A 52,260-nucleotide genomic window follows, 5' to 3' on the forward strand; every position below is an offset into this window, starting at 1 on the left:
CCGTTATTGCTCTCCCTCTGCACTTCTGCTGACTCCGCCCTCCTCTTCCCTTACCCATTTCCCAATCCTTTGTCAACAATTCCTAAGATCCTTAAATGCCAGGTGCCTCAAAGATACATCCCCTCCCATGAGCCAGATAGGCAAGCAACTGTGGAATTTAAACCTTGGGACAGAATTGAATTAATAACCATAAGAACAGATTTTCCTAACCCCAGATAAGACCAGAAACTATTTACAGATGAATTTAGAATTATTTGGGGTGCATGTGACCCAGGGTTACCAGACCTCTATCAATTTTACACACATTGGTCACCTTTGTGACACATTACACACCTTTGTGAATCAGAGTTAGACAAAGATTCATTAGTTACAACATCAAGTACATGATCCATAAAAGAAAATTTGATCAGATGCTAAATCCTACTAAAGGTGATTGGACCGACCTGGATCCCTCTTTCCACAACAAACCTCAAGATGAAAAAACAGGCCCAAAAAGTAGGGCAAAATCTCCTAAAAGCCCTACCTGAAATATTTCCAATAAAAATCTATTGGACTATAATCTCATCATGCAAAAAAAGAAAACCTAGGCTATGATACCCCATTGTTTGCTCAAACACTAGTCTAGATGTTGCTGTGAAGGTATTTTGTATTAATAGATGTGACTGACATCTCTAATCAGCTGACCTTAAGTAAAAGAGATTACCCTCCATTATGTGAGTGGGCCTCATCCAATCAGCTTAAGAGGCCCTAAGAGCACATACTGAGATTTTCCATAGAGGAAGGAATTCTGCCTCAAAACTGTAACAGAAATGCCGCCTGAGTTTCCAGCCTGTAGCCTGCCCTACAGATTTCAGACTTGTCAGCCCCCACAATTGAGTGAGTTAATTCCTTAAAATAAAGAAAATAAAGAAAAAAATGTTATACACACACACACACACACACATACACATATATATATATATATATATATATACACACACACATATATATATATCCCAGAGAAACAGACCCAGACCAAATAGGTATATATATACACACACACATATATATATATATCCTGTTGGTTCTGTTCTGCCAGGAGAGGGACAGTGGGAGAACCCAACTGTTACAGCCCTGCAGATCAAAGAGCTCTAGATGGCTCACTTCCAAACTGGTCACCTGTACTAATGACGATATATTTAGATATCATAAATAGAAGGGACACTGGAAAAATCATCCCATTTAAAAAAAAAAAAAGTCTCTCAATTTAGATGACTGAGGGATGAGGGTTCTCTAAGGAAAGAAAAAGTACTCAATATCCTGCCTTACCCTTAAACATCTAAGGCAAATTAACTATTATAAATATAGATGGTCAACCTCATTGACTCCTGGTAGATATGGGTGCTATTATTTCTACAATGAATGCTGCCACCTTCGTTCAACCTCTTCCTTAAACACACCACATAGGTGGCAGATATGTCAAATAGCCCACAAAATTTCCCGATGTCTTAGCCCTTAAATGTAACCCTTGGGCCCTTCTTAAATGATGGCCCTGAATTAATGACTGCCAAGTGGGGGTGGAACTAAGAATCCGGCTCCTTCGCTCTTCTGGAGACATTTCTGAGGCATAACATATATTTCAGAGCTTCCCTGCAGGATTGGGTTAAAGCTTCCTCTGTGGGACATTGCAGGAGACAATAGCCTTGCTTGGCTTTCTCCCTTTCCTTGTGTCCCAAACGTTACCTATTTCTCCTGGGAGAATCATTATGCATGGGTCAGGATCTGTTTCTGGAGAGCTGAAGATATGCAGGGAGCTTTTTTCTAAGTTGGCCTTATCAGAATTCCACTTCTAGCCAAGACTGCTTAAGAAAGATCAGATTTACTTTCCACTGGAAGCAAACAAAAAACTGGACAAAATGTATAATAAAACGGCTTTCAAGGCATTGAACATTAATAAGTAGGAACAGTGATCCTTGAGAGATGAAAAACAAATGAGTCCTAAAATTGCCTCACATTACTCCCTTGAGAGATTTTCCAGGCCAAGCCAAAGAGAAGGGGCACCCAGGTGGAGTCCTGAAACTCCCTGAGGTGAGAAGATGGGGCAAGGAACTCAGGGAGCCAGGGAAGCTAGAATGTGTAGAATAGAGCACCAAAGAGGAGACAGCTGCATGGAAAGAGAGCTTTTGAGATGTGCACCAAGTCCCCCTTCAACACTCAGCGAAGCAATGATCTGTGCATGAATGTGAGGAAACTACCCAAGCTGGGGGAAGAAACACTCTAAAGGATTAGACCTATGATTCCTGACACTCACATATGGCCCTGAATAGTACCTGTTTCCACCAAGCAAACTGGAAAAGCTCACAATTCACAGACCACTAGGAATAGTACTGAAAAGGGTTTTGACTTAGTAGCAGGGCAAAATTACCCCTATATCAAGCATTGTGGTGGTCCCATCTAAAAGAAAAACATAGAAACAATATCTAAAAGGACCAAACTATTTCCAAGTAACTTAACTGCATCCCAGAACAAAGTTCAAGACTATTTATAATGACACAAAAAATATCCAGCACTCAAACAGGCAAAATCCACATTGTCTATAAATTCAATCCACAACTAAAATTTACCAGACAGATCTTCAAAGAAGTAGAAAAATATCATCTGTAATAAGGAGAAAAATCAGTGCATCAAAATCACACCACAGCTGACACAGATGTTAAGTGAGAAAAGACATTAAAACATCTGTAACAGTATTTCACATCTTCAAAAAGTTAAATGGATTCATGGAAAGTATTTAAAAGACCCAAGTCAAACTTGTATAAAGGAAAACTAAAATATCTGAGATAAAAAATATACTACAGGAAATTAACAACAGATTAGACATTGCAGACAAAAAGATTAGTAACATGAAGACATGGCAAGATAAACTGTCCAAAATAAAACACACAGAGAAAAAAAATAATAATTAGAGGACGAGGAGGACAAAGAGAAGGAAGAGAAAGAAGATGGGGAAAATATGCCATGAGTGAGGTATGAGACAACTTCAAGTGGTATAATATATGGGTAACTGGAGTCCCTAAAGCAGGCAGGAAGGATGAGAAAAAATATTTGAAGATATAATGGCTGCAGATTTCCCAAATTTAATGCAAACTATAAATCTAGCAATCCAACACACATCATAACCAAATTTTTTAAGTGCAAAAGTGAAAATCTTAAAAGTAGACTGAGGGAGAAGATGTATGGCATATAGAGAAACAAAGATAAGTATGGCAGCACACTAAATTACAGGCTGGCTACAACAAATGTATTAGGTTGATTCAAAAGTAATTGCAGTTTTCACCATGACTTTCAATACTTTACCTATAAAGACAAAAATAGGTTAAAGCAAAAGGATAGGGAAATATATACTTTATGTAATTATTTATGTAGTTAAGTTTAGATCTGTCATCTCGTTTTTAATTTGTTCTTCGTGTTTGAAATAAATTTTTGCTGGGCATAAAATTCTAGGTTGCCATTTTTTTCTTTCAGTATTTTAAAGATATTGCTTCGCTGCATTCTTTCCTGCATTGTTTCCAGTGAGAAGAAAACATAGGAGGAAACCTTTGTGAATCAGAGTTAGACAAAGATTTATTAGTTACAACGTCAAGTACATGATCCATAAAAGAAAATTTGATCATTTGAACTTCAACTAAATTAAAAACGTCTGCTCTTCAAAAGACACTGTCAAGAGAAAGAAAAGACAAGCCACAGACCAGGAGAAACATCTGCAAATCATATATCTGTTAAGTGGCTTGTATTCAGAACATATTAAGAACTCTCAACAGCCAATAATAAGAAAACCAACAACCCAATTTTTAAAAATGGGGAACAGTTTGAACTGATACTTCACCAAATATACGTGGACGGCAAATAAGCTCCTTAAAATAACTCACCGTCATTAGGAAATGCAAATTAAAACCACTATAAGATATTATCACACACCTATTAGAGGGGCTAAAGTTAAAACATCAGAGAAGATATAGAGCAACTAGAACACTCATACAGGGCTAGTGGAAATTTAAAGTGGTATGGCATTTTGGAAAAATGTTTGGTAGTTTCTTCAAAAGTCAAACACCTACCACATGACCATGCTACTCCCAGATATTTACCCAAGAGAAATGAAAGCCTGTGTCCCTACCAAGACTTGTACTTGAATGTTCATAGCAGCTTTGTTTGTAATAGCCAAATATTGGCTATGTCCATCAACAGGTGAATGGGTGAACGCATGGTGGCATCTACACACTATGGTATACTACTCAGCAACAAAAGATGAATTATTGACACATGAAACAATATCTCAAAATAATTAAGCTGAACGAAAGAAGCCAGACAATAAAAGAGTACATACTCTATGATTTCATTTGCATAAAATTCTTTAAAATACACACCAATTTATAGTGAAAAAAGCAGATCAGTGAAGGATTACAAAAGGGCATAAAGAAATCTGAGGGATTATGTTTATGTTGATTATCTTAATTATGGTGACGGTTTCACAGTTGTACATATAAGGTAAAACTAATCAAATTATACACTTTAAATGTTCACGATTAACTGGATGCCCATTATCTTTCAATAAAGTTGTCTGAAAAAAAAAAGTCAATCTTACCCAAAAGATAACAGCTGAGCCACTCTGCTTGGAGCAATAGAGGGAGAGACCTCCAAGGCCTCATCCACTGCCTTAAATGACTTCTCAGACCCTCAGACTCACCAGGTTCTAAGGCACCAATCTCCTTATATCACTAAAAAGAGTAGGACTGTTGCCGGGCGCAATGACTCATACCTGTAATTCCAGCACTTTGGGAGGCTGAGGAGGGCGGATCACTTGAGGTCAGGAGTTCAAGACCAGCCTGGCCAACACAGTGAAACCCCACCTCTATTAAAAATACAAAAATTAGCCAGATGTGGTGGTGGGCACCGGTAATCCCAGCTGCTCGGGAGGCTGAGGCAGGAGAATGACTTTAATTCAAGGAGGTGGAGGTTGTAATGAGCCAAGATCATGCCACCACACTCTAGTCTGGGTGACAGAGTGAGATTCCGTCTCGAAAAATAAAAATAAAAGAGTAGGACTGTTGAGTCCAACATGTATTCCTCCCACAGAATCACTAGCTCCTTAGGCTTCTCTATACCCTAAAATCCCAGACATAGAGCAGGCCAGTCTCTTAATTTCTTGGTTCCCATATCCAGGTTGCTGAATCTTGTTAGAAAGCATCACAATTTCCTGGTCTCCAGCCTCTCAGCTGGACTTTTGGAACTGATTAGCAATCATATTTGCCCCTGGACAATCTTACTGGCCCCTTTCTCATTTCCCACAATGGTTATTACAAATTCTTGTTATTCTTTTTAATTTCCCTAACTCCCCACCACCCACATCAGGAAGGACACTTCTGGATTTCTGACCCCAGCAACCTACAAACACCTTCATCTTCCTACCTTCTGTTCCAGTTTTCTCTTTGAAGTAAACTCCTGCATCTGGGCTTAGAATACCACGCCCTGCTACCTATCAAACATCTGACTCCATCCCTCTGCACCTCCTCCTGAACCTTCAACTTCTGTCCCTTATTGAATCTTTCCTCAATGCTTATAAACACACTCAAACCTCTTCCATCAGAAAGATTCCGCTCCCATTTGTTCTTGCATCTCTTTTTGCATCCCCCACAACTTCTTGCCTCTACTTTCTCACTCCCATTCCCTTCTTGGCCTTCTGTGCTGTACTGGAGGACATCTGAGTTATTTCCAGGTTTAGTATTATGGCCAAAGTTGCTATGAATATTTTTATACATGTCTATGGGGGGACATAAGCTGATTATCTGCCCCATAGGCATTTCTAGATCACAGGCTATATGTATATTAAGCTTTAGTAACTGCTGCCTTGCAAATTAAAGGCAGTAAATAATTTCCTCAACTGTCAATATCAAAAAGCCTGAAATTTAAAAAACTCATTTCGCCTTGTATCAGTCAACTTTTGCTACATAACAGACTCCCTTGACATCTCCATAACATGTGGCTAGAAACATTTATTTCTCGTTCATATGTCCGCAGATTGGTTGGCATAGCTTCACTCCAGATGTCTCATTTTGGTGTCTGACATGAAGATGCAATGGCAACCTGAAATATGGTATTTTTGTGGTGATGACAGAAGCACAAGAACACAAACCCAATCACACAAGCAAATTCAAGCTCCTGCTTTTGTCACATCTGCCAACACCCCCTTGGCCAAAGCAAGTCATATGGCCAACCTCAATGTCAAGGGGCAGAGACAATTATTGTTCCCACCATGAGGCTATGGAGGGGTACGGATGTATAATATTACTACAGGGGAGTGAAATGTGGTCACTAATTATTCCATCTTCATGCACTTATAGATCAATCTTTGCCTCAGCCACAATTGCTTTGGGGAAAAAATCCACCCACATAGTATGCAGCAGCATCTTCCTTGAGGTGAAAATCCAGTGTGCTAAGCTCCAACCTCTCTGCTAAATCCCAAGCCTGATGAGACAAGAGCCCCATGTTTAAGCAGATTTATCCACCCACTACCAGGCAACACTATTCCTACACATGTGTATCTACATGGATGTAGGGACTGCTCCTAAGGAAGGGATTCCTAGGTAGGGCTCATGGCTTACATCAGAGATAAGTTCTATTCCATGGGACAGTCACCCCCACGTTGACACCAGGGGCATGTACTCCTCTGATCCAGCTCTGTGTTCATGTCTCTCAAAGTGTTCCTCCTAGGAGAAAGGTCCCCAGTCCTACCCTAGACAGACTATGCTCCTTGGGATGAATGAAAGCCCTCTCCAACCATCTCTTGCAGAAGAGCTGACACCTTGGGACACAGACATATACTGTAACCCTGAGTGACACTCAGAGGTGCACAGTCCTTCATGCATTCATTTGTTTACTCATTTGTTGATGCATGTTTTCATCCACTGACTCAACAAACATTCACTGAGCCACTTCAAGAAGCGAGCACTTCACTGGCTGCTGAGCATAAAAAGATAAATATGTTATAATCACTGAAAAACCCAAGAAGTTCACTATCTCCAGATAGGAATAGGACAGGTAAGCAACTAAATTACCAAATAGTACTCTACAGAGGAATAAATCAAAGACAATAGGGACACAACGGAGAAGATAAATGGGAGCTTCACAGACACTTAATCCCCAAAGGGGGCAGGGTTATTATCACCATTTTACAAATGGAAAAATAGAAGATCAGAAAGATTAAGTGACTAACTCACAGAGAGGAGAGGAAGGGAGAGTTGTAGGAGCCCAAAGGATCAGGCATGGAGAACTCCGAAGAAGGAAAGGCCAGCCTCACTTCCTAATAATTTTCCCGGGACAGTTGGAATTTTTTGCTTTCTCCATTCTTCCATTTCTCCAGGGAATCATTATCAAGGGAAGTCCTTCTTCACTGTCTTCTCCAGATATTGAATCTTGGCCCAGGAGAAAGGAAATGGAAAATGGCTCTGGGCCATCTTATTCATGAGCTGGAGGGTTGACATCCCAGCAGGAGTTATCTCAGCCTCCCTAATTGGGATTGGATTCACGCAACCCTGCCTGGCCTCTCAACCTGATTATAGGTCACTTCCTCTGAATGGACTGCCTATTTTAATTCTGCGTTAGGAAATCTCCCTCATTAGCACTTGCTGCTCCATTTGGAAGCCAGAGCACTTGTCAGGTTAGTAAAGTTTATCCCTGGAACTTTCTCACCTTTCTTTCCATCACCACCGAATATCCCCATTGGATAGGTTCCCTACTCCTCCTAGTTCACCATCCCACAATGGCTAAGCAGATCTAAGGGGCTGGAGGAGATAGTCACCTTGTATGTCATGTCTACTAGGAGATGAATTTAATATAATGAGAAACACACTTGCTTTTGGAGTTAGTAAACCCAGATTATAGGGGCGGAATTTCAGGTAAAATTCCTGATAAAGGAAGGTAAGAGAATCCCATGAGGTAGATTCTATAGGGAGGGATTGATTGCTTACTCTCTGTGAAGGTTAGAACAATGTTAGCTGAGCCCCTGATGCCCACCTTAACTTTCCTATTGCATTCCCAGAGCTGAGTGAGTTGGAATTGTCACCAACTGTCAGCAGCACATTCCCAAATGGCATTCCCAATTCTAGCCCTTTTTAGCAAGCCATGCTGGAAATGTACATGTTGGGCCTGGTCTGGAAGAAACAGCAAACATGAAAAGTCATGGAAGAGTCCACTGGGCCTGGGTAGAGTTCTAGTGGGGGAGGGGGGTTCAGGGCAGTCGATCTCTTTGCTCTTTTCACTATGCATCTCATAAGGCATTTCCTAGCCAAGACCCAAATTGAGTATTCCTGGGACTCTTGCTGTCCTGCAGTATAGACAGCAAGAGTATAGACAGGCTGGACAGTTGCCAAACCCATTCCCTATTCTTAGGCACCTGACTAAACCACATTTCCCCCTTGCAAGTAAGTGAGGGCATGGGACTAATGGGTTTAGACACAACTGTTGTTTTTGGTTTCTAAAATATCCATGTAATTCTCCACAGTCTCCCTTTCTTCTTTGGATATCTTTTATAGACAATCCAGAAGAGATTTCCAGGGTTCTGGAGCATTCCAAGCCTCTAGAAAACAATGAATTCACACATCAAAAGGAGCCTAGATCCCTGAGTGGTCCCATAGAGGAGATCTGTCCAGGACAGCTGTTCAATCAGGTACTTTCACATTGGCCTTTGAGTAAATGAGAAATGAAGTTGTATTGTGTTAAGTCAGTGAAATGTGGGCGTTGCTCATTATGGGCTTTAACATATCCTGACTAATCTCTGCCCTGAGAGTTTTCCACTCTAGTGTGTCTTCCAACTTTGTTCACTATCCTGCTTCCCAGAGTATCTCCTCTCCTGAAGAAAGTAAAAAGAAACGAAAGAATATCTTTTAGAAGCAGAAGCAAACACAGCTGCAAAGCAAAGAGCCATTCCAAGGGTCCCTAGAGCAGTGGGCTGCTAGCCAGGTTCTGAGTGGGAATTTCATTTCATTGCCACCCGCTACCATTTCTATTAATTTCCAACTCTATTAATTTTAGGCAAATATTAGCACAAATCATCAAATCATAACTGGCTCAAGTTCCCTCCAGCCTCTGCTGACATAGGGATGGGGCTGAGAGGATGGACTACTCAGAAATTCCTTCCCGCAGAAACCACATTCTTTCTCCAGATACTCCGACCCATGACCTGAGCACCAAACTCTGCTGTCCTGAAGGTATGGGAGGGTCGCACTGAGACCTTACCCTTTCACCCAGTGCCCTTCCCTTCCACAGCATGGATCTAGGGAAGAATGGCCTAATTAAGGGGATCAGGAAGGTTTTGGGTCAGTCAGTATTATGGGTTAGGATGTAGCCAGGATAAGGATCAGGCATGGTAAGGTAAAAGGTCAAGCCAGGGCCAGAGATCAATGTGCAGCTGAAGAATGGAATGGATGTCCATATTCTTCATAGGAGCTGATCCCAGGAACTGGCAGCTTTAACGAAGTCTTCCAATGACATGCATGAATTTGCACCTTTTGCTCTGGCAATCAGCTCCCACTGCTATTCTAGGCTGGGGAGGTACTGGAAAAGGGTTCTTTTAGATTTAGATTTTCTTTGGCGATTTCATTGCAAAGAATCTTCAAGACCCAGATATCAAACCCAGAGAAAACTTTTGTCCATGGCAATGCGAAACTCTCCTCCTAACTCTTCTGGGTAGCACTCTCTGCCATTTGAATGCAAGCCCCAGGATAGCAGGGAATTTGCTTTATTTAACATCATGAGCTGAGCGAGGTGGCTCATGCCTGTAATCCCAGCACTTTGGAAGGCTGAGGCAGGAGGATAGCTTGAGCCCAGGAGTTTGAGACCAGCCTGGGCAACATAGCAAGGCCCTGTCTCTACAAAAAAAAAAAAAAAAAAATTTAATTAACCGAGCATGGTGGCATGTGCCTATTGTCCCAGTTACTCAGGAGGCGGAGGCAAGAGGATGGCTTGAGCCTGGGAGGTTGAGTTCACAATGAGCTATGATCATGCCACTGCACTCCAGCCTGGGTAAACAGAGTGGGACCCTCTCTCTCTCAAAAAAAAGAAAAATAAAAATACATATATATACACCCAATGCCCAGAACAGTTCTTTGGCATATAGCTCGTGCTTAGTTAACTTGTACTGAATGAATGAATAAAGGCTGCCCAGCCTTGATGAGGTGGGAGAAAACTGGGGGTTGACCAGCTGGTTCCCGCAAACAGCATACATCTGTCATGATTTCTTCTCCATCACCATTGTCTCCCATTTGGCATCCTGACTCTGACAGTGCCGACCAATCTGTATCATCTTCACAAGCAAGGAGGTGGTCCAGAACTCCTCAATGCCTTCATGACCCCTTGCAGGGTTCCGTCAAGCCTCCTCTTTAGGGCCTAGAGTCCAGGGTTTGTCAGTACAGGAGTTAACTTCTCAGTTGTGAGACAAACTGCTCCTTTTTATTTGCTGTCACTCTAAAGACGTCTCACAAGGGAGAAGAGATAAATGGAGGTGCTTAGTCTTCCATGTAAACTGGGCGCCATACTGCCAAATCACACAGAACCCATAGACCAACAGGGTCTCCAGGCTCACTGGGCCAGCAATTTGCCCGCAAGGCTCCTGGACTCACAAGGCCATGAGAATGCCTCAGGGAACAGGATGCAGTGTGAGAGGGAGTCCTCTAGGGTCTCAGGACTTTGCCTATGATCCAATCAAAGCTTCTCCACAAATACCTGCTTGTTTATATTGGGCTTCTTTTTTTTTCTTTTTTTTCTTTTTTTTTTTCTTTTCTTTTTTTTTTTTTTGAGACAGGGTCTCACTCTGTCACCCAGGCTGAGTTCCGAGTTCAGTGCTGCCATCACGGCTCACTGCAGCCTCAACCTCCCAAGCTCAAACGATCCTCCCACCTCAGCCTCCAGAGTTGCTGGGACTTCAGCTGCACACCACCACAGTCAGCTTTTTATTTTTTTTTCTTTTTCTTTTTTTCTGGTAGGGACAAAGTCTCACTATATTTCCCGGGGTGGTCTTAAACTCCTGGGCTCAAGCAATCCTCTTGCCTTGGCCTCCCAAAGTGCTGAGATTCCAGACGTGAGCTACCATACTCCAGCCTATACTGGGTTTCTATGAAGGCTTCACTTAAAGAATTACCTTGCTTTGATCTCTGATCTAGTTCAATCCCGTTTGCCCCATTTTATAAAGGACACAACCAGGTCCAAATATTTGCCAAAGACCATATAGGGAGGAAGCACAGAACACCAATGTTTGGCTCTTAGGTAAGAGTTCCTGCCAAAACTGCTGATGACCTCCCTTGCTGCCCCAGGAAAGGCTCTGCATTTAGAAAACATATGGCCTGCTAGGAACTTGACTCTAATGGGGACAGCTGAGAGGACAGTTGATGGAATAAGGGAGAGGAGTTCACATCATATCACAATATCACAAATGATGCTACCACCAGCCCCAACCATTCTTCTTCTATCACCTGTGGCAAATATGGCAAATATTTTACCCAAAGGAATAAACCCAGCAGTATCCTTCAGCCGAGAACACTGATGGGTCATACACATGGTAGTTTCGGAAAGCCCGCCAACATTTCTTTCTTTTTTTTTTTTTTTTTTTTTTTTTTTTTTTTTTTTTTTTTTTGAGACAGAGTCTTGCTCTGTTGCCAGGCTGGAGTGCAGTGGCGCGATCTCAGCTCACTGCAACCTCTGCCTCCCGGGTTCAAGCAATTCTCCTGCCTCAGCCTCCCAAGTAGCTGGGACTACAGGTACGCACCACCACACCCAGCTAATTTTTGTATTTTTAGTAGAGACGGGGTTTCACCATGTTGGCCAGATGGTCTCAATCTCTTGACCTCGTGATCCTCCCACCTCGGCCTCCCAAAGTGCTGGGATTACAGGTGTGAGCCACTGCGCCTGGCCCCAACATTTCTGTAGAGAAAGATGGTCCCACTTTCACAGACCAAATCAAAGTAAGGAATGATGAAGGAAGGAAGTTAATTATTGACCCAAAGGGCATTTAAGCTGTCTCTGAAATTCACTTCCTCCAGGAAGCCCTTAGGGATAATCATCCTTAAGGATAATCTGGAGGTGACAGACTCCAGATCAAAATGCTTTGGAGGCCAGGTGCCATGGTGGCTCATGCCTGTAATCCCAGCACTTTGGGAGGTCAAGGTAGGAGGATCGCTTGAGCCCAGGAGTTTGAGACCAGTGTGGGCAACATAATGAGATCCCATCACTACAAAAACTAACTAAATAAGTAAATAAATAAACAAACAAACAAAATGCTGTAGCTATGTGCCTGAGAGTCTCAGTTTCTGGACCCTGAGTTCAGATAGGAAAGGTTCTAGCCATTTTTCCAGAGGATGTCCCTCTGGACAGCATTCTATTCATGTATGAGATGCTAGAACACAAATCTCATGTACGAATCATTTCAGGAACAAAAGCCTCTGATTCACATTCATTCATTTATAATCCAAATAAATCCCAGGGTCCCATGTGGCCCAGTTTCAAAGCAGCATCCATTTTAAAGAAACAACTACCTCAACATGCTTCCTACAAATTGCCTTCCAAACAACTTACTTTGAGCATTCCCCCACCAAAAAACAAAAAAATGGTAAGAAACAGGAAAGAGACCAGTCCCACTAGACTAAGTGTGCTATGAACTTAAAAGCAGTGGTGAGTTATCAAAGAAATATTTTTGAAAGAGTAAAATGATCAGATTTGGGAAGACCCAAATGGCAACAGACTAGGAGGCATTATTGGAGTATGAATGAAAATCAGAGTGAGGCATGATCAGGGCCTGACCTTAGGCAGAGACGTTGGAGAGAAGGGGATGGGTTCACAAAGTCAAGTAGGCAAACACAATCAACACCACTCTAGGACTGGCTAGATTTGGGGTGGACAGTAAAACAGAAGGAGGAGTTTAGGTTTCCAACTGCAGCAATTGCATAGATGCTGGTTCCATTTTCATAAGTGAATACAGTAAGTTGAAGATTTTAGTGTCAGAGATGGTGAGTTTAACTTAGGAACATGCTTAATTCGAGGTGCTCATGAGGCATCCAAGCAAAGATCTGGGTGTGAATGGTGTGCTTGGGATGATATTGAGCTTTATCCCAGCCCTCCACTGCTAAGACCTCCTTTCAGAGAGAGACAGCTCTTTCTCTTGTTGCCCCTGCCACCAGCACGTTGTGCCGGCCCCTTCCCGGATTTCAGCGTCTGATAAGCAGGTACAGGAAACTCACAAAGATCTCACAACCACTGTCCTTCCATATTCATTTCCCAAGAGCCCCAGAACCTCTGGAATCATCTTGCAGAACTTCTGAGGACCACCAAGTCCTGAAATGGGGAAAGACTTCCCCATCTTCTTCCAGGCATTCTATCCCACAACTCTTCCTACCCTCCTGGCAAGAACACCTCCAGCCAGCCTTCTGCTGGCTCTCCACACCAGAATCAGGCACACATCTCTATGTGACACCAGTCAAGTAGTCCCCAATACCCCAGCCCCAGCTCTAGGTTCAACTATGTCTCCTCTTCCCAGTCTTTGAAAACTGGCCAATCCCAGAATCGAATGGATTCCACCAGGGTTGAACCTATCCCACACTATGTGACAGCAGCCACCCATGGACACTGACCTGCCATCTAACTCTCCCCAGAGAGGAGCTCCTGGCCTCCCCTTTCAGTTCCCACTGTCCCTCCCCTCTCAGAGAGGAAGCCCAAACCCAAGATTTTACTTTTGGTCAGCTGCTGGCTAATCCCTAGAAGTCACGTTGCTTTCATTTCAACTCACTATAGCAAGTTTCCAAAAACCAAAATAAAAGATTTAATGGGGAAGGCCATGGAAGAGCTGTTTCCAAGCCATGATTATAAAAGCCTTATCTTCCTGGACTGGGCAATGGAGAGGAGGGAGGTCACCCATCTCTCGACATTTCTCCAGTTTTTTACTTTTTCTCTAAAGCAGCTTCTCATCTAAAACTCAGACATCCTGCCCCTGTGTCAACCACAACCGGTGGACACTAGGGCTAATGAGTTCTCTGTCCCCCCCCCCAGACACTTCTGCAAACAGGCCCTCATCTCCCTGGTAGGGCTAAAGCCCTCCTCATTCTGCAACTACAAGATGGCATTACCCTCCTTACAGTTAGTGTATCCAGCATGGTGCCTGCCATGTGCCAGCAGCCGGTATTTTTTATGTTGGCTAACGGTATGATTTCTTTGCGCCTCTCCCTACCCAGTCCTGCTGCTGCGCAAGAAGCTTCTCATACCCTCTCCCACACCTGCATCCGGGGTCCATACCAGCCCCACACCTACTCTGCCTTCCCATCCTCCCTGTTAAAAGCCTGCCCTGAACAAGCCCTACTCCGCTGACATACCCAGGCACTTCTCTGGGGCCCTCACCCATATTTACTCAGTTAACCCTCAGGCCAGGACGTAGACATCACTTCTTATTCTCATTTTACAGATGAGGAACTGAGGCACAATGAGATCTCGCAGTTAATATGGGGCGGAGCCTGGATTCAGATGCGGAGCCAGACTGTCTCACACCAGCCCCATTTAACCATCCTGCCAAGTGCCCTTTCCCACCCTCCGGCACTTACACCCTCCCTCTTAACAAGGCCAGAACAAGAACAAGGCCCCTTATTTAGGGTAGCTATAGAAAGATTTATTCCCGCATCTGATACAGAGAATGTAACAGTGTATGTAGACCAGCGTGTCTTGGGCAGGGTCCGAGGGCTGTAGCCACAGCATCCTGTTCCTGAGCCCATCGTACCCAGCCTCAGCCCAGAACAGGTTTCCGACCCTTCCTGGGCTCTCTTCATGACATCGCACTGGGCAGAGGTGTCTGAAACCCTGCCCTGGCCAGTGGCCTGAGAAAAAGGAGGTGCGGCAGATCCATGTGGGCAGTCCCAGGAGGCAACCCGCAGCGGCACTGCGCCGTCCAGTCCGCAGTCCCCAGATCCCAGGCGCTTGCTGCTCTCTGGCGGCCAAAGCCGGTATCCCGAAGACCCGGGACTCGCGCCTTCAACGCACCGCGCGCCCAAGGGCACCAGCGAGTGACCGAGAGACTCGGGGGAGAGGGCGGGAGGAACAGGGACGCCGCTGAGGACCAAGCGGGAGGGGGTCCGGGAGAGGAGAGGGAAGGAACGCAAAGGGCACCGCGAGGGGAGAGGGCGGGCTTGGGCACTTGCGGAGGGGCGTGGGTGGCTGCTGCGGGACCCGAGCGCGCGCCAGCGCCGCAGGCCCCCTAGACCCCGACACACTCGCTTGTCCTGAGCGAAGGGTCCCTTCTCCCCCGGAGTGTGGCGCCCCTCTCTCTGCCCGGGTCGCCCCCTCCTCCTTCCTGGCGCTGCCCCTCCTCGGTCCCGCCCCCCGCGCCGAGTTGGGAGCGCCGCAGTGGCCGCTGCCTGCACCACCCGGCCCCGGAGCCGCCGCTTTGCCCGCTTGCTGGGCACGATCAGAGCGCCGCGCGCGTCGCCCGCCCCAGCTCTTCGGTGCTAGTCCACTGCCGGCCTCGGGGAGCCCGGCCGCCACCCGGGCCAGGCAGCTCCGCTCTCGGACAGCCGCGCTCCGGGTCACAGGAACTTAGGCAGGACCCGGACAAGACCCGTGTGCGGAGCTGCATCTGGAGCCCCGCGGCTATGCCCTGTGCTCCCCTCCCTGCCGGCCGCTGGTTCTGCGTCCCGGCCCGGCCACCGACGGCCGCGCGTTGAGATGACTTTCCGCGATCTCCTGAGCGTCAGTTTCGAGGGACCCCGCCCGGACAGCAGTGCAGGGGCTCCAGCGCGGGAGGCGGCGGGGCAGCGCGGGAGGCGCGGCCCCTCGGAGGGCCCGGCGGTAGGGTAAGGCGGCGTGCCGGGGGGCGCGGCGGCGGCCGGCGGCGTGGTGGAGCGCAGGCAGCGGCCGAGACAAGCCGGAGCTCCGCCGGGGGAGCCGGGAGCCGCTGCCGGGCAGCGACGTGAATGGCAGCGGCGGCCGTCGGGGGACTGGTGGTGACGGCCAGGGCGTGGGCGTGGGCCGTCTTCCTGGGCAGCCCTTCATTCCTTATGGCCGTGGCAAGGTAACTTGCTTGTTCCATCCTCTCAGTGGCATGCAACCGACACCGCTGGGCAGACCTGTCACCACTATTTCATCCCGGAAAGCCTGGCCGTGGCGACCTGCTGCTTAGTGCCACGGTACTGGCCGCTTCTGCGGCCACCATGGAGTTCTGGGCTTCTGGGTCCTTTGGCCGGGCGCTCTGGCCGACGTGTGGGCCCGCCCGTGGAGCGTGCTGTGCTGCTACGGCCTCCCATCCTCCAGCTCTGCAACCATCCTCCGTGGACCCGGTACGTTGGTTGCGCACTCACTCAAGTACCCAGCCATCATGACCGAGCGCAAGGCGGCCGCCATCCTGGCGCTGCTTTGGGTCGTAGCCCTGGTGGTGTCCGTAGGGCCCCTGCTGGGCTGGAAGGAGCCTGTGCCCCCTGACGAGCGCTTCTGCGGTATCACGGAGGAGGCAGGCTACGCTGTCTTCTCCTCCGTGTGCTCCTTCTACCTGCCCATGGCGGTCATCGTGGTCATGTATTGCCGCGTGTACGTGGTCGCGCGCAGTACCACGCGCAGCCTCGAGGCGGGCGTCAAGCGTGAGCGAGGCAAGGCCTCCGAGGTGGTGCTGCGCATCCACTGTCGCGGCGCTGCCACGGGCGCCGACGGGGCGCACGGCATGCGCAGTGCCAAGGGCCACACCTTCCGCAGCTCGCTCTCCGTGCGCCTGCTCAAGTTCTCCCGTGAGAAGAAAGCGGCCAAGACGCTGGCCATCGTCGTGGGCGTCTTCGTGCTCTGCTGGTTCCCTTTCTTCTTTGTCCTGCCGCTCGGTGAGTGACCCCTCTCCCACTGGCCCCTCCTGTTCTCCCTGAGCCTATGGCGGTGTCCTGGTGGCACCCAGACTTGGGCGACCCCCACCTGAACCTGGAAGGTTGGCTTAGCAAGTCCTGAGTCTCCTAAGAGGCAGGTGTGCATCACCGTTTTGTGGAGTGTCAAGGAGAGGGTCTTCATCCTCGCCAGGTTTGTTTCACAGGCTTCTAACTTTTCTATCCTTCCCTTCTTCTCTTCCAAGCCTTGGACTTATGCTGCTGGCCCCTCTAAAAATAAAACGTCTGTGAAAATCTGGGCGGGCATCTGCCCATACGTGGTCGGCAGTGTATGTATCCCCCTACAGATCCCCCTCCCGGGAGGTGGGTGCACAGAGTGGGTGGGCCTACATGTGTTCATGGGCAGCAAGCCCTGGCCAGTCAACAGGTACATTAGCAGATACCGGAAGCCACCCGCTTTTCCCCAGCACTCATTCAGTTTGGAAGCTGGCCCCATTTTGAGACCCTCCCCAGCTGTGTTTCTGAGGGCCCTGGGCTCTCATTTCTGAAATCCCCTCTTGGAAAGGAAGGAGGTTGTGTAGCGATGAGAAGCGCAGGGATAGGGATAAATTATCAAACGGAAAGTTCATATTGTTAATCGTTATTTGTTGAGCTTACTGAGTCCTTGAGCTCTTCCGGGGAACTTTCCTGCTTCTTTCACAAGCTGCCCTGCAGTCCTGGGAGGTGGGCAGCTGTTTTCAGAGGCCGCCTCCTACCCCTTGAGGCCTCTCTTGGAAGCCCCGGGTCAGGGACTGGAGGCTGGACCAGTGCAAGGAGTAGAGGGGTAAGAGCATCTCTGGGGACGAATTTGCCGGGAGTCAGATCCACCCATGGCTGCAACCTCCGTAGGCCCAAGCTGGGCCTTCTCTGCCTTTCCCAGGCCTGGACCCTTTCACACTGCCAGGCTGAGTCAGGAAAGAGACAATGGCCTCCTTCCTGTGCCCCCGAAAGCCCTTTCCACACTGCAGCCACAGTGAACTTTATATATTATAAATTAGATGTGTCACTCTCCTATTAAAAGCCCTCAGTGCTTTCCCACTGTCCTGAGAACAAAATCCACTCTCTATCATCACCTATGAGAGGGTGACCTTCAAATGTGTTGTTGTCCAGACCAAAATAGGACACTATGAATATTTACACCAGGACCACAGGCTAGAACTGGGGCCGTGCAGACATGTGGTCCCCCTTCCTACAATGGAGATCTCAAATGAGAGCTGTCTCCCTCTCTGCCCACTCCCCCTCTGCCCTCACGGCCTTGCCGCTTCCCTCTGCTCTGGGTTCCTCCCCTCTGACCCTTTCCAGGTTTCTTGCCGGAGCCCATGCCTGTCCTCAGGCCTTTGCACTTGCTGTTCTCTCTGTCTTCACTGCCCTTCCCAATCCCTCCTGGCCAACTCTATCCTTTAGGTCTTAAATGTTCCCTCTTCAGAGGGACCTTCTTGGACCCTTGACCCTCAGTCGTGTCCTTGTTTTCTCCCTTGAAGCACAAGGTTCTCTTCCTTCACTAGATCATCGGTTGTAATTACATCTGTGCTTGGTGTATTTCTGGAACTGGCCCAGAAGCTGTGTGAGGGCAGGGCGGTGTCACCTGGGTTGTCACTGAGTCCACGGCACTCAGCATGGTGCCTGGTATGTGGGGAGCAATAGAGAGCACAGCAGTGGGGACTACAGGCTCTGGTGCCAATCCCAGCTCTGCCTCTCTCCTGCTAGCTGTGTAACCGTGGGCAAATCCCTTAACCCCTCTCTGCTTGCTTTTTTATCTATAAAATAGAGAAGAGGTGATGGTAATAATGCCTATCTATAGGGCCATCGTGGAACTGCAGCTTTTGTAGTGGATACTCGATACAGGGTAAGGAATGAATAAGTACCCCTTGAAAATCATCCAGCCAAAGGTTGTTGCAGGGATGGGGCAAGCAGCTGAACCTAAGCAACACACTAGGAGAAGGAGGTAAGTAAGCAGGGAGGAGAAAGTTGGTGCCCACCCCTTTAGACATCCAAGCCCATCCCCCAGGCCCATCGCCCCAACCCCTGCTCCAGCCTTGCCCAGCTGTGCTGGGCTCCTGGGTACCCTCATTCAACCCCTGTCCCTTGGTTCACACTGGGCCCCTGTAGGGAATGCCCAACCTGTGTAGAATGCCAGCTCCCTGTTTTTTTTTCCTTTTAACTTCCTTTAAAATTTTAGTTTAATGCACAAATAAGGAGAAAACAATAACACAGGAATCCACATACCTGTAATCACGTATATTGAACAGATGTTAATATTTTGCCATATTTGCCTCAGACCCCTTCCTCTCTCTTTTCAAATAAATAGAACAAGCCATAACTAGATCCCCTCCTCCTGTCCCTTCCTCTTTCCCTGCCTCCCCAGAGATAAATCTGGAGTTTATCACTCTTATACAGATGTTTATACTCTTGCTACAAACATCTGTATCCATAATAATATATTGTTTTGGGTGTCTTTGAGATTTATATGAATGGCACCATGCCATGCATATCATCATTCTTCAATTTGCCATTTCACCCAACATTATGTGGCTGAGATTTATCCACGCTGGGCCATTTTCACAGCAGTACATTTGAGAGTATTCCACAGTGCATTGATCCTGCTGAATGTTAGGTTTTTCTACCTCTTCCTTGTTCCAATCAACACTGCAAAAGGCCACTGTTTTCTTTGAGGTCCACATCACATGACTCCCTCTTCCAGGAAGTCATCCCTTAGTTTCCATGACCTTTGCTCCTTGCTGGCACACACAGCTCTTTCTCAATCCTTACATTTCTGCTGTGCCTCACATGTGATGTAGGGAATTGGGGGGTGGAGGAGGCCCTACCTCCTCCTTCCTAGGTCTGTGCTGCACCAGGCTTCTCAGGGCACCTTTCCGAGTGCCTCAGAGCAGAGCCCAGGGACGCTGGTGGAGCTGAATTGAGTTGAATCTGGCAATGATGAGCAAACAGGACAGAGGCCAAACAAGGAAACAAAATATTACAATCTGCCCCAGTATGGCTTAGAGGGCAGAAGCAGCAGAGAGGGAGGGCAGAGCCCATTTGGAGCAGGAGGGGTCTGAGGTTGTGCAGGAAGGAGAGGGGGCAGGGAGGTCCTGACACCCCCAGCATGAGGCCCAGGCCTGGGAGAAGGGATACGCCTTTAAAGGAACAGGGAACATGGAGCAGCAACTTTTGGGGGAAATGTGGACCCCCAGGGGCTGGCATTTGTTGGTATGGAGACACCAGGTACGTGGTAGGGGATAGAGAACATTGGAAACTTGGATGCAGGGATCAAAGATTGGGATGGTTGCAGGAGCATGGGGTGCAGTCTCCCAGAAAGAGGAGGGGAGAGAAGAGAAGAAAGGATCTCAGGACAGAGCTTCGGGGAGCATTGATGTTGAAAGACCCAAAGGAGGTAGAAAAAGAGGCAGCCAGGAGGAGCAGGATGGCTGGTGAGGTGGTACCTACCTTCTCCCACGTCGTGATCAGCACACCAGCTGTGACAAGCACCAGAGATGGAGAGACTGAGAAACAATGTGTGTGCCAGCAAGAATGGGCCCACATAGGCCCTGGAAGTAAAGACACCCAGTAGGGCCGCAGCAGACCTGGGGTGCCCTCACTCACACTTCCGCACATGAAGCCAGGTGGTAGCAGCAGCCACAGTGGCCTGGAGGGCATCAAGAGCCTCAGGGAAGGGCCTGGAGTCCCAGAGGAACATTGGCACTGTGAGCCATGGGCTGTCACCTGTAAACCTGGAATGCTGTGGTCAGGTCAGAGAGGCAGCATCACAGGCGGGCTGTCCTGAACTGTGGGGGCATCTAAGGACCCAAGTCACTGGCTGGGAGAGACTGGGACACAGATGTGGCACCTAAAATCCAGAGAATCCCAGAGAGTAGCTGGGGATCATCCCCCACACTTCCAGCTGCCCCACTTTCCCTGTGAGGACAAACTGCAGGGCATGTCCCCAAGGCAGGCAGAGGGTCAACGAGCACCTTAGACCTCAAGTGCCCCGATGCTGCGATTTCAGGGAGCAAGGCCAGGGAGGGCAGCACCGGCTCCTCTGGGACCCCCAGGAAGCTGCTGGTGCGGGAGGTGCGGAGGTGCATGTAGAATGCCGCTCGCCTAGAGAGAGGGGAGGGCACCCTCCTGCCGCGTTCTGTGGTGATGTCCAGTTGAGCCATCTGCTCCGTGCATAGTGACCCACGACAGTCCTGTTCCCTGCCTGTGACCGGGGAGATAGCTAGTAGTGCTCCGCTTTCAGTCAGAGGTGCTCCACTTTCAGTCAGAGGTGCTCCACTTTGGAGATGGAACGTAAGGACACCAATCCCTGGGGTCTGTGGAGGAGGCGCTCTTGGCAGCCACGCCCATGCCAGGTACAATCCCCTACCCTCACCGCAGCAAGCTGGTGCAGGGCTGGGTGCCATGGAAAATCACAGGGAATTGTCTAAATCTGCCCTCCTCAACGGGATCCTTCAGCCGGATGCCCTGAGGAGCCCAGACGTGCAGAGTGAGTGTGGGAGGGGCCGCAGTGAGAGCCTGCTGCCTGCGGGCTTCCAGGGAGGACCCAGAGAGAGGGGGCGTGGCTGGGGCGGGGCTGCGTCGTTGGGACAGGTGGGCCGGTTGGAAAAGTCCCTGATAAAAGCCTCTGCAGCCTCTGCGCCGAGACACTTCGTGCGAGAATCCCCTGACCCTACAGGTTTAGGCCAGTTGTTTGGCGTAGAATGCAGATTATCCTCCCTGTGGGTGTGAGGGGTAACGGAGGGGCTGGGGAAACCCTGCCCCAGGCAAGCACCCACCTGCAGAAAAGCTTCCTCCTCTCCCAGGAGCCTCCAGAGGCCGTGTCCCTCCTGCCTGTTTTCATGGCGGCAGCATCTCACTGCATTTGGCTTTGGGCTGCCTGGCAAGCGTCCCCCAGCCATGCCCAGAGGTGGACTGTCTGCCGAGACCTACATACATACACAAACACACACACACACCAGCCCCACCCCTGTCATTCCTAGTGACCACTCACAGACCTCAGGCTTTCAATCCCAACTCTCTCCTGTTGGACAGGTCACCGAGCATCACTGACCTCCACCCTCCAAATGCCATCCACTCAAAGCAGCCCAGAGACTCAGAGCAAAGGGCCCCCCTTCAAATGCACCTCAAGGCATACAAGCTGGGCAGAGGCTCTGATATCAGAAGTCCCAGGACAGCCCAGCCAATGTCCCACTCCAGCCATCCGTGAGCCACACCTGAGCCTCTCTCCTATCTTGTCAGTCTGTGCTCTGTGGCAGTGCCTGTGTCCCTCACCACCCCCAGACTTAGATGTCCCATGTACTCCTGAAACACTCTGCATGAACTTTTATCACAATGCACTGTAATTGTCAATATTCAGATATGTATCATGAAGTGTGAGGGCAAAGGGAACTACACATATGTAGGCACAGGAGTAGCAAGCAGTATTGCTGGGTTGCTATGTGGTTTAGGAGACCTAAAATGTGTAGCCTATGACAAGAGGGGTCAAGAGATGAGGCCAGTTGCCGGCTGCAGGAGAATGGATAAATAAATCGTGTATTCATAGACTGGACCACTGTACAAGGAAAAATAGCAAACTACTGATGCACACATGGATGAATTTCACGGATGTTTACACCGGGCAAAATAAGCCAGATCTGAAACTAAAAGTGTACACACCTTATGATTCTGTGTAGATGAAGTTCAAAAACAGGGGAAACTTATCAATGGTGATAAAATCCAGGATAGCGGTTACCCACCTGTGTGTGTGCAGTGAGTGTACTAACTGGAAGAGAATGCTAGAAAACTTTCTGAAGGGCTGGGACAGCTCCATACCTTGACCTGGGCAGTGATGACATTGGTGCATGCATATACAAGGCCATCAGGCTGTGTGCTTCAGATACACATGCTTTCTAAATTTAACTGTCTACATGTTATGCCTTCGTTACAGCTAGAGAGAAGGCAGGAAGAGGCAGGAGGGAGACTGTGAGCCATGCTTAGTGATTGGTGTCCAAGCTGGAAGACATACTTTGGTAGCCCCGTGTAGAGAGTAGATTATGCATACGTCTGAGAATCGGCCAGGTGCTAAAGGACTCATCTCCACAGGCTGCCTGAGGTTGTGCAGGGGTCTGTGGATGAAGGGGAGAGGCGAGGGGTGCTTTGTGGTAGGTCCTCAGTAATGGCATCATTGTCTCCTGGCCCTAAAGCCTGAAGAAAGGGCTGGCATTACATCTCCTGTCTGTGCTTTTGTGGCACCTGGCACATAATAGGTGCTCAGTAAATGTGTGCAGAAGAAGGAAACGGTAGAACCCATGTTCTCTTCCCATCCTGCCATGTCAAGGATCTGGGTGGCAAAGCACAGCCCTCCATTTATTTATTATTTTAATTTTCTTTTATTGTGGCAAGAGCATGTAGCATGAAAACTACCCTCTTAACACACTTTTAAGTGTAAATATCATATCATTAACTACAGCACACTGTTGCATATCAGATCCCTAGAACTTATCTATCTTGCCATACTGAAACCTTATGCCCATTGAATAGCAATTCCCAATTTCCTGGCCCACTTTCTCCCCTGGAAACCACCATCCCACTCTTTGAGTCTATGAATTTGAGTATTTTAGAGACTCCCATATAAGTGGAATCATGCAGTATTTCTCCTTCTGTGACTGGCTTATTTTGCTTAGCGTAACAGCCCTCTATTTAAAGACAACTCTTCTTATCTGTCATGGGTTGGGGTGATTCCCCATTTTGTGACCTAAAAAAAAAATCTTTAACAGAACAGTTAATATTTATTGAGTTACTATTATGAGTAAACAATGAGCTAGGGTTGGGGTTTTTTCATGTTTTTATCATGGAAAGTTTCAAACAGATACATTGGTAGAAAGAACCCCTGTTAGTATAATGAACCCCTGTGTACCTGTGACCCATCTTCAACCCAAAGCTAACCTCGATTCTTTCCATCCTCACCCACTTTCCCGTCACTCCAGATTATTTTGGATTTTTTTTTTTTTTCGAGATGGAGTCTTTCTGTCTCCTAGTATGGAGTGCAGTGGCGCAATCTCAGCTTACTGCAACCTTCGCCTCCCGGATTCAAGTGATTCTCCTGCCTCAACCTCCCAGGTAGCTGGGATTATAGGCATGCACCACCATGCCCAGCTAACTTTTGTATTTTTAGTAGAGATGGGGTTTCACCATCACCAGGCTGATATCTAACTCCTGACCTCAGGTGATCCACCCGCCTTGGTCTACCAAAGTGCTGGGATCACAGGCATGAGCCACTGCACCCAGCCACTGTAGATTATTTTGAAGAACATCCAGATACAGTATCCCTTCATCTGTAAATCCTTCAATGTATAGTTCTAGAAGATAATAACTGTAAAAAAAAAAAAAAGGCCACAATTCATTATAAAACATAAAATAAAATCATTTAATATCATCAAATATCTACTTAGTGTTGAAATGTTGCTGTCTGCCTCGTAAATTTTTGGTTGGTTGGTTTGAAGCAGAATACACAGAAGGAGCACACATCACATGTGGTCGATTTGCCTACTAGGTTTCTTTACTTGGTAAGCCTCCACTGCTTTTTTTTCTTTCCATTTATTTAGTGACAAAACCAGATTGTCCCCAGGTGTATCCCACAGTCTGGAGTTTGCATCTCCACAGTGCCATTTAACATGTCCCTCTGTTCCCTGTACTTCCTGGGTGCAGGTTTGGTCTGGCAAGAATTCTTCTCTTTTGTGATGTCAAGATTGACCAGAGTTCATGTGCTATCAGCCTGCTCTGTCCATTACAAAGTGACCCATCAGCCTTTCACCCACTAGTTTTGGCAGCCACTGACCATGGCCTGGACCCGTTATATCACTGGGGCTTGAAGTAGGGATGTTCTAATCCTGTCATTCCTTCTGCATTTATTCACTAGCATTCTAAAATGATTTCACCACTAACTGTTTGGTTTAAATAGAATCTGTACAGCAAAGGCAGGGAAGATGTTCAATATTCCTCTTTATTTATCAGAGGAAGAGTCAGTTCTCTAGCATTCTTTCCAGACGTGACCACTGAGGCTGCTTTAGTACCATGGTAATGTCATTATTTTTAGACATCCTTGCTGTTCCAGCACATCACAGACATCATTGTTTTGGGCTTGGCCAGTGGGTACTCCTTCCAGTTGGCTTCTGAGATCTTTGGCAGAACCTGGAGCATCTTGAGCTCTTCTTTACTTTCTGGTCTGATAAGATGCTTCAGGTTCAGCTTGCATTTTTTCTGCCCTAGACCTGGAATTAGCCATTTCTCTAAAGAGCCCTAGTCTCTTTAAATGGAAGATGACTGTCTGAGCTGTTCATTGATACTGAGTTGGTCACTGATTCAATGGACAGATCTAGGAAATACATTTTATTTTCAGTAGAAGAAAAACACAACACTGTTGGGGGCTTCTGTCCTTGGGCATATATTCCTCCTCTGCCTCCCCTGAAGATCTTGTCCTCTGCCCAGCTCCTGCTGATATGTTTGTCCCAAACATCTGACGAACTGTTGATCACCCTGCTCCATTCATTAAAGATCTGGGCATCGGAATCACACTGTTTTCTCCCCACTCCCCCCCCCCACCCTGGTCATCAGTGTGACTCCACTGTACTGAGGATGACCCATGATGACACTCTGGCCTTGAGACTACAGTGACCTTCCCCTCCTCCCCTCCTCCAAGGCCTATGCCCTGGTCCATGTGCCCATTTTAATCTCCCTCCCCTAGAATTCTCAGCGAAGCTCTTCCTCCTGAGTCCATCTGCTCCTGTCCTCCCTGCTTGGCTCCCATTACACCTGCTTATCAACTCCAGCCTTGACCAGGCCTTCAACTCCCTGCCCTCACCTTGCCTCCCAGTCGATTACGCATCCCTTCCTTAGCCAGCTCGCGTGATCTGTTGCCTCATCCTCTCTTGCTGTCTTTAATTCCCTCACTTCCTCGTAATTCTGTGAGCCCCAGATCCTGAATTACACCATTCCTCCCTATGATGTCCTGGTAAATTTTTAACAATTGGCTCTGAGATGGAGGCTGATTTATAGCGTCTGCCTATTTTCATGGTGTAAATATTCCAAAGAGAGATCACAGCATTTCTGAAATTGTAGCAAACTAGTACAAACCAAGGTCTAGCTGAGCACTTGCTGGAGAAAAGTCACACTTTCCATAGTCAGGCTGTTGCCTCGACGCAGCTCTCAGGGTCTCCCCAAAAGTCCTGCAGATTCTCTGTGAGCTCTGACTCTCTCTCAACCCTTTTTCCTTTCTAAGGAGCCTTACTCTTTCAGTTACTCCTCAACCGTCTTTGTCTCCCACCTGTCTCCTGTCCACACACACAGCACATCAACATGTCCAGAGCTTTCTTAAAGATTCTCCCTCAATCACGTGGACCCCTTTGTCCTCAGCCTTCCCCCACTTAGTGCTGTAGTCTTTCATATTCTTTGCTACTTACCCTCTTAATCTTTTTTTTTTTTAAAGATTAGTAGCTGCTTTATTTTATTTTATTTTATTTGTTTTTTATTTTTTGAGACAGAGTCTTGCTCTGTCACCCAGGTTGGAGTGCAGTGGCATGATCTCTGTTCACTGCAACCTCCGCCTCCCAGGTTCAAGTGATTCTCCTGCCTCAACCTCCCAAGTAGCTGGGACTACAGGCGCCCACCACCATGCCCGGCTAATGTTTTAAATTTTTAGTAGAGACGGAGTTTCACCATGTTGGCCAGGCTGGTCTCAAACTCCTGACCTCAAGTGATCTGCCCACCTTGGCCTCCCAAAGTGCTGGGATTACAAGCTTGAGCCACTGCACCCGGCCGACCCTCTTAACTCTTAAAAGAATATCCTGTCAGCTGGGCGTGGTGGCTCACACCTGTAATCCCAGTACTTTGGGAGGCTGAGGTGGGTGGATCACCTGAGGTCAGGATTTTGAGACCAGCCTGGCCAACATGGCGAAACCCCATCTCTACTAAAATAAATACATACATACATACATACATACATACATACATACAAAAATTAGCCAGGCATGGTCGCATGTGCCTGTAGTCCCAGCTACTTGCAAGGCTGAGGCAGGAGAATCGTTTGAACCTGGGAGGCGGAGGTTGCAGGGAGCCGAGATGGAGCCATTGCACTCCAACCTGGGTGACAGAGCAAGACTCCATCTCAAAAAAATTAATAAATAAATAAAAGTCCCGACATTGTCTTGATTAGAACACCTTTTTCCACCTGCCACATGCATCAGCCCCACTCAGGGTAGCTCCTGCCATTCTCACACCTGCCCCAGGGCTAAGGGCACACACTTCCCTGGATCTGCCTTGGCACTGTCACTGGAGGCTGCCAGATCCTCACATTCAGAGGGCTCTTTTTACTTTCTTTCTTTCTTTTTTCCAAGAGACAGAGTCTCTCAGAGCAGAATAATGGAGTGAAATTTTTGTTTTAATTGTTTTTAAAGAAAGAGATGGGGTCTTACTCTGTTGCCCAGGCTGGGGTGCAGTCATATGATCACAGCTCATTGCAGCCTCCAACTCCTGGGCTCAAGCAATCTCCCACATCTCAGCCTCCCCAGTAGCTGAGACCACGTCTGGCTAGGGGTCTCTTTTAAGTCCTTTCATTCACTCCTATATGTCAGTTTGTCCCTCTCCCCTTTCTTCTTATGATCCTTAATATCTCTCTCCCATCCCCATCCTGGTCCTCTGGCTGCTCCTTCTCAGCCTTCCTCGGAGACCCCTCTGCCCTTCAGATCCACATTTCCAGACAAGCCCTCTTCAGCTCCAGCCCCAAGTCCAGCTGCTAAGGTCCCAGCAGCCCCTCAGACGGCCTGTATTCATTTCCTGTTGCTGCTGTAACAAATTACCATAAACTGAGTGGCTTCAAAGAATATATTACCTCCCAGTTCTGAAGGCCAGAAGTCCTAACATCCAAGCCTCAGCAAGTCGCGTTTCCTCTGGAGACATGGGGAGAATTCTATCCCTGTCCCCTTCCACCTTCTAGAGACCACTGGATGCCTCGGCTCGTGGCCCTGCCTCCATCCATCCGCAGAATGGTCCGACTGCCGCTTCTGTTGCCACCTCTCCCTCTCTGGCTCTGAGCCTCCTGCCTCCCTCTTTCCCGTCTGAGGAGTCTTGTCATTCCTTTGTGCCCACCTGGATTCTCCAGGACAATCAGCCCATCTCAGGATCCCTGTGCCATGGAAGGTGACATTCACAGGTCTGGACGTCTTGGGGGCATTATTCCATCTACCACACTCCCACACGCCAGCCACACTGTCCTCCTCTTCTAGGCCCACCTTTCTGCTTCTCCCCTCGAGCCTGCCACTCCCCGCAAATTCTTTATCTTGGCAAATGGCATCTCTGTCTGTCCTCTGGAGTCCAAGTCAGGAACCTGAGCATCAGCCTCAGCTCCTCCTCATGCCCCACTCAGACACTCCAATCTCCCAAACATCCCTCAGTCTGTTTTGTTTTTCCCATTCCCACTCTCCCACCTTAATTAACTAATCACAAACACATATATCCTGCGTGCCAGGTGCTGTTCGAATCATTTTATCCCCCAACAGTCCTATGAGGTAGATGCTATTAGCAGCCCCATTTACAGATGAGAAAACTGAGGCACCAGAGAGGTTGAGTAATATGACCAAAGTCCCCCCAGCTTATAAGTGTCAGATCCGGCATTGTAACCCAACTACTTTGGCCCCAGAGTCCATGTTATTTCTTGCCTGGGTCAGAGGTTGGGCTGGGGCCAGGGTTAAGGGCCGTAGCTAGAAGCCACGTGTTCAGCTTTCCATCTCACCGAAGCCCTCAGCCCCTACACACATCCCCCAGGCTCACTTCCATGTCTTGGATACTGGCCACGAGGGGATCTTGAGGACTGCCATGGGACATGGCCCCTTCCTGCATGGCCCGATCCTCTCCCAGGCCCTGGCAGACCCCCAGAGTCCCTGAGGAAGTCTCTGAGTCCCTAAGCCCATCTCTGCCCCCACCTGAGCCCAGGCCTGCTGTGCACCCCCCAGCCCCACCATGCACCCTGTGCACGCTGGAGGGTAGGACTTCCCTCACTTTGCAACTGGTCACCTAGGAGAACAGGGTCTTGAGTCTCTGAAAGTCAGTGTGCAGCCCAGTAGGCAAAGCCCAGGCGGCTCAGTGCTGGGACTCCTGGACAGCACGGCCACTGCCTGGGAACCTTCTCTCCCCTGCTATTAGTGCTGCTCTGCTCACACCCAGGAGCCATTTGTCAGTGTGGCCCCAGAGCCGAGAGGCTCATGCTTGGATCAGGGTCCAGCCTGGCCGTGGGGCAGAACTGCAGCCTTGGTCACTCAGAGCTTGGGTTGTGGCCATTCCAAAACCACAAATCAGGAAATAAGTGAGTTAAGAAGTGACAACAAAGAGGAGAAAGAAGGGGGAGAAAGATGGAATGTGGGAAGAGAGAAGGAAGAAGAGGAGGCAAACAAAGAGTCAAAGAGAAATGGGTGGGACGTGGTGGAGGCCTACAGGAGGCAAGAGGATGCGGGACAGGCCTGTGGCTCATCTCCCTAACTTGGGCTCCATCAGGCAGCCTCCATTGCTCTAGGAGCTGCCCTCCCTTCACCTGCCCCTCAGCTACAGAAGGGAGTCAGGGGCCAGCCCCAGGTAGCTCAAGGATCCCAAGGCAAACACAAGGGCACAGAAGGACTTCTGACCTACGCCTGGTGCATCTCAAGTGAGAGGACCCTGGCAGTTACCTCTCACCACAGAAAATTGGTGATGCAAGGAAGGCAAGAGACTTGGCTTGGCACAGCAGGCCCCATGGTGCCCTCGACTCACTCCTTCAAGTCTTCACAATCCATCTGAGATCTGGACCATATCCAGGTCACCTCCTCCTAACAGGTTTCCATGATTGTGTTCCCTTCAAAACGGCCTTATCTCTTACCACTCTCCTCCTCCCGTTCTCCACTTTGGCAGTCCTAACTTCCTGGGTGTCTCTCCAACTTGTCAGGCACCCTGCTGCCTCAGGGCCTTTGCACATGCTTTTCCCTCTGCCTGGAATTTTCTTTCCTCAAATAGATGCATGGCTCACTCCCTCACAGGGTCTTCAGGTCTCAGCTCAAGTGTACTGTATTAGAGAGGCTTGCTGACCCTTTATAATGTAGCAAAGAGGACCATGAAGGACAGAGGTCCCAGCCTCTCCTGGGGAGGGCTGCTACTGAGCTCCAAGATTAGGGCCATTGCGTGAGCCGCTGAGCAAACTGTGGGAGAGGAAGGGAGTCTGGGGCTGGGAATTCCTTCTCTCCTAGCCCTGCTGGCAGGGTGGGAGGAGACTGAATATCTAGAAGGATAGGGTGTTTTTACTCCTCTATCTCTGTGGCCAGGGGAATGGCTTACTATGGATAGAAAAGTCCCAGTGGAGGAGAGGGTAGGAAGATGGGGGAGGCTGAGGTGCAGCCTGATATTTCATGGTCGTCTACAAGTTATGGAGCAAGGCTGGCTGTGAATTCTGTCAATCTGCCAAGAACAAGTTCCTTCTGGTGATGCCAAAAGAGTGCTATTAATCACACAGTCCGCCCCTTGACTTCAGCGCCGTCTGTCCTCAGCAAGCCTTGGCCAGTCAGTTGCTCGGCTCCAGCCATGTCCCTCCCTGCCTTAGCAGCATCTCAGCAGCTCCTGCAGGCCTGGCCATTCCTGTTCCTTAGGAAAACGGACTGGCTTATGATAATCTGGGCTGTAAACAACCGCCTGCTTCAGTTTCCCCAACAATATGTGGGCCAGGTCGGCCCCGCCAATACGCCAGAGAGTGGCTTTTCTTGCTGACACAGGAGAGGCCCCACTTCTTCTGACCAGAGGATGCCCAGTCCTCCAAACATTAGGTTAGACTCCTGACATGGGCACCCCAATACAGGGAATGGGGAAGGCAGGCTGGAGCAGCCCAGCCAGCTGGATGGCGACTTGCCACATGGGAGAACAAGAACAAGAAACAGAGAAGAGCAGGTGGGAGTGCTATTTTTGGCCATCTCCTCCCTGCGTCCTTACTGGGTCTCCTCAGAGGTGGGTTCATGCAGCCATGCTCACCCCCACCCCACTGCAAGTCTCCTGTTGAATGGGGAGAAATGAACACAAACGTGTACACTCAGGCCCCACCTTTCCCCAGCAGGGGGCAGAAGAGTGATGATGGCCATTAAGGGCTAATCCCTGGTCCCAAGGTTTTGGGGATCAAGCAAAAACACTTGAAGACGTGTCCATGCACTGACAAAGAATGTCTTGGGTCGGGTTCCCTAGAAGCAGAGTTTGAGATGGGGGTTCTTCTTGAAGGATTTTGTTTTTTTCTAACAGATCTCATGGTGCTGGGTGATCTTTTTTCTTTTTGAGACATGGTCTCAAAAAAAGGCAGGTACATGCAGCCACCTGCATGGTGGCTGCATGTACCCACCTCTGTTGCCCAGACTGGAGTGCAGTGGTGCAATCATAGCTCATTGCAGCCTCAACCTCCCATATTCAAGTGATCCTCCCACCTCAGTCTCCCAAGTAGCTGGGGCTACAGGTGTGCACCACCACACCTGGCTAATTTTTATATTTTTTTATAGAGATGGAGTTTTGCCATGTTGCACAGGCTAGTCTGGAACTCTTGGGCTAAAGAGATTCACCTACTTCAGCCTCCCAAAGTGCTGGGATTTATGTGCGTGAGCCACCATATCCAGCCTGGATGATTTTTTTTTAAATAAATATTTTATTTTATTTTTTAGAATCAGGGTTTCCCTAAATTGCCCAGGCTGGGTTTGAACTCCTGGGCTTAAGCAGTCCTCTCGCCTCAGCCTCCCAAGTAGCTGGGACTACAGACATGCACCACTGTGCCCACTTAGGAATTTTTTGAAAGAGGGATTTCAGGAGACACCTGTGAGGGAGGGCAGGAAGCCAGAGGGGAAGAGCTAAAGCCAGGATGTGGTTGAGGCAAAGCTTGGCCTTAGCACAACCCCACAGGGATCCCTGGTGCAAGAAAGGCAGAACAGGACTGTGCTGAGGCAAGGGACCCAGCCTTCTCTATCACCACATTGGCTGTCATTGGCTGCAGGCTGTCCCCTTGGGAAGCAGGTGTCATGGATCCAGTCGAAGCAGCTCCCACTGACTGAGGGCAGTTGTCCAGAGAAGGCACAACGGCCAGCCTCTGACAGCAAACACAGCACCTGGGGGGCCCTGGGCAGGGCACCAACAGTACCTGACTTCAAGCATAAAAGAGACTTTGTGAGCAAAGACTTGAAGGAGGTGAAAGAGTTGGCCAAGTAGCTCTCTGGGGTTCCTCCCAGGAGTCTGGGGTCATTCTGATACTCTCTCCAGCTAGCAAGCACCACCCCAACCCTTCTGAGCAGTCTGGATGGATGGACATGGAGCTGAACCTGATGTGGCAGGCCCTGCAAGGCGCCCTTGAGGACATGCAGGCCAGCAAATGCCACATGGCCTGGTGTAAGCAGAATGAAGCGTGCTCCGAGCACACACGCTCCAGAAGCCGCTATCACCCCCTCAAACCCCAGCAGAGCAGGAAACCACAGGAACACCCTTGAAGAAGGTTCTAGGCTGAGCGGAGGCTGAGCTCCAGGGGAAATGCCCCCTATAGAGAGAGGAGGAGGACTAGCCTCCTCGATAGACCAGCCTTGTGAAAACCCAGAGGCTGCCGGGCACGGTGGCTCATGCCTGTAATCCCAGCACTTTAGGAGGCCGAGGCGGGTGGATCACCTGAAGTCAGGAGTTCAAGACCAACCCGGCCAACATGGCAAAGCCCCATCTCTACTGAAAATACAAAAAATTAGCCGGGTGTGGTAATGGGCGCCTGTTTTCCCAGCTACTTGGGAGGCTGAGGCAGGAGAGTTGCTTGAACCTGGGAGGCGGAGGTTGCAGTGATCTGGGATCACGCCATTGCACTCTAGCCTGGGGAAGAGAGCAATACTCTGTCAAAAAAAAAAAAAAAAAAAGACAGAAAGACAGGAAGGAAGGAAGGCGGGGGGAGAAGGAAGAAGAAAGGAAGAAGAAAGGAAGAAAGAGAGAGAAAATCCAGAGGTGGGATGGGCTCACCGCTGGTGGGGCAGCTGCCAGGAAGAACAAAGGGAGTGGCTGTGCCTCCTGACCCCAGTGCCCCTGGAAGCCCAAGGGGAGTTCTGTTTCTATGTTTAAGTGATGTCAGGAGAGGACCAGGAGCTTCAGGACTAGACCAACTCAGATGCATGTCCTGACCCTAAGGGCTACTTGCTCTCTGGGTAACTAGAATCGTTCTGCAAAGCCGGATGCCATGAGGATTCATTGAGAACTACATAAAAGGCCCAGCATGGTGCCTAGAAGGTACTGAACACTCGGAAAGCATCAGCTCCCTTTTCCTTCCTCTGCACATTAGAGGCCACCTATTCAAGTGCCATTTACTTGTTCATTCAACAGATATTTCAGAGTTCCTGCTTCGTTTGAGTCAGGCACTTGTGCTAGAGGCTGGGATAAAAGAAAACATATTGGACAGTGCAAAACATGCCTTTTAGAAAATTTTCAGGCCAGACACGGTGTCTTACTCCTGGAATCCCAGCACTTTGGGAGGCTGAGGCGGGAGGATCACTTGAGGCCAGGGTTTCAAGACTAGCCTAGGAAACATAGCAAGACCCTGTCTTTACAAAATAATAATAATAATAATAATAATAATAATAATAATAATAATAACAATTAGCCAGGTGCAGTGGCACGTGTGTGTAGTCCCAACTAATTGGAAGGCTGAGGCAAGAGGCTCACTTGAGCCCAGGAGTTCAGTGAGCCGTGATTGCACCACTACACTCCAACCTGGGTGACAGCAAGACCCAGTCTGTAAAAACTTAAAAAAGAAAAGGAAGGAAGGAAGGAAGGAAGGAAGGAAGGAAGGAAGGAAGGAAGGAAGGAAGGAAGGAAGGGAGGGTAATCCCATCCCTGCCTTCAAGAAACCAAGAGTCACATAGAGTAGATGGAGCAATAGCAAATTGATTGAACCTGTAGTTGCATGGGAAAGGACAGCTGAGCCAGGCTGGGTGGGGAGACATCTGACCTGGGGCTGCAGGGACTTGGGGAGGAGGCTCCTGGGAGCAGCAAGTCCTGGCAGAAAGGCAGAAGGAGCCCAGCTGTGTGGGAGGATCTGCTTGGGGCTTGGCGTGGCTGAATTTGGGGGAAGACAGGACAAAGACAGCACTAGCCCTAGAAACGTTGTGTTTCCTTGTGGGCAGCAACATGTTTCCATTGATTCCTCTGAGCCACCGGAAGCCACTGCCAGTTTTCAGAAGGGAAAGGAGAGAAACCAGCTTTTAAGGAAAAGTCTCCCAGCAGCTGTGTGCAGAGTGGAAAGGATATGGTTTGAGGCCAGAGGCTGTGAGACCAGGGGCTGTCAGGGGCTGCTGCCGCCACCTAAGCAAAATGAAATGACAGAGCAAGCCAAGGCTTAACGAACATGGTGAAGTGCGCGGGGGACCTGCGAAAAAGGACATCTACCGCACAGGATGTGGTGACCAGTTGGATGTGTAGGATACAGAGGAGGGATTCATTCAGCAAACTCAGCAAGTATTGTGCACCTGCTGTGTGCTTGATATGCCTCTGAGGTCTTCTTGGCAATGGGAATGCAGCACCAAGCAAAACAGACCCCAGCCCCACCCCAGGGATGTTCATTGCAGGGAGATAGACAACAGACATATGAATCGTGACTCAAATAGGACACAGGGTGACAAGTACCATGAGGCACAACAGAGCAAGCTGAGCCAGGCAGGGAGCACAGAGTTGGGGGATATTGCAATTATAAAGATGAATTCAGCATGATCTCATCACAAAGGTGAGGGTATGAATCACGTGCATATTGGAGGAAGAAAATTCTGGGGAAAACGTGCAGAGGTCCAAAGTGGGTGTGCATCTGGCATGTCCAAAAAGCAACAGGGAAGGCAGTGTGGCTGGAACAGAGTAGACAGGGGAAGGAGAGGAGAGGAGAGATTTGGGGGCACATGTTGAGCTGTGTAGGTCATAGGCTCTTGCCAGGAGAAGGCAGATGAGCTGTTGGAGGGTTCTGAGCAGAGGAGTGACATGACCAGTCTTTTAAATCTTTCTAACTGCCAGGTTGAGAAAAGATTCAGGGGCAGGGGCACAAGCAGTGAGGGGCTACTGGATTCATCATGGGAAGTAATGATGGTGTCTCAGACAGGGTGGGAGGGCACATTGAGGGTGGGTGATTGAGTTCTAACCTCGTCTGCTTCCTCTCTGCCCTCAGTCACTGCATTCTGTTCACACCAACCTTGTCATCATTCTGCAAACATACCAGGGCCACCTCAGGGCCTTTGCACTTGCTGTTTCCTCTGCTGGAATGTTCCTCCCCAGATCTCCATATACCTCATTCACTCACTTCATTCAGCTCTTTACTCAAACGTCACATTCTCATCAGGACTTTCCTGGCCACCTTATCCAGAATTTATACCACCACTCCCAGCCACATATCACAGGCACATTCACCTCCTATCTTCTTTCCCACTTCATTTTTTTCTCCTAGTATACCTTTACCCTTTGATACCTTTACATTTTCCTTGTTTATCCTGTTTATTTCCTGTCTTCCCCAATGAAATGTAAGCTTCATGAGGACAGGATAAGTGTGAGATCCACTAGACACCCAAATGGAGATGTCTAGGAGACAGCTGGATCTATGAGTCTGGAATTACGGAGAGAGGTCTGAGCTGTAAAGTCACTATTTAACACCGTGAACCTGGATGACATTGACAGGAGAATGCAAAGACAGGAAACTGCAAGACTAAATGAGGCACTCCTACATTTTAGCAGTGAGGATGTGAGGAAGGAGCAGCAAGGAAACTGACAAGGAGTAGGAAAAACCAAGAGGCTGTCATCCTGGAAGCCACAGATGAGATGAGCGGCACCCAGGAGAATGAGGGCAGTGTCCGCAGGTTGAAGGCCTGGGAGGGGTGGAACATGTGGGGTAAAGCATCAGAGCAAAGAGTGAGGTCAGGTGGGGACGAGGAGACTGTAGGTGAGGGCTGGAGAGGTGGAGAGAACAAGGTGGTAGCCAGGAAGCCAGCAGAGAGGCAGCAGCTATAACCAAGGCAGGCTCATGGGTGGCTTAAGGATCAAGGGCTCCACCATACAAGTAGGGACACTAACCTTGGGTGGGAGGAGATATCCCTTCCTTACCAAAGAAGATGAGAGGTGAGGAAGGCGGGGCGAGTGCCTAGTTTTTGTGGCCTCTGCTTTCCCTGTGAAACAGGAGGTAAGATTAACTGCTCCGGAGAAGAAGGAAGGGGCAGGCTGCAAGGCTTGGAGAGAGGGGTAAAGATTTGGTATAGGAAAGGCTACACTGTAGGTAACTCTATGTTTCCTCTCTATTTCACCTCTTAAGACTAAGCTCCCCACACCATGCTTGCCACGTAGTAGGTACCTCATACATTCTTGCCACGTAGTAGGTACCTCATACATTCTTGCCACGTAGTAGGTACCTCATACATTCTTGCCACGTAGTAGGTACCTCATACATTCTTGGACTCTTCTGTTTGTATCACACCTTGCACCTCATCCATTAGCAACTCCTTTTGGCTGCCAAATCCCCCCAACTTTGTGCCACCTCATTAATGCCACCTTGATCAACACTCCCATCATTGTCTACCTGCAATGCAGTAAAGAGCCGGTACAGGAAAAGGGAGAGAACTGGCAGAGGACAGGAGCCTAGATCACTGGAAATATGGGACATAGAGCTGAGGTTGGAGACCCCAAGTGTGTTCAGGGAGCGGTTAAATTGCTCCAGAGTCAGGATCTGGCTAGATGAGTCTCCCTACATCCAGAAGGATGAGGAGGTGGGGTGGTGGAAAAGAGAACAGTTGAGGTGCTGGTGAGTAGGAGTCTCAGCTAAGCAGAGAAGGAGATGACAGGAGGAATCCAAGGAGTTGGCAGGAGGTCAAAGTACAGATAAGGAAGAGAGAGAGAAGACAGGAAGTTGCACTCAGTGGCTAATGGGTTTTAAGTGAAGAAATGAAATGCTCAGGCTTGTATTTTAAAAGGATCCCCAGCTGTGTATAGAGAGCAAGCTTTGGGGGCACAAGGCAGGAGCAGTAAGCCTGCTTAGAAAGGCACTACAGGGGCCCAGAGCAGTGGCTCATGCCTGCAATCCCAGCACTTTGGGAGGCCGAGGCTGAGGCGGATCATCTGAGGTCAAGAGTTGGAGACCAGCCTGGCCAACATGGTGAAACCCCCATGTCAAAAAAAAAAAAAAAAAAAAAAGAGAAAGGAAGGAAGGAAGGAGGGAAAAGAAAGAGGCACTGCAGGTAGACAACGATGGTAGCCTGGACTAAGGTAGTAACACGAAGGTGATACAAAGTAGAGGGGACTTAGGAGCCAACAGGAGTTGGTGATGGATGAGCTGCAAGATGGGATACACAGAAAAGAGTCCAAGAATGTATCAAGTACCTACTAGATGCCAAGCATGGTAGGGGGAGCTTAGCCTTTACAGGTGAAATAGACAGGAAATGGATCATTACCTACAATGCTCTAGGCACTTAAAAGGGAGTGTGATGTTCTGCGGGTGGGAGAGGAGTAAAATAGCTCAGCTGGGTCAGGAGCGGGTGGCGTAAGAGAGACTTCCAGAAGGAGGTGCCACTGGAGCTGGAACTACCAGATATAGAGGAAGGGCATTCCAGGATAATCATGTGCAAGAGCCCAGAGGCAAAACTGGGGAGCCCCTTGTGGCCAGAGTGCAGCATGACTCAGCATGGCCACTTGGCTGTTGCACATGAAGACAGAGGACTGCAGAGAGACATTGGAGCCACAAGAGAACAAGGCCCGTGAGCCACGTGCCCATGCTCAGGGGTCTTGGGGCAGTTCCCCATTTCACACTCATGGTATGCCACAGCGAAGGAAACGCCCAGTTGTCCTTCTGACTCCCAGAGATCCCTGCATGAGGCTGTGGGCCCATGAGAGAATGCTGAGGGGTGCCGCCAAGAGAGTGGGCAAGTGCAGGGAGGTGTAGGTGGTGGATTGGAGCACTGTGGGCAGAGGCGGGTGTGAAGTTCAGACCTGCCATCTGTAAGCGGAACAGGAGAAGTCTCTTGAGAGCCACTGCCTGTGGAATCCGGAGCCCAACGCACAGATTGTTTGTATTTCCAGGCAACATGTCTACATGCAGTGGGCAGAGAGCACATAAAACAAAGTTGTGCCAGATGCCACTGGTTCCCCACCCATCTCCCCCAGAGCTTTAGTGCATGAGGGCCAAATTCTGTTGAAGCACCTGCCTGCATTTATTTGCCCAGGGACTTCTCTGCACACTCATGTGGCAGACAGAAAGTGTGGAAAATTAACACCCAGAGGGAGCAGCCCAAACAATGACTGATGGGAATGGGCGTATAAATACCCACCTCCCTTACCCTACTGGTGTGAGAACACTGAGGTTTGTCCTCTTCATAGCTACCCAGAGCTACCCCATTGCCCACAGTGATCAATAACTTGATAATACGCATTTTATTGGCTTCCTTCTCTTCCCTGTCTCTTTTTCCCACTCCACTCAAGCTGTTTTATTTACCTCCCAAATTAACAACTTGTATTTCTATTCTTGTCAGTCTGCTCTGGGAGAGCCCAAAGTAAGACAAAACCTCAACAGGATACAGTGGGAAAACCTTGAGGGTTAAAGGCTGAGTTTGTATTACAGCTCCTTCTCCTGTAAGGACTTCCCTGCTCACAGCAGACTTCAGGTTGATTGAGCATAAATTACCACATTAATGTTTATGTGACCTCGCCATACCACAGTATACCATGTTGCCCACCAGTCTGAATAAAAACCATGCAAATAATAATGCTCTTTGGCCAGCTTCAGGCTCACCACTGAAAAGCATAGTCCGCTGATTTGTCATCCTGGGCTAAATATAAAAGAATTGTAGCCTGAGTCAGAAGGCTATTTTCAGCACTCTGTCTTACTTCGCAGCCATTGAGCAATGCTGTTCTTGAGGGCCACTTTCCTGGAGGCTAAGGTCAACACTAGTGGCCCCCACATTCCAGGGACGTCCCAACCCCTCTCCCAGGGAAAATAATCTCCTTCACACATCCTGACTGATGCACCAGTGGCCCCTAAACCCACTAGGTCTCAGCTGCTGTTTCTGGCCACTCTCCAGAGCTAGAAACTGGGTCCCTTCCCAGATCTGAGGTCTCTTCACTCAAAAGCCACAGAAATGGGGGTAAGTAATAGATACTAATAGGCCAGGCACAGTGGCTCACACCTGTAATCCCAGCACTTTGGAAGGCTGAGGCAGGCAGATCACTTGAGGTCAGTAGTTCAAGACCAGCCTGGCCAATATGGCAAAACACTACTGTAAATACAAAAATTAGCCAGGTGTGATGGTGCATGCCTGTAGTCCCAGCTACTCAGGAGGCCGAGGCAGGGGGATCGCTTCAGTCTAGGAGGAGGAGGTTGTAATGAGCCAAGAGCGTGCCACCGAAGTCCAGCCTGGGCGATGGGAGAGAAACCCTGTCTCAAAAAAAAAAAAAAAAAAAAAAAGTAATAGGTACCAATACTTTTTAAGAACCTGCTAAGTGCTGGGACCTAAAATATATGAATCTTCACAAAATTCCTTCTAGAAAAATAATATTAAAAGGAAAGTAAGACTTAGATGGGCCAGGCACAGTGACTCACACTTGTAATCCCAGCACTTTGGGAGGCTGAGGCAAGCAGATCACAAGGTCAGGAGTTGGAGACCAGCCTGACCAACATGGTGAAACCCCGACTCTACTAAAAATACAAAAATTACCCAGGCATGGTGGCGTGTCCCAGCTACTCAGGAGGCTGAGGCAGGAGGATTGCTTGAACCCAGGAGGCGGAGATTGCAGTGAGCCAAGATCGCACCAGTGTCCTCCAGCCTGGGCGACAGAGCGAGACTCCATCTAAAAAAAAAAAAAAACTTAGATGGCCACATAAGTTGCTCAGGGCCACATGACCAAGGTTTGAGAAGCCTGTGCCATGATGCTATGAGACCCTCCTCTTCCCCTGCAGTGTCTCTTAGCACCAGAAACTGTCCCTGTATAGTGGGAGGAGGAGTGATCAGTAAAGTTAATAATCCCCAGGTCGAAGAGAGGGGAATGGTGCCTCTGCCTCCTCAGTAGGGATCCCTGTTCTTTTTTCTTTGAAGGCAAGAGGAAGAGAGAGAAGGTCCCATAATTTGTCAAGGACCCCCCCCCACCCCTGGCCTGCTTGGTCTCACAGGCATCTGCAGCCTCTATCCAGGAGGGAATACCCCTGGCCCCCTGCTCTCTTGCCCCTACTGTTGCTGAGGGTGAGGATGAAAAAGTGGCCTCTGCTGCCTGGTTCGTACCTTTGCATTTGGTCATGTGCCTTTCTGGAAAAATGACCTTTTCTGGGTCCATGGTAGGGATGTCAGGGGAGATGTTTGTGGAAAGGAGGGTCTTCCTGGCACAACTCAGATCCTAGTGTCCCTGCCCCACCCTGCCTGGCACTATCCTTTTTCAAAGCCATCCCAGGAGCCTTTCCTGACCACTTCCACTGGAACAGCCCCATTGCCCTGCATTTCAACAGCCCATGAGCAGTGTGTTTATGGAGGCTTAATTCCAGGCTCTATCTCTCACCTGCTTAAAAATATTCATGGCTTGTAAGCATCCACAAAATAAAAGCTGAACTTCACAGCATGTAAGCCCCTTCACTATTTGTCCCAAATGAGATTTTCTGAGTTTATCCTATAGGATATTCCCAGGACCCAAACTTGGTATTTTCTTGCCCACCTGTCCCTTCCACCTGTAATACCCTCTGCCCTGCCTCATCCTGGCTGACTCTTGTACATCCTCTAAAACCCCTAAGCTGTCTCTGAGCCTGTGGCTGCCACCCTACATGCACACAGAGTGGCAATGGGGAGCTACAGTGGGGGTTATGTCCTGTTAAACCTGTCATAAATTGAAAATATCATAGGTCAAAATGCATTTAATACATATAACTTACCGAACATCATAGCTTACCCTAGTCTATCTTAAACACACTCAGAACACTTATATTCACCTACAGTTGGGCAAAATCATCTAGCACAAAACCTATTTTATAATAAAGTGTTGCATATCTCATGTAATTTATTAACTACTATGTTGAAAGTGAAAAACAGGATGGTTGTTTGGGTACTTGAAGTATGGTTTCTACTGAACGCATATCACTTCTGCACCATTGTAAAGTCAAAAAATTAAGTCAAACCATCAAAAGTCAGGGACTGTCTACACTGAGCACCACCACCAGCATCACCCCACCTGCATCTCAAAGATATTGATTCACATACTAGCTAGGAAATAAGGGCCATGTGTAATGCCTCGTCGTGTGTGTGAACCCAGCACAGCACCTGGCAGGGAGCAAACCTTGGCCAACATTTAATTCGAAGGTTCTTACCCCTTTTTGTTGCAGACTACTTAAGCACCTGGGGAAGCATATGGGTCCCTTCTCAGAGTCATGCTTTCAAAAGCATAAAACAAAATACAAAAGATTACAAATGAAACTGATGTTATTGGAAAAGCCGTCAAAATATTTTTACAGGAAATGCATGACTTGGTAATGACTATGCTTCTGCATTAAGGTATTACATAACAAGATCTAGTTCAATTGTTCTGGATCATTTGTTGAAAAGACAAATGAAAAGACTACCCTTTCTCTACTGAATTATCTTTGTACCTTTATCACAAATAAATTGACTCTGTGGGTCTAAAAAAAAAAAAACAAGATCTGTGGTGCATTCTAATGACTGTCACTTCCCAAAAGTGAGCGTAGAGAGTATTTCAAAACATCTGCAACAACTGAAAGTGATAGGAAAATATCTGTGGGGACTGCTAATATTCGTTTGAATCATATTATCAGTTAAAGAAAAAAAGCTTTTAAAAGTTAACATTAGTTTTATTTAGAAGTGTTATTGAGGACTATAGACTAAGCCCTGTAGCCCAGCCCTTCAGAAAGGTTATATCAGACTGCTCCAGCACAGTATTTTAATCTACTGTTTATATATAGGTGGTGGGGTTTCCATATGTACAAAATTATATTGAACTTGTTCAGAAGTTCTATTAAAGCAGAATTATATTGAGTTTTGGGTGTAAGAGTATATCTGTTCATAGCAGCGTAATTACTAACCTAGTCAGACGTTATCTTCTGTGTAGGAAGAGGCAAGAACTAGGGTCATTTATCATTTCAGGAATATAGTGACTCAGACAAGAGATGTGGCAGGGAGGCGGGGGCATATGTTCTATCCTATTTTATCTTCAACGCATCTTTCCAGACAGCCGTACTTTGTCACAGAGTCGGGGACTTTGTGAAATTATGCTGGCACGCAGAAATGAGCAAACATGGCTATGTTTGTTACTTTGTCTCATAATACGAAACTGCCAATATTGAACCGGTTTTGAGCTACAAAAACAGCAATTGCACTTGGTTTTGTCTAACTACTCTGGTTTGTTGCCTACATTCATTGAAGGTAATCTTCAATATCAGGTATAGGTGAGTGAAAACAATTATTATTTTTCTCTATCCAAGTTCATGGACCTCCTGATTTACAGCATGGATCCCTTGACAACTCCTAGTCAATGACTCAGCCAAGGCTACTGAAGGATCTCCCCTTTGCGCCCAGAGCCGCCTGGCCTCCCCCTCCCCAAGCAGCTAACCAGTATCGGTCTCTGCTCCCTACAGGCTCCTTGTTCCCGCAGCTGAAGCCATCGGAGGGCGTCTTCAAGGTCATCTTCTGGCTCGGCTACTTCAACAGCTGCGTGAACCCTCTCATCTACCCCTGTTCCAGCCGCGAGTTCAAGCGCGCCTTCCTCCGTCTCCTGCGCTGCCAGTGCCGTCGTCGCCGGCGCCGCCGCCCTCTCTGGCGTGTCTACGGCCACCACTGGCGGGCCTCCACCAGCGGCCTGCGCCAGGATTGCACCCGGAGCTCGGGCGACGCGCCTCCCGGAGCGCCGCTGGCCCTCACCGCGCTCCCCGACCCCGACCCCCCAGGCACGCCGGAGATGCAGGCTCCGGTGGCCAGTCGTCGAAAGCCACCCAGCGCCTTCCGCGAGTGGAGGCTGCTGGGGCCTCTCCGGAGACCCACCAACCAGCTGCGCGCCAAAGTCTCCAGCCTGTCGCACAAGATCCGCGTCGGGGGCGGGCAGCGCGCAGAGGCAGCGTGCTCCCAGCGCTCAGAGGTGGAGGCCGTGTCCCTAGGCGTCCCCCACGAGGTGGCCGAGGGCCCCGCCTGCCAGGCCTACGAATTGGTCGACTACAGTAACCTGCGGGAGACTGATATTTAAGGACCCCAGAGCTAGGCGGCGGAGTGTGCTGGGCTTGTGGGTAAGGGGGACTAGAGAGGGAGGCTGGCGTTTTTCCAAGAGACTCCGTGCAAATCGGAGACTCGGAAACTGATCAGGGCAGCTGCTCTGTGGCATCCCTTAGGAACTGGGTGGAGCTTGAGGCTGGAGCCCTTGAAAGGTGAAAAGTAATGGAGCCCCCTGCTGGTCTCAGGTGCCCAGAACTCTTTTCTTAGAAGGGAGGGGCTGCGGGCTCCGTGGGGCCATTTGCTCCCAATCCCTATTTGAGAAACACTGCCCCATCCTCCATGCCCTGAACCCTGAGTAGACAGCCCCAAGCATGGCCAGGAAGGCCTGCCCCTCCCCTTCTGGGGAATGGGCACAGAAGCTTTGGCCGGCTACCCCAGTGCCTCCCTTAGGGAAAAAGTCAGTGGGACCAGGGCTCCTCAATGGACAAATTTCTCCTTCTTACTGCCGACTGGAGGAACCCAGTGGACCTACCACCACCACACAAGCTTTGGTGGTAGACTGTATGGCCGTCATACAAGCCTGTTGTATTTATCCATGGGCCCACTCTCCGCCACCCAGGCTCCTCCGTGCACACCCCATCACCTGGCCCTAGCCCTTATTACTTCCCCTCAAGGGCCTTACTGTTTACACTCTGTACATAGCTCATCGTGCCTGTGCCCATCACTTCTTGCTGGGGTTCCGAGCCACCAATTGGAGAGCTTTATTTGTCATTTTGAGACATATTTATTGGTAAGAGTACTTCTATTTTGTCCAAACTGTGCAAACTGTCCCTCTTTAGCTCATAACCCATTAAAAAAAAAAAAAAAAAAAAAAAACTACTTTTTTCCCCTAAAGTCTGTCAAGAACTAAAGACCCGCAACAGAATAGATTGGGTCTACATTCGCCTTTCTAGTTTCAACTTAACTGACTCCTTAACTGATGGCTGCTGTCTGCTGGGAGTTTTAGCATGACCAAAGGACCTGGAGGGGGTTGTTAGGTTTTAAAACTCACATGATCAATCTTGTGAACCAAATAGTAATCCTAAGCACAGATTGTCCCTTTGTCAGTCTCCCCAGATGCTTATGTGATGCTCTGAGGGCCTCAGTGAGGAAGGCGGCCATCAGGTAAATGGGTGAAACATAACTTTACATGAAAAGATATACAAGCCCGAGTAGATAGCTGTACATGGCTAGGAAAAGAACCCGTACCTAGGAACCACGCTTGTTAGCTCTGAGTAAAATGTCATATTCCTACTTGTCACATTCCCATGAGATTGCAGGCATTTCAGTCTTCAGCTGGATAGTATCAACCACATACATCCAACCAGCATGGGGGTGATGGTTGTGGCCCACTGGACCCTTGGGAGGACAGTGAGTTAGACAATACACTGGGGTGTCTGGGGTGCTCTGAACTGGATGACCCAGCTGCTGGGGCCACATAGACCAATATTTCGAGCCCAAAGTTTCCATTCTTTACTAGGCAGGTAGTCTATCTGTAAAGGTCACCCACAATTTCAGGCATCTCACCCAAGTTTTACAGAGTTAAAAAGGCAGCCAGTATTACAGCCTGGAAGCAGACATTTCACACCGTGAGTCTACAGCAGGTTCTGGGCTTTCAGGCCTGGCCTCCCTGGAGGCACAGGAAGGGAAGTTTATGGCTGGGAGCATGTTGGGTGCTGACAGAATGTTGCATACTCCAAAGAGGGCTCCACTTGGCAGCCCACTGGCTGCCCCAAAGCTGGGGACACCAGGAGACAGCCCTCACTGTCTTCTGGCAGAGGTAGGGGCCATCTGTCAAATCAGTGGTCAGTAAGGGGGCAGACCGCAGTGTCAAAGAATTGAACATTGGCCTCTGGGACAGGGAAGAGCAAGACCTCTTTCAACAGCAGCCTTGGGTTTGCAGAGGGTCTCTAAGCAGAGTGAAAGTTGGTCATGTTACCAGAAAGGGGTCCCTATCGAGACCCCAAGAGCAGGTTCTTGGGTCTTGCACAAGAAAGAATTCAGGGCAAGTCCATAAAGTAAAGTGAAGGCAAGTTTATTAAGAAAGTAAAGGAATAGGCTGGGCACGGTGGCTTATACCTGTAATCCCAGCACTTTGAGAGGCCGAGGCGGGTGAATCACCTGAGGTCAGGAGTTCGAGACAAGCCTGGCCAACATGGTGAAACCCTGTCTCTACTAAAAATATAAAAAATTAGCCGGGTGTGGTGGCAGGCACCTGTAATCCCAGCTACACAGAAGACTGAGGCAGAAAAATCACTTGAACCCAGGAGGCAGAGGTTGCAGTAAGCCAAGATCATACCATTGCACTCCAACCTGGTCAACTCCATCTCAGAAAAAAAGAAAAAAGGAATAAAAGTGGCTACTCCATAGGCAGAGCAGCAGCATGGGCTGCTCAGCGGCTCATACTTATTTTTACTTCTTGATTATATGCTAAACAAGTGGTGGACTATTCATGAGTTTTCCAGGAAAGGGGTGGGTAATTCCCAGAACTGATGGTTCCTTCCCTTTACAGACCGTATAGGGTAACTTCCTTGCATTGCCATGGCTTTTATAAACTCTCGTGGTGCTGGTGGGAGTGTATTTTAACCAGCTAATACATTATAATTAGCATGTAATGAGCAGTGAGGACAATCAGAGGTCACTTTCTTCGCCATCGTGGTTTTGGTGAGTTTCGGTTGAATTCTTTCCTGCAACCTGTTTTATCAGCAAGGTCTTTATGACTTGTATTTTGTGTCGACCTCCTGTCTCTTCCTGTGACTAAGAATGCCTAATCTCCTGGGAATGCAGCCCAGTAGGTCTCAGCCTCATTTTACCCAGCCCCTATTTAAGATGGAGTCACTTTGGTTCCAGCACCTCTGACAGTCCCACAGGCCAGGGCAGCTGATCCCACAGAAAGTCAACAGTGGGGCAAAAGGGGAGGGTGGGAATGGAACTTTCATCAGGAGGATTTGTGGGCCTCCCTGCCCCAGTTAACCAAGTGGGAGTGGAGGCAGGAAGGCCAGCAGCTTGCCCTGTACTTGCTCTAGGCATGGTAATCAATCTGGAAAATATGTCTGATGTTTGAACCTCAGCCTGTCTCTGGGACACAGGGGCCCCAGATACAGCTACCTCCTCCTGTATCCCTGCACCAGGCTGTGAGCCTACAGGAGGTGCAGGAGGGCTTCAGAGCCCCCAGAGAGACCATGCCACAGCAAGGGCATCCAGGTACCTTGTTCTAGCACTGTGCTGCTGAATTTGGTTGTGGGACATGGCAAAGGGTCATAGGGTGGCCAAGAGCCACCTATGGGAAAAAATAGGGATGGGAAAAAATAACAACAGCCCTTCTGGAGGAGGCAGCCTCTTGCTAGTGATTTGGGGACCATCTGAAAGAAGTGCATTCACTGTACCATTTGCTGGGTCCTCAGGTAGCTCAGATCGCCAGCTGGGCCCACACATCTGATTAGAGAGACTGTCCCTGAGACGCCTGTGGTAAAAAAGAAAAAAATGGGGCCATTGTCTCCAGCGAGTAGGAATTTCTTTACATGATCCTCAAGGGATGGGGTGAGGTCTGAGGGAGTTTGTGAATGAGAAAGGGATGGTCCTGTGAGATGTGACAGGGACAGAAGCAAGCCTCCAAGGACACTAGCATTCACCCAAGTGCCCACCTCCCATCCTTAAAGAGCCTCATTCCTGCTTCCCACTCAAGGACCCCAGCTCCAGTCTGCCCTCCCTCTCCAGCTGGGCTGTCACTGCCCACCTTGCTTTCTTCCCACACTCTTCCCGGGACCTCTGTCCCCAGCATCCCCAGGGCTGCTTTTCCAAGTCACCTGGGACCTTCCATTTCCCTGGTCTCCTCCCCTCCTTCTCTGCTGCAGTCCACACTGGTGGCCACCCCCTGATTCCTGGAATGTTCCCTCCCTGCCTCTCAGCCATGCCTCTGGGATCTCTTCTGACCTGCTGACCCTACTCTCTCTCTGCCTCCTCCACAGGCTTCTCTCTCCACTCTTAAATGCTCCCCGGGGTTTTATTCCTCTTTTTCTCAACTCTTCACACAATTTCATCCACTCCATGTCATCTCAATGACCACTTGTACAGAAATGACTCCCAAGAGGCTGTCTCTAGCTCCAGATGTTAGTGCTCATCCTTCCCCTGGGTGACCCCCACACACCCCAAATACAAGCCCCAAGGCCACTCGCCTACTGTAGCATCTCCTATCTCCTCTACTCTCTTTGGGCATGATGATGCCCCTGACCCTGCTGGCCCTTTCCACTCCCCATCTTCCAGAGTCTTCATCTTCCTCCTGCCATACACAGATCCCCTGCCAAGCCCTGCACTTCTTGCAGCCTCCCTCGTAGCTCACACCCAGTCATCCTGGGTTGCGATAGAATCTGCACCTGCATCCACCACAGGGGAGAGGGCTCTGTCCCCAGGGCTACTTGGGGTTGGGCTTAAGTGTTTACTAAATACTGGATCTGGGGAGTTGGCCCACTGACCCTTCTCTGGGACACCGCCCTGTTGCTGTCTGGCGGCTGGCTCACCATCACCAACCTTGCAAGGCCCTCACCCCCACTAGTCCCACCAGTCCTCTGGGGGCTAGAGGGCTGCAAGGAACCAGCTGTGCCCTGGACTTTGGCAGGAACATGGGCTCCACGCGCCCTCCAGTTCACCTAACCCTCCCATCTGGAGCCCCACCCTGCCCCCAAAGGCTTCTCACTCTCATGCTGCAAGCCAGACCCTTAGTCCCTCCTCCAATGGGTGCTGACAGGTCCTGGAGAAAGTTTTGGGACCTCAGTCACCCTCCCTCAGTGACCTGTCAGAGCTTTAACTCCTCAGAGACCTCCTGACCCTGTTTCTATTCCCATATCCTACTACACCCACAGGGGTTGCATGTTCACCATCCACTTCGAAAAAAATTTCCTTTTTTTTTTTTTTTTTGTGGCTTCAGGAAAGCATAAAACCAGATGCTTGTAAAGGGTAAACTGGTCCCGCAGCCTCTCTGCTCAGAATGGCTCTCTGGGGAGCCCAGTGGACCCGTGCTCACTGGGCCCAAGTGGTGCTGCGGCCTTTGGGCAGCATTGCACTGCTGTCAAGGGTCTGGCCAGGACTTTCTTCCCTTCCCCAATCCCCAACCCTTTTGGGAAGCAGTGAAACAAAGGGAATGCTGAGCAGGATGCCAGCCTACATTCTAAAATTGCTGTGGTCTGGGGAGGAACTAAGTGGAACTTGCGGGATATGCTTGGAACCAAGAAGAAATCCAGGAGCTAGGGCCACAACAGGCTGAACTTTCAGAGCCAGGAGTTGGAGGTAAGGATGCATCAGAAGCATTTGCAGACACCTCAGCCATGACATTTATGGATTTTTCTTCCAGGATTCACCATTCACGTGACTCCATCATTTTGTTTTGGTCCACCTCCTTCTGTCCTGCCAGAACCCAAAAAAGAAATCTCAGTTCCTTTTCCTGAGAGAGGGAATCAGCTTGGTCCCATTCATGCACTGAGCCAAGCCACAAAGGTCATTGGTCACTGGCCAACCTATGGATTGGCTAACTTTGGGTCAGGTCTGAACAGTGAGAGCGGGCACATGGGAGCGAGATGGATCATGTGGGGCAAAACACAGCCGTCTGGGCACCAGCATCTGAGGGTGAGGACGGGGCAGATAATGATGACATCCCTAGCACACCAGATCAGCTAAGAGCACAGCTGCAGGCAATAAGGAAGTGGATCAATAGCTGCATAAACCTGGGGCATTATTTTTCTCACTTGACAAGTTATAGGACAGGTGGTTGCTGGTATTGCCAGTCAAGAACCAAAGCTTTTTTTTTTTTTTTTTTTTTTGAGACAGAGTCTTGCTCTGTTGCGCAGGCTAGAGTGCAGTGGCGCCATCTCGGCTCACTGCAACCTCTGCCTCCCAAATTCAAGCGATTCTCTTGCCTCAGCCTTTCAAGTAGCTGGGATTACAGACATGAACCACCACACCTGGCTATATTTTTTTTTTTTTTTTTTTTTTTGGAGACAGGTCTTGCTCTGTCGACCCAGGGCTGGAGGGGAGTGGGCCGTGATCGACTTACTCCTTGCAGCTCCGCCTCCCAGGTTCTGCCATTCTCCTGGCCTCAGCCTCCAAGTGGGCTGGGACTCGGCGGCCCACCGCACGCCCAAGCTAATTTTTGTGTTTTTTCTTTTGTTTTTATATTTTTTTTTTTGTGTTTGTTTTGTTGTTTTGATTTGGGTTCCAACCGTGTTTAGCTCAGGGATGGTCTCGAGTCTTCGCTGAGCTGTTTTTTGTGGTGATCTTGCCTCCTCGGGGCTCCCAATGGCTTGGGATTATAGGCGTGAGCCACTGCGGCCCAGCATTTTGGTATTTTTAGTAGAGACAGGGGTTCACCCAGTTGCCAGGCTGGTCTCGAACTTCTGACCTCAAGTGACCCACCCACCTCGGCCTCCCAAAGTGCTGGGATTACAAGCGTGAGTCACCGCACCCGGCTGGACCCAAATTCTTCCTAACTGCTTCTTATTCTGTGGTGTGTTGGCTTCTGACCTCTTCGTTGCCCCATCATGATCCTCATGTTCTTGTTCAAGGCAGAGAGAGAAGAATCTGGGCTGTTGCATCCACCTCCTTTTATCAAGATAGCAAAAGCTTGCCTAGAACCATCTCTCTGCATACCTCCACCCAGGGTCTTACGAGCCAGAACTGGGTGGCATGACCACTCTCCCCAGGAGACTGGTAAAGTGAGAAACAGGATGGTGTGGTTGGCTTAGAGCAGGGGTGCGAAAATGTTGCAGGCCAAACTCAGCCCACTACCAACTGAGTTTTACATGTTTTGTTTTGTTTTGTTTTGTTTTGTTTTGTTTTGTTTTGTTTTGTGATGGAGTCTCACTCTGTCACTCAGGCTGAAGTGCAGGCTGGTCTCAATCTGCTGACCTCGTGATCCACCCACCTCGGCCTCCCAAAGTGCTGGGATTACAGGCGTAAGCCACTGCACCTGGCCTGAATTTTACATTTTTAAATGATTGGAGGGGAAAGTCAAAAGAATAATATTTCATGACACACGAAAATTAAATGAACATTACTACACAATATTCTCAAGTTTGCCTCTTGGCTCACAAAGCCTAAATTTCATTCTCTTGCCCTTTACAGAAAAAGTTTGTCAACCCTCGCTTTAGGATGATTGAGGATCATTGCCAAAATCAGGATTCTGACAGCAAGAAGAAACAGAGAATAGATTTCAGGTAGGCATTCCTGGTGTCTGCTACGCATGCCATCACACATTTCAAGCCTGTATCCAGTTATCTAATTTGCAAGCAACATAAGCTAAGAGGTCCCCCTCTCACCAAGAACCTAGCAAAAACAAGTTATCCCAGAAGCCATCTGCCTCAAGGATATCTTCCCAGACTAACCAAATGTTTAGGTTTTTGGGTTTGAGCTTTTGCTTTTCTGTTTTTGAGACGGAGTCTCGCTTTGTCTCCCAGACTGGAGTGCAGTGGCCCAATCTCGGCTCACTGCAACATCCCCCTCTAGGGTTCAGGCAATTCTCCTGCCTCAGCCTTCCAAGTAGCTGGGACTATACCTGGCTAATTTTGTATTTTTGATGGAGACAGGGTTTCGCCATGTTGGCCAGGCTGGTCTCGAACTCCTGACCTCAGGTGATCCACCTGCCTCATCCTCCCAAAGTGCTGGCATTACAGGCATGAGCCACAGCCCTGGTCAAATGTTTAGGATTTTGAAAGACAGCTGTGAAAAGGAAAGGGGGACACCAGGAAATCCCTGGCTAGCTGCATCCCAAAAGACTCTGTGCAGTATTATTTGCTCAGTGAACTTTCCCCCAGCCAGTCATTTATCTATTCTTCAGTATTACAGGTCCAGAAAGCAGATCTGGTGACCAGTCTCATATAAGCTGACATGGACTTCCTAACTCACTAGGAAGTAAAGTTTGTAAGCCCACAGCCAATGTGCTAATTTTTAGTGGGATATATAACTTAACCATCAACAAGCCAATGTATTTATGACAATAAATGAGCTTGATGGGAAGCCAGTCTGTGGTCTGAAAGCTGCTTCGTGAGCTCACAGGCAAAGCTGAGGAGTTAGGGAACAGTTATTTATTTAGTGCACCAAGCACAGGACTTGGTCCCTGGGCCAGGGTTCCACCTCCTGGTGCATTCTGCCTCTGTTTCCAATACATCCCTCTCCATCCTCTCATCTGATTCACACTTCATTCATAGCCTTTCATTTTGCTCTGTGCCTTTAAGTTCACATTGCTTGTCTCTAATCTCCTCCATTGTGGGTCCATTTTGGAGTAGAACTCTCAGAAGACAATCTTAAGAACTTTTCTTTCCAAGCTCTTAGGAAGCATCTTACAGTCACCCTAGTGGACAAGCCTATGAATGCCGAACGCGTGGGCTTCATATAGGTTAGGTAGTCGGTGTCCCCCTGACTCCAGCTATGAACTGCACCTTCACAGGTGGGGCATAGGGGCCCTCTGACACCCTTCAACCAGCCAGTACTCTCCAACCATCAACGAATGGCCAGGTGAGGTCATCAAATGCATGTATTTGGTAGTATTTACTGCATACCTACTATATGCACAGTAGATGGGGATACATCAGTGTGCAAAAGAAAAGAAACCTGCCACCATGGAGTTCTTGTTCTAGGACAGGGTGATAGGTAATAAACAACATATATGGTAGGTTAGAAGGTGATAAGCAAATATAACAGGAAATGTTGGGGATGGGGAAATTGTGCTTTTAGATCCAACACTCAGGGAAGTTCTCAGCTAGGTGATGTGTAAAGATGGTAAGGGAGTGAGCCATGCAGATCCCTGAGGAGAGCATCTAAGGCAGAGGAGACAGCAAGTGCAAAAGTCCTGCCATAAGAGGGTAACTGGCATAGTCAAAAATTAGCAAGGATGCCAGTTACTGTGGCAGCTGCAACCGTCCAGGCAAGAGATGATGGTGGCTTTGCCAGAGGAATTGGAGTGGGAGTGAAGAGAACAGGCAGAGAGATTTTGGAGACGAAGATTTTAGAGCTAAGCTAGCATTCCCATGCGCTCAACCCATGCTTAGCACACCCTTCCCAAGCTACCCTCTAGAACTGCCTGCCTTATTAGGAGCCTTCAGGAAAGATTTTTTTTTTTTTTTTTTTTTTTTTTTTTTTTTTTT

General features: G+C 48.8%; 1 protein-coding gene across 1 annotated transcript; it reads left to right on the top strand.

Moving 5' to 3' along the window:
* The first annotated feature begins 14,907 nt into the window (after positions 1 to 14,907).
* ADRA1D (adrenoceptor alpha 1D) lies at positions 14,908 to 43,873 on the top strand. The gene is given in 4 exon segments (XM_017878085.1): positions 14,908 to 15,900; positions 15,903 to 16,215; positions 16,218 to 16,865; positions 42,523 to 43,873. Coding segments are annotated over 4 exon segments (1,737 nt in total). The 5' UTR covers positions 14,908 to 15,726; the 3' UTR covers positions 43,125 to 43,873.
* The last annotated feature ends 8,387 nt before the right edge of the window (positions 43,874 to 52,260 follow it).

The sequence above is a fragment of the Rhinopithecus bieti genome, unplaced genomic scaffold (genome assembly GCF_001698545.2).
Source record: "Rhinopithecus bieti isolate Rb0 unplaced genomic scaffold, ASM169854v2 scaffold_65, whole genome shotgun sequence".
NCBI lineage: Eukaryota > Metazoa > Chordata > Mammalia > Primates > Cercopithecidae > Rhinopithecus > Rhinopithecus bieti.